The sequence below is a fragment of the Ambystoma mexicanum genome, chromosome 4q, assembly GCF_040938575.1.
Source record: "Ambystoma mexicanum isolate Mex_15411 chromosome 4q, UKY_AmexF1_1, whole genome shotgun sequence".
NCBI classification, from domain to species: Eukaryota; Metazoa; Chordata; class Amphibia; order Caudata; family Ambystomatidae; genus Ambystoma; species Ambystoma mexicanum.
In genome coordinates this window covers 926074024-926146112 of record NC_090928.1, presented here as the reverse complement: position 1 = coordinate 926146112, position 72089 = coordinate 926074024, and positions in this window count along the sequence as shown.

Here is a 72089-nt window from a genome sequence, read left to right as displayed (position 1 = left end):
TCATCAATTTATGAAGAACATAAGCCTTCTGATGGGAACCCTCCACCCTTTGGCCTGGAGTTTGCTACCCCTAATGTGCCAGAGGCCCTGGTGTCAAAAGAGTCCAAGATGAAGGGCTTATATGAGAGCCTCCAAACAGCCAGTGGTGTGGATACATCACCTGAATTGGAATTTCAAAACCAGACTCTTCAGACCACACATAAACCTCCCATTGGCAACGCATGACCACGGTGGTTGATTTTCTAGGTTGAAGCAGACCTGCTCCCCCATTTGAGTAGGACGATTTAATGGATATCCTGAACCAGGGTCCACAAAAGGTTCCTATCATTACTTTTCATGTAGCCCTTCAAAAAAGTGTTAGGACAAATTGGGAAGCAACTGAGACTATTGCTGCAGTGAACAATAACCTCCCCAAGAAGTATAAGATATCTAGCAGCGACCCACAATATTTGGCAAATCACCCCACATAAGAAAGCCTGGTGGTTCAGGTGGCAGCGCCCTCTTCCGAACAGGCCGCATAACCCACTATACTTTCTGACAGAGACGATAAGTGAGTGGACACTTGAGCAACAAAGATTTTTCTGCTGGAAGCAAGGCAATTAAATCTGCCAACGTCACTTGCGCCTTAGCAAAAAAAGAGTTCACTCTGTGGGATTGTATAGCAATGGCTGCTGACCACATTCCTGAGAGGGAAGCAAGGGACGGCTTCCTGGCTATCATAAGTGATGGAAAACAGGCTATGTGCAAGTCTCTACAGTCAGGACTGGATACTGCTGACAGTATCAGTAGATCCATGGAGACAAGTACCGTACTAAATAGATTTGCGTGGTTGATAAAGTCAGGGTCTGCACCGGACATGTAGTCCAGACTTCTCAATATGCCTTTTGACAGCTCTCAACTCTTTGACAGGAAGGCTGGCAAAAGCCTGGAGAAGCTGCAAACCTCTAAGGCGGTGGCAAAATCACTTAGCGTTCCAATCAGATAACCACAAAAAACTTACCCCAGTCAATCTTCTTGGAGGGGTAGCTCCTTTTGCTTCTATTCCTCAGTTGGTAGAGCGAGGGGACAGGCAGTTCATAGAGGCCAAAGAAGATTTCTTCATGGTAGACGAGGGAGAGGTACTAAGTCCGCCCATGCAATGACTACTGTACCATCAGCCGCTGCTTGAGCCACCTCAAAAACTCTCTGAGGCTACAAACAGAAAAAACCCTGGTGGGAGGCAGACTCTCACTGCATCAGCAAGAAAGACGAGGCATTACTTCAGTTGCATGGGCTTTCAAAACCGTAGCCCAGGGTTACTGCCTCTCCTTTCTAAAGAGGTCTCAGGACAATCCACCAGAGAGCCAATCTTTCAATGTTCCAGATACGTTCCGTGTACAGGAAATTTTGAGCCTGCTAAAGAAAGGTGCTATAGAACCAGTACCTGTGACGGAGAGGAACAAAGGATGGTAATCTCCCTTTTTCCTAATCACCAAGAAGGAAGGAGGATTGAGAGCTATTTTGGACTTCAGACACTTGCACAATTTCCTCAGGAAGGACATGTTCAAAATGGTCACACTTTCTCAGACCCTTCAGGCCTCCAGCTCCAGGATTGGGTGGTGTCATTGGACCTTCAGGAAGCTTACCTTCATGTGCCAATCCATCACACGCACAGAAAGTACTTGAGGTTCACAGTTGCCAATTCTCATTATCAGTTTTCGAGTACTGCCTTTTGGGCTGACCTCCATCCTGTGGGTTTTCACCAAGTTGATGGCGGTGGTGGCATTGAGTCTCAGGAGAGGGGAGATTCATGTCTACCACTGTCTGGATGATTGGCTGATCATGGCTCATTCTCCTGAACAGGCCTTGGCACATCTCAGCATAGCCTGCCAGTCTCTCCACAGACTGGGCTTCTGCCACAATTAAAAGAAGTCCCAAATGATACCATTTCAAAGTCTTCAATTCATCGGAGCAGTCCTGTATGCATCCCTGGGAAAAGCCTTGGCACCCAGGGTGAGGGCTCAACCCATTCTGCAGATGGTCACCAAATTTCACAGTGGCCAGCGTCATCCAGCCTTTGACTTTTTGAGGTTGCTCAGCCTCATGCATCCTGCATTTTCTTGGTGCCAGAGGCTCGCCTGAGAATGAGATCCCTTCAATGGGCCCTCAGGACACAGTATTCTCACTTCTTGGGAAAGATGTCAGACCTACTTCAGGTTCCAAACAGGGTTGCACAGGATCTTCTGTGATGGGCCTCCGAGGAAAATATTCTGATGGGAGAACCTTTTTGGCATCCATGGCCGGAGTTAAAGGTCTCACACCAATGATCTGACAGTCAGTGGTCGTTGGTCTCCATTGGAGTTCAACCTTTCAGAGCTGAGGGTGATCATACTAGCGCTGAAGGCCTTTCTGGCCTCTGTACAGGGAAGGAATGTCCTGATAATGACAAACAACACAATGGCCATGTACTACCTCAACAAGAGAGGAGGGGTAGGGTCACTACCACTGTGCACAGAGGCAATGCAGCTCTGGTTCTGGACAATTCAAGAAGGCATTTCCCTATCAGCAGTTCACTTAGCTGGAGAGGAAAACACAACACCGGATGCTCTGAACAGGCAGAGCACAATCTCCCACGAGTGGGAACTAGCTCAGGAAGTCTTTTAAGAGATATTCACCCTTTGGGGAAACCCTCAAATGGACCTGTTCGCAACCAGTGCCAACCGAAAGTGCAAACTGTTCCACACCAGGGAATTTCCCCCAATAGGAGCTCTAGGGGACGCGTTTGTAGTGGACTGGGAGTTTCCATTTCTATACGCATTTCCTTCAGTCCCTTTCATTCCTCACGTGATCAGGAGGTTGAGAAAGCTCAGGAAATCCATGATCCTTATTGCTCCAGATTGGGCCAGGAAGGCGTGGTACCCAGACCTTCTGGACATGTCCATCTGCCCTACAATGCGTCTCCGACAAAGAGACAACCTTATTTAATGAGAGGAGGGTTGGGTTCTCCATCCAGAGGTCAAGACACTCAACCTTCATGCATGGTTTATGAGAGGTTGAGATATAAAGATTGGGACCTCCCAGATGACATAATCGAGATTTTGCTTTCAGCCAGAAGGCCTGCACATAAATCTTTGTACTTTTGCTATTGGAACAGGTTCTGCAACTGGTGCAGAGATAACATGTGGACCCATTTCAATGTAATGTACCTATGGTGCATTTCTGCTACATTTCGCAAATCTGGGGTTCCAGATTGGAACCATTAAAGATTATTTGGCAGTACTTCCAATTTTTAAGTGCTCTTCTGAGGAAGTGTCATACCTTGAAATTCCTTTAATCATACAATTTCTCAAGTGGCTCACCAACTTGTTTCCCCCAACACCTTTTCAAGTTCCGGTTTGGGATTTGAATCTTGTTCTAACATTTCTTATGTGTGCTCCTTTTGAGCCTCTTCATTTGTATCCATTAAAACTTCTGACATTTCAGACCATTTTACTAGTAGCTCTAACATCAGCCCACAGAGTGAGCGAGTTGCAGATGTTATCTTGTAAACCCCCTTTTACTACTTTTTATAGAGACAAGGTTGTTGTTAAGGTAAAACCTTTGTTCCAACTCTTTACCCACCCCCTCATTAGACTTGACCCAAGAACAGCTCTGAGTTCTACAAGGGGCATGGGAACATCTTTGGCCCTACAAAGAGGGGTGCCAATAAGGGACATCTGTGCGGCAGCCACTTGCTCCACAATACATACCTTTGTAAAGTACTACTGTCTAAACTCATCTTCCTCTCAGGAAGGACGATTTCGGAAGGCAGTCCTTCATTCAGTACATGACTAATATTAATTCTGAAAAATTCTTGCTCCTGCATCCAAAACCAACACTGCTTTGGGAGTCTATCAAAATATGAGGAATAAGTGGGAGGACACAATCCATTCGAAGAACAAGTTACTTACCCCTGGTAACTATCTTTCGACTGGATGTTCCTCCCACATATTCCTCATCGCCACTCCCAACCTACCCTGCTGTAGGATTTCCAGGTATTACACTTGCACCCGTAGGCCCTTTAAGACGAGGTAACAGTATCTGAGATGGATGGGGATGTGGATCTTACTCTAACATCAATAATCTGACCGACTCAGGAAGTTGGCAAAACACAACTGTTTTAATTGCAATTGTCTAAAACAGTACAACGGATATCAACGGACGCCACACAAGTATTCTCTCTCGAAAGTTCTCCAAACATTTCATTAAAAAATTACATTTATATAGCAAAAATTCATCACCACTGACGTCATACAACGTGGCAAAATAAGAAAACCTACTAGGGGATGTGATAGGCTGAAGGGGAACGTCTAAGTATACCTTCTATGGGGGACTGGACTGTGATTGGGTCTCTAAGGTCAGGTTGATAGCTATGCCCGGTTGAATACTAGTTGACCTTTTCACAATTGACCTCGGGAGAATTGACCTAATTTAGAAGGTCAATTAGGACATATATGCGGGGGAAACCCCCTGCCATCCCCCACCCAATCCAAAACCCCTCGCAACCCCCCACCCAATCCCCTTATATTATTTATAATCCAATACCAACCCAATACATTTATACAATAACTAAAATAATATAAAGTTCAATTGTGCAGAATATCAATTAGGACCCCTATAATTAGGTAAATTGTGCAAAAGGTCAATTGTAAAAGGTCAATTTGGGTAATACCGTATGCCCACCCCTACTGCAAGTAATCTTCTGTGTTATACTAATACACAATGTTTCATTGGCTTTCAACATATAGGGCTCTCTGGTACGTGGCCCTCTACAATTAGTTTCCACGCTTGTACCCTTCTGGAATATTCCACTCGCTAGCAGCACGTAAGCTGGTACCCCAGGTGCTGGAGGGTTAGCTTGGTCATGTCTCCCCAACCAATCATCCCAACATCCATCATCACTCTGACTGTCTGCCATTCAATTAGTTCTTTGAACTCGACCTTGCAAAGGATCACTGTGCCAGAGCATAAAAGGGAGTGTGAGCATTGTGTTATCTTCTGGTCTCAGTGTAGCTTGGCCAAAGTCTATTTTCATCTGACCATGTGACAGGAGACCAAGGTTTGAGCTGCTTCATTGTATTAAACACTATTAACACTAATAAAACCCGCACTTCTAGTGTTTTGCCATTACACCTCAACCGGAGCCCATCTTGCTTCTCACGTTCATTGTATCGCTTTGAATAGATAACCAGGTTCATGGCGGCCCCAACTCTTGACACTGGGCCATACAAGCCTTCTCAAATCTTCCTTCACCATCAGTTGTTTTATTCTATTGCGCCACACTTCCAGCCCTTCTTTTCATGGGGTCCAAGTTTGCTAAAATGCGTTGCGGAACATCCAGATTCTACACCCACATATATATATATATATATATATACATATATATATATATATATATATATATGTATATATATATATATATATATATATATATATATGTAAGTGATTTCAATCCAGCACTCCAACTAAGTCAACACCTAGAATGGGATGCCCAATGGAAACCCTTATTTATATATTTTTATGTCAAAGTTCGTTTAATTCTGGATGATGTACCCTTATATAACGCCCCTCTCTTTGAATTCCGCCGGTCTCACTGAACCAAGGAATAGGTTTGTTTTGCAAATTAAAAGATTTATTTAAAGAATTGAACAATATATATATATCACACTTTTATGAATATGAACAATATCTGAATATCACACTTATGAATATGAACAATGATCAGCAATGGGTAATATTACAATATCAACAATCTCTTTAATCAATTAGGAGTAGGAATAGGAAGAATAATCTAGCAGAGAATACTTTGTATGGGTTCAAGAGATTGCAATGGTAGGAAGAAATGCAACACATAAATAAAACTTGATATGACTTCAATCAAAAGAAAATATGATCACTCTTCCCCGTGTTGCTACTCACTCCCCCCAGTAATGAATATGAAGAGGTGGAATGAGGGCACATATGTTTCAGGAATTCAATCAACAATGCAGTTCAATCCCAATTCCCCCAGCAAGCTTAGAGAGAACAGGTATAATTTTAAAACGGGTCAATCGCTTTTAAATGAGGTTTGAATTGAATGGGAAAAATGCTAAAAATTATTTTAATTTGCTAAAGGAGATTCAGCACTAGTGAGAGTTGCTTTGGATGGGTTCAGGTCAACACTAGCAATGATTGTAGAATGATTAGCAGATGGAAAACGAAATTCAGAAATTGAAATCAAGAAATAGCTATTTTTACATGTGGTGAACTCTAGCCAAATGCGAAATCACTGCAACCTTTCTGCATGCGGGAAATGCGAATAGGATGTTAGCTTCAAAATGACATTTAAATTGCGTTTCTATGACGTGCGGTTCAAAAGTTACAGAGGTTTTTGTGAAGGTAGATTTTTCAGAAACAGAGTGAAGCTTTCAAAAATTAAAGATGCGCTTTAAAGATTTAGAACCAAGATGGATTTATACTAAGGGGCTATGAAAGTACAAGATACCCAATGTGACACCCACCAGACCAGGGTGCCTTCCGCTCTGATTGCTGTGCGCCAGGACACTTGACTTTCTTCAGAAAATATCAGCGCACAGATGATCATTGCTACAATTATCGCAGACAATATAATGAGAAGAATTCAGGATGGACACAAGATTCTATAATGCAGTTCTGGTTGAAATGGATTGAATAGGATTACTTTAAACTAAAAGATGACTATGGACAGTTCTAGACGAAATACTCACTCCTATGGCTTTGGAATGGACGGACCCGTCAAAAAATCTGGTCAAAGGTTTGGCTGGGATTCTCTTGCCACCGGACAGGTCTCAGGCACTGGGTCCTGCTCTCAGCAAGGCACTCTGGTCTGCATGGCCTCTTGGACTGGATCTGATGGGTTGGTTCTGGGTACCACTCTGCTCTATGGGTCTGGATCTTGGTTCTAGTACAAGGTTTTTAGCTAGAATAGCCAAAAAGCTCAGCCAGGCTGTTGGATTTTGTGGGTCCCCTTGGAAGTTTAGGGATTAAAATCAGGTTGCTTAAGATTCTGAAGCCCAGCTGGAAAGAGTTCAGCTTTTGGGTTGGGCCTTTCTGCTTCAAAGTTCTAGAGTCTGGTTTCTGGATCTATGTCTGGAGCCTGGATCTTCCTGCAGGGTGCTTCGCCAAGTTGATGAGTTGATGAGTGGAAAGTGTGTGTCTCTGGGTCCTCAACAGTCCCTATTTATCCATTTCCAAAGTGGGTGGGGAGGCTGATTATTTATGCCCAACCCTCTATGGATCTGATAGGTCAGAGGATTTCCCCTCTCCTGATTTGAGAAAAGAGCAGTGTGTCATCATGAGTCAGAGTGACACTGTGTTTATGGCCCAACGGAAATCCCTTCCCTTTGCTTTTACTTAGGAAATCTATTTTCCCCCAAAAACATATTTCCAAGATGCAAAAGTTGTTCATAATACATAATTACATGACAGATCGCTTAAGGTACATTTCTGTTCAACTCTCATTTTCCTGCGAGCTTTAGTTCATAACTGACAACTTTCTCGTACTTTTGGTGGGTTTCTCAATGTTAGTTCTGCACCAATTTTTATACATGCATACACATCCCATCTGGGCATATTCCTGTAGTTTTTCATGTTCCTAACATAAACACAATGGCTACAATATGAATCATTTCTGGGGTTCAGTCTCAGAACATCGCACAGATTCCAAATTAGTTTTAAACTGTGAGCGAATTTTTCATTTTAACCACCTATAAGTTTCATATTTTTGTCAGTTCAGTACAATTGGCTATACGCATTTTTCTAAAACATACATTTACTTCACTTCAATCCACATTTTCAGTCTGGCCCGCCTCCAAAGCTGGGCTGAATCAGAGGGTCACATGGCTTGCCTTCCTGCCAGAGCAGCTGTTGTCAGTCACACCCGAATTAGCATTCCTATTCAGTTCAATGAACCCATTGTTTCTTGCTTAGGGCAGCAGAGGAAATCTCCTCCCCTTCTGATTAACATGCCAATGCGAAATCCTCTCCTTTTGGTGGGAATGAACAAGGTGTGAGATTCTCAGGGAAAGAAAGCCTTTTGGAAGTTTTAGCTAAATCAGGTTACCTTATGGTCAATTGTAACATAGTTCCTTGTGAAAACATTTCATTTATACATTTAAAATAAGCAAGCATATCTTTACTTCCAGTCTTTTTAGAATATAGTTTTGAATTGTATCCACCTCTTAAGCTTCTGATAGCAAGTCTTTCTTTGGCATAGTTTGAGTCAATGTACAACTTTACAGATGACAAGTTTTAAATCACCAGCTTCTGACAGAGGTGAGTAATGGTACTACACCCATTTTTGAAGGATTTCTTCCAGCTCAACCATCCTCAAAAGTGGACCTTGGGCAGATAATATATACTTCTGTGGACATTGCATTTATGTAGATTCTCGAAGTATAATGATGTTCAGCACCGAACAAGGAGGTTGAATCTTTTTGGGTGGTTTGTGAGCCATGATTTTTGCAAATTTGACAGTCAGGGGAAAAACAGATTTTTAAAACAGCTCTGGGTTTCTTTTGCAATGATTGTGCTCTGTGTGCAGCCAAATGATGCGTTTTGGCAGTGGTCTCCTGGGTTACCACTGACATAGGCAAAAGTGGATGGAGGCCTATTTTTCAGAGTTTTAACTGCACACTTTCTGGGTGATTTTAAGTGAGCAGCATGCTTTCCAGTGGCCATTTCTGAGGTTTCTGCTGCCAGCAATGCACATTAATGTTGCAGGGCCTGGACCAGTGGGTTGAAACATCCCACAAGCCCCCCTCTTGCGATTGGTATTGATCGACCATCAATGGAAATTCACAAGACTGGGATGTCAGCCACATCTCTTCTGATTCCACCAATGGCAAAGTTCATCATCTTTTCCTCCATCAGGGGTGGATCGATTGGTTCTCCTCGCCAGTCCTGATGGGAGTATTGAGCAATACTCTGGGCCCCTCGGATCTTTCCTCCCGGTGCCCGGGTAGTCCTCTGTGGTTAGTCTCCATGGTTTATCTCTCTCTCTCTCTCTCCTATGATGACAAAGCAACAACATATTTGTAGCCATTTCCCCACCACTATTCATGTAGTGGTGCGGACATATACATTTTATAAATCAGGAGACATTTTATTATTGTATTTTATAGGCTATATGTGGAATATTTTAGAGTTGGAATTTTATGGAGCTGGAGTGGCCCCCTCTGAGGTTCTAGAAGACTCCTCCAGTTCTGCAGAGTGTGCCTAGGATGCCAACACTTTAGTTGATTAATATGGACCCACTTATCTTCCCCCTCTGCCAAACTGCCTTTGGGGATGCAGATCTTGTAGGCGACTGGTGAGATCTTGTCTACAATTTCAAAAGGACCCCTCCAGATAGGCAGAAATGTTCTCTGTTTGGCCTGGTTCCTTTGGAAATTGTATAAGTAGACCCGGTCTCCTACGTTGTATTCCTTTCTGGTAGTCTTTAAGTCATAGTGGGTATTCATGCTGTCAGCTGATCTTTCTAGATTTCGCTGAGCATAGGCAAAAGCATGTGGAAGGTGTTTTCTTAGATTTTCAACATACTCATGAGTTGTGGAGGCATTAATCAATGTCTGCTCTTGGGTCCTGTAGAGAAGATGCTGGGGAAGCACCATCCTGCGTCCAGTCTTCAGCTCAAACGGTGACATTTTAGTTGCAGATGAAGGGGTAGATCTGATGGCCATTAGGACACGAGGTAATCGAATATCCCAACTTGGCCCAGAATCTGCCACAAACATTTTGTAATTTGCTCACAATTGTTCTATTATATCTCTCTACTGCACCACTAGAGGCTTCCGATAAGCAATATGTAGCTTCCTTTTGACCCCAAGTATCTCCCACATCTTTGTCATTACTTCGCTGGTGAAATGCCTACCTCTGTCTGACTCAATCCTTTGGGGTAGTCCAAAACGCGAAAAGATGTTATTGATCATCAGGGCAGCTGCTGTTTCTGCCTTGCAGTTTGGGGCCGGGAGACATTCCACCCATTTAGTAAACAAGCATGACACGGTCAACATGTACTTGTTTCCCCTAGAGGAGCGAATCACGGGCCCGATAAAATCTACTTGCAAATCTGACCATGGCAGTGTCATCCCCTTCTTTTGGAGTGGTGCACAGTGTGTGAGGGATGTTGGCTGAAATTTTTCACACACAAGACACCCCTTCAAGTATTGGTCGAGGTCCTGCCCCATGTGTGGCCAGTATGCAACCTCTCTTAAGATTTCAAGTGTTGTACGAAACCCCCTACGACCGGCTGTGGCCGCATCATGGGCGTGACTTAACATCAGGCTTCGGAATGAGGTAGGAACCACCCACTGATCATGGCCAGCTAGGGATTTCCTCACCAACAAACCGTCTTGGATTCGGAACATTTTTGGACATTTCATCAACACTCTGAGGTCCTCTTTCCCTATGTAATCGGTATCCATCAGGGGAAAGTTCTCAGGGTCCCCAAGGTGTTGATAAAACTTACCATTTATTGGATACCCTTTCTGAGCCATAATCAAATCAGCATCTGGGGTCTCCTTACTCCATTGTGCGGTTGAGAGATCATTGTGATCATTTGTCTGGGACCTAGTGATAGCAGTGACCTGGATTTCCCCCAACAGGGACTCTATCTCAATTAGATACCCTTGGATGGCCCCGGTTGTGGCCAGCTGATCAGCTAAGTCATTTCCAGTTTTGTCTGGTCCCTCTTATTTGGAATGACCCTTGATCTTTTTCCAGTAGATGGTCATCCCATTCGAGGTGACCAGATCATCAATATTTTGAATTAACTTCCCATGTTTCAAGGGTTTGTTATTAGCACATAACATGCCTCTGGTTTTCCAGTTAACCGGGTGCTCCACAAACCCGTTCCAAATCAGTGACTATGACCAGTTTGTGTAGTTGATGTTGGACAGCAGTGAGGATGGCTTGATGCACAGCCATCAACTCTGCCACTTGACTACTTCGGGGACCAATCTTGTACCCAGCGGAGGGTTCTGGGGTCTCATTCACCATGCATTCCCTACGCCGGCCACAAGTTCTTTTTCCCCGTTGTTGTCAACATGGTAAGAGCATCCATCCACATAGACAGTGGGCATTCCCTCACACTTCAAAGACTTCAAAGACTTTGTGTGGGGAATTGAGGTATGCCTCCATGTTGTCCTTGATTTTTAGACTATCGTCATCGAGACAGTTTTCTCTGGCACAATCATGCAAGTCAGCCAGACCTTGCGTGAGGGGACTCTTCATGTTTTAGCCATATCTGACTTCCACAGGAAAGCCTTGCATTGACAGAATCCAGGAAGTAATTTGGGAATTACTCACATTTCCGGCCCGGATTCTGTCACTTTGGAGATATTGCAGAGGCTGGTGTGGAGTCTCCACTATGATGTGTCTCCCTTGGATAAACGGGCGGTAATTCTTCAATGCCCACACCGTTGCCAGGAGTGCCTTCTCACAGTCGTTGATTTTTTCCTCCACAGAGAATAAGGTTTTACTCGCATAGGAAATTACTTTATTGACCTTGTCATGCTTTTGGTATAATACTGCAGTCAAGCATGAATTAGAGAACCGTGTCTCCAAGAAGAATTCCTTGTTTCTGACAGGGTAAGCTAGGCAAGGCGCTTGTGAGAGGCTTCTTTTGAGTTGTCTTACTGCCTCGGCTTGTTCTGGACCCCATTCCCACTTGACCCCCCCCCTTCAAGAGATGAATCAGGGGTCTGGTGGTCTCAGCGTAGCCCTCAATGAACTTTCTGCTGTAATTAGTCAGTCCAAGGAGGCACCTTAGTTCCCGCAGAGTGGTGGGGTCTTTCAATTTCTAGAGGGCTTCCACTTTCTTTTCCTGGGGACAGAGACCCTGAGGAGTAATCTCATGCCCCAAGAAATTGACATGTGTTCTACACCACTGTGCCTTTTAAAAGGAAAGTTTTGCTCTGGCGGCCCTCAGCTGTTTCAGAACATAACGGATCTCCACTATGTGTTCCTCCACAGTTGAGCTTTTGATGAGAACATCATCTACATAGATCAGGTTACCCCTCTCACCCAGGTCGGGCATGGCCATATGCAGAAAAATGTTGAACACATTGCCAGAGTTGATGTATCCGAAGGGAGTCCGGGTCCATGTGTACTGCTGGCCCCCAAAGGTAAAAGCCAGCTTGTATTGGCCCTCCATACTGACAGGTACAGTCCAGTATCCATTGGTCAGGTCTATTGCAGTGAATACCTGTGACCCCTGAATCTGGGCCAGCCCTTGGTCAATGTAGGGAAGAGGCCATCGGGAAGTATGGACCCGTTTGTTGATCTCCCTAAGGTCGGCGCAGAGTCTCCACTGGCCATTTGGCTTCAATATCCCCAGCACCGGATTATTGAAGATGCTGTGGACTGGACGGATTATCCCACGGGACTCAAGGTTCTTAATTATTTCAGTAAGGGACTCCATTGATGCGAGAGGCAAGCGATATTGCTTCACAAACATTGGAGTCATGCCAGGGTCCGTGGGAATTGTTGTTGTGTGGATGTCGGTGCGACCACAGTCATATGAGTCCACCGCAAAGAGATCTTGAAAATCCAAGAAAACTTGTTTCAACTTTTGCATCTGCCCCAGAGTCTCACAGGCATCAGCTAGGTTGACTCTCTCTTCAACCATCTGCCTGAAGCCGGGAAAACTTCTGGCTTTGGTATCTCAGCGGCCTCCTCCAGCTGGGTGGAGAAGTCCCTGGTCAGAGTGCCGATTTGGACTGGTGGCTTCAGGTGGGAAAGGCAGCCCTCATGGACCTGGAAAATCACCTCATCCCTCCTGAAGTCACAAGTCACATCTTCCTTACCATAAGGGCAGGAAGTGTACACCAGGAAGTTCCCCCCATGCTGGGTAAAGATCCTGTCTGGTGTTGTGTTGTCATCACTGTCACTGTCAAAACAGTCCTTGGGGATTGGTCCTAACAGTTCATTGCCTAAATCAATGGAAAAATGTCGGTCATCAACCGCCATTCCAATAATGGTGCCTGCGGCTGGAGTGATACTCTTTAAGTCGCTGTTATCCACCCCTATTGGAATGGTGTCATGTTCTGTGTTGAATAATGGTGTTGGGTTTACCCCTAACCCTTGCTGTTGGAGAGAAGCATTTAGATGAATATAAGCATCAGGGTTTTTCCATTTCTGTCCTCTTTTAACTTTTACTTCCAGGGAGAATTGTCGGGTCCTTTCGGGGATGGTGACTTCCTCTCCAATCTCAATTACCACTGCATAAGGCAGCAGTTGAGCTGACCTAAATGCTTTCTCTGGGTCATCAAAGCCCATGGGATTATCCGCTTATCGGGACCAAGCTTTGAAGTTTATTAGGTCCAAACTAATGGCAAAGCAATTGAGAATGTCACCGCCTAAGTAAAAGGCGGCAGTGATGTCTCGCATGACCCAACAATTATGAACTATGCTCTTGTTGCCTATGGAGATTTTGAGCATACACTTGCTTGGCAGGAGATGTTTGGAATTGGGTACTTCCAGATCCATTTCCCATTTGTCTATCAGTCTAAATGTGGGAATGGCTGGATCTTTTGGGAGTTGGCGGAACATGGCTTCGCTGATGAAGCTCTTACCATTGTTCACACACACTCGGGTGAGAACAGAGTCCTTCCCTTCATTTAACTGAACAGGGATGAACAAATGCTCTCCAATTTGCTGAATATCAGCCAGGCACTGAGCTGATTTCTCATCTTTCTGGACTATAGGAGTGGGAATGTCTGATTATGGATTGGTAAAGAATTTCAGAGTGTTTTCTTCCAGTGTGGAATACCTTAGACTGGAAGGAAGGTTGATTTTCAGAAATAGAGAGGACCCCCCTTCACCAGTCTGTTGTCCTACTGCTATTACTGTCACGTCTGGAATTTGGTTGTTCTGGAAGTGAAATTCTACTTGGTTAGATTTTTGTTCAACCATGTGGCATGTGCCGTTTAAACTAACATGGTTGACACTCAGTTTCAATTTTATTGGTCGGCTAGTCTGGGTCCAGAGGACCTTGTTTACACAGTCTATTAGGGGTGACAACCTTCTCAGGAGGTCATTCCCTAGTAAACAAGGGGTGCCCTCTGGAGTCACAACTATGACCGGGTGCTTCACCTTGTGTTGCCCAATTTTAATGTCCAAATCCGCAGTCCCCTCGATGGGAATTTCCTTCCCGTCAAAGTTCTGAAGTTGTCCAGGAAGAGAGGTGAGAGGAATTTGATAATTCTCCCCCCCTTCCTGAGTTCAATTTAGCAAAGGCCTTTTTGGACAGAAGGGTAGTTTGGGATCCAGTGTCCACCAGTGCCAAAATTGTACCCTGCCCCTGTATCTGTACCGGGGCATAGAATCTTCCCTCCTTCACCGCAAGGGGGCACAGATAATGCACATTTTTGGACAACTGGTGGGCTAGTTTTTTAGTTTTGGACATTGAGAGAGAAGAGATTTGGGCAGAATTCTGTGGGGAGTCTAGGGAATCTGAAAGAAAAAGGTGGCAACCCGAAATGGGAGAAGTCTTGAGTTCCCCTGGTTCCGGTTCTGGGCTGCCCCCCCCTTTTTGGAGGCAGTCACCAGGATGGGTTTGAACCAGGGGATTTTCATGTTGTTGGTTCTGGGATTGGATGAATGGTGGTGATAGCTCAGTCCCCACATCTACCCAGTCTGGATTTGAATCCTTTGGGACCCATTTTTCTTTGGGAGGAGTTCCCCCATCTCTGAAGGAGAAGATCCTTTTCCCAGGATCCTCTGAGGACCCCTCTACTTCAAATTGGAAGATCTGTACCTCCTCCACAACATGGGTCTGTCTGGATCCTTTGTTTCTCCTACCTCCCCTCTGCTCCTTGGGTGGCAGGCTTTCAGGGGCAGGAGATTTTGTTTCCGGTTTCTGGTTTTCCAGGGGCTTTTTACAAGTGGGGAAGGAAGATTCCTCCAAGGCTTCACACCTCCCTTCCCCTTGTGCCTCCTCCCTGGGAACCGGTGGGTTGTCGGGGTGCTGCCCCCATCATTGTTCTGGAGCACCAGGTCCAGAGTTGGAGGCATTCTGTGCCAGCATGCCCATCTGAGGATTCTGCTGAGCCCTCAGCATGCGACCCAGATCCTGTGGCATATTTTGGACCTGGCGCTCTAGCTGTGGAACCCGCTCAGGCTGATACAGGGTTCTGTTTTCTCCCCTGGGCTGATCCCGGGAAGGGTAGCTATCCCTTCTCTGGTAATACCCCTGGTTGGGAAGATTTGGGTACCCCTCCACCCTTGGCCTCCCCTCTCCCGGATTAGGTTGTCTGGGCTCAGGAAATTGGGGAAAGAATGATGGATGATTTTGGGGTTGAAAGTTTTGTGGATGGGGTGGCGCTGTGGAGCAGCCGAAGATGGCTGCTTAGCTTTTGAGCTCTGTGTGGCTCCGGCCAATATCCATCTGCAGCTGCAGTTTCCCTCATTCCTGACACCCCACATCTTGCTGAGGAGTTGCTCTATCCCTCCTGCCTGCACCTTAAAAAACCCGACTCGAATCGGATTCTGGAAACCCGCTAACAGGATTTTGGCGCCAGCTGTCTGTCAACCGGCAGGGACCTTGGCACGCATCCGGCTCCCGCCTCATCTTCTCCGGCTCCTCTTGCCTGCGGATGGCGGTTGAGCGCGAGGTGCGGTATCCGAGTGCCCTACCACCTCATGAGGGCCCCCGCTGCAGTGTCTGCAACCGGCTACTAGGGGCAGGACTACACCATCAAATGCGGCGGCCCCCCTTTAGAGCGCACCGTTGTGCGGCCGGGTCCACCGCAGGGGCCTGCGCTGGAGCGGGCCCCAGCCCCCTCCCTCACAGCCAGCACCAGATCACTCGCTCTTAATAGGCACGGGTTTGCTGGGCTGGAGCCTGGTTGCCCCCTCGCGAGCTGTGGCCCCTATCATCCAGGTGAGGAGCGGGGGAGGGGCCCACACTTTGGACATTGCGGTGCCTCCGCTGTACTGCCGCATGGAACCCTGGAAACCTTTGCCCTGCCCCCCCCTGAGGGCCCTGCTGTACTGAAAGCGACCGACATATCATTCAGGTGAGGAGCGGGGGTGGGGCCCAAGCTTTGGACACTGTGGTGCCCCCCGTACTGGCCTTTAATCCTCCGCCTCGGTGCCACTTGGAACCCTGGAACTTTCTGTCCCACACTTGTTTGGGTCGCCATATCCTGTCTGCCTACTCTGGGTAGCGGGTGCGCAGGAACTCGTGCTACTGGCACTGGACACCTTTCCAGCCCCTACCACGAGGGCCCCGGGCTGCACCCTACCCTACCCCAATCTTGATGCAGATGGCCTGCAATTAAACAACCCTTATGACAGTTTGCCAGGTGGCTACTCGCCTTCGTAGATCGGCGACTTCCCCCTTTAGCCCTTTGAGTGGGCCAATGCTCGATATCCGGCTGCAGCCTTCCTGCCTTCACTGCTGTCATAGTCTGTTCGCGCCGACGACACAAGTGTAGTGCCGACTACCCTCCAATACCTCGATCTCTTGGCCACCCGCCCTTCCCCACTCGCTGTGACTGTGGGCCCCCGCCTCACCCAGGCCTATACCAGCAATGTCCAACAGGTCTCGAGGGGCCTCTAAGGGGGGAAACATGGACGCATTTACTAAGACTGTCCCGAGGGCAGACGCAGGTCACACTTCATCCCTGCAGGAGGAACCTGAGGCTGTCCCTCATCCATGTGCAACTGCCCCCGCCTTGACTACACTTATGGAATCCATGGCCAAAAACTTTGCCTCCTTCCATGAGAAGTTGGATGACATCAATGCCAATGTGGCTTCCCTAAAATCACAAGTGGATCAGGAGGTGACCAGAATCACTGATGCTGAAAGCAGGATATCTACGAATTAAGATGATATTCAGGTGCTGCAGAAAACATTTGCCTCCTTGTCACGCAACATGAAGAGTGTGAAAGCAAAATGCGACGACTTGGAATCGCGCTCTCGCAGAAACAAGCTGCGTATTATTGGGGTACCTGAAAACGCCCTGAAGGGGCGTATGGAAGATGCCGTTGAAACCTTACTCAAAGACCTGCTCGGCAACCCGGCCCTCTCGCCGTACTTCACAGTTGAACGTGACCATCGAGCTTTGTCACCACGTCCCAAACCGAGCGACATCCCAAGGCCCATCATCGCCAGGATTCTAAATTACCAGGACAGAGACCTCATCCTCCGCCTGTCGCGTGAAAAGGGAGACCTACGCCTCGAGGCCAACGCCATCAGGACCTTCCCAGACTTTTCAATAGTGGTGCAACAGGAGAGACATCAATTCCTCGGGGTCAAGAAATTGCTTAGGGAACGTAGTGTCCCGTATGCCATCCTGTTCCCGGCACGATTCAAAATTATTCATAATGGCAAACTGTACTTCTTTACTGTTCCTGACGAGGCGGTGAAATTAATTGAGGCGCACATTCCACTTCATGGTCCAGCTGGCGACCGTGCCAACGATGATTGACCAAGTGTACTTTAGCCTAACGTGGCCTAACCCATCTAGTAATACTTGAATCTGAATGTGTTGATGGCAATAATGCACTGTTAACTCAGCAAACTCAGCCCCATCCACATGCACCCGGGCTCTGGCTCAGCCCTCGTAATATGGACATAGTTCTCCATCTCCCTCCCAGGGTGTGGAGCTGGCCATGAGCCCTAGCCACCTCTTCAGTGTCATCATGATTCCAATGGCCTGTTGGCTCTGGGGCCTAACATTGGATCCGCTTACTGCAGAAACCTGTCTCTGACAGTGCTCGCTGTCCTACATGATGTTCAAACGGCCGACCACACAGCAACACCACACCTCACTGCAATTGCAATGCTTATGTTTTGTTGGGTGTTACTGCTGGTTGGCCCCTGTTGGGCCTTGGTAGGGACACATCCCAGTTGGATTTTGCCCTCTGACCTCTACTTATCAGGGAGTGTCGGCTTATTTGGTGGCACCTGCGCTTGGGGTGGGGGGATCTACACTGCAAGTTGGGGGTGGGCAGTGAGGGAGGGGGGAGGTAATGTTGGGGATTGGGGAAACGTTATTGTAAAAGGCAGAGGCAGACAGGCAGACCACACAACATCGGGGCACCCACTTAGGAGCCTGCTCCGTCCCAGTTGTACACCACGACGACAGTGGTGGGATGTTCCATAGACTCTTAGAATGCCTAAAACAGCGATGTGCTGGAACGCCTGGGGCTTAGAATATTCCTTAGACTCTTAAAATGCCTACTACAGTGATGTCCTGGAACATCCTGGGCTTAAGTTATTACATCAAGGCGCATAATCATGTCCTACGCCAATAGACATGGATGCAAAATACTACTGTTACAGGAAACACATTCCACGGGCCCCCTGACCAGGTGTATGGCACCATCATGGGGTCCCCACAGCTATTCCACCTCCTACTTGACCCGAGCCAGAGGGGTACTGACGATGATTCATAAATCAATTAAGTATTTACTCCACAAGAGCTATATAGACCCAGAGGGAAGATATATTATATTGTACTGCACAATAGCTAACAGAGAATATTTGTTAGTGAACACCTATGGCCCTAATGTGGACTCCCCTGACTTTGTCGACCAGGTGGTATCTATATTACTGGGCTATGTGGGGGTGCATATTATCTGGTGGCGATATGAACTTCATTTTAGACATTACACTGGACAGAACAGGCACAGCTCCCAGACCACTATCCGGCACGGCCCGTAGACTCCTAGCACACAGTACAACACTCGACATCCAAGATGCATGGCGAGTACTACATCCACAAACACGCGAGTACACTCACTACTCCTCAGTGCACGATAGCTCGTCCAGAATTGGCATGCTCGTTCTGTCAAGCGCAATGCTGGGGAGAGTGGTGGAAACACACATTCTGGCTTCCTCCCTGTTGGACCATTCACTGATCTTGATGTCCCTGGAACTGGGAGTACCTCCCCCCACCATCAATACTTGGAGGTTCAAGTCTTCTGCACTACACGACATAGTATTCAAGGCGGACATTCTTGCCGACATTCAGTGCTATTTTGAGCTCAATACACACCAGTCCACCTCCCTGGGAGTCCGATAGGATGCTTTCAAAGCCTTTATTAGGGGAATGTCTATATCCAGGGAGGCAGGAGTCCTTAAGACTATAATAGCAGCCCTTGGCCGCTCCAAAACCAACTGCGCGAACTAGAGAGGGCTCACCCGTCGTCAGTTGACCCTGTCACTCTTCTCCAAATTGGCAACGAACTCCAATTCTTTAATGAGCAAGCCACTAGGTAGGTGCAATACTTCAGCTGCCCACAGGCTGCGCGGAAATATGGGGAGGGTGATAGGCCCGGGAAAACACTGGCTGCCTTGGCTAGGGGTGAGTGGGGCCAAACTCAGATCACTTGCGTTAAGGACAGCCAGGGTACAGCTCGGCGGTCCGATCAGCAGATCCTGGAAATCTTCACGGCTTCTATTCAGAACTATATTCTCGGCCCCCCGAACACAGCGAATCCTCTATGTGAGACCTCCTCGAGCAGATTCCCACAACTTGTATCTCCCCCACAACCAGAGACCAAATGGACTCCCCCTTCCAACTAGATGAAATAGTTGAGGCCATATCTAAGATCCCTAAGGGTAAGGCACCGGGCCCCGACGGGATGACTGCAGAATTTTACCAAGAGCACGTGGCCATTCTAGCCCCCAAACTACTTGAAGTATGGAATGAGTCACTCCCGCTAGGGTCCCTTCCCTCAACACTACGTGCGGCCATTATAACGGTTTTACTTAAACCCGGTAAGCCCAATGATGAGTGTGGATCATACAGGCCCCTCTCGTTAATGAATTTGGACACTAACATTTTTGCTAAAGTGATTGCCAATCGCTTCCTCCCGGTCATGTCATATATGGTCCATGATGACCAATCAGGCTTCGTGCCTGGGAGGTCCACATCCCATAACATTAGAAGGTTGCTCAATGTTATGTCATGTATTGACCAGGGGGCGAGTGCAGTCGCAGTCACACTAGATGCCCAGAAGGCATTCGACATGGTGTCCTGGAAATGCATGTGGCTTGTGTTGGATACCATGGGCATAGGGCCTACATGATTGCATACATTAAGTTACTGTACACCTCCCCGTTGGCCAGGGTCCCTGTCAACTCCCAGACGTCGGGCTTGATCCCCCTTTTGAGAGGTACCGGCAGGGCTGCCCGTTCTCGCCGATTCTGTTCACCCTGGCAATAGAGCCCATGGTGGACTATGTAAGGTAGCGACACTCACTTAAAGGTATACGGCTGAAAGACTCCCCTGAAATTATTTCGTTCTATGCTGACGACATATTGTTGTTTATAAGAGACCCGGCTGTTCAACCTGACCCAATCTTGTGCATTATTACCTGTATAGGCACACATTCTGGGTTCACTATAAACTATACTAAATCTGAAATCTTCCCCCTCACCAGCTCCACGCTACAACCTGCCACTGAGTACCTGCTCTGCTGGTCCCCTGATGGGATCAAATATCTGGGAGTCCAGGTGTCCCTGACCAAAGACACGTTATTGGCAGACAACTACCTGGCTGCGGCAGAGCAAGCCGAAGCCAAGATAGCGCGCTGGCGCACCCTTCCACTTTCACTAGCCGGGAGGCTATCATTGGTGAAGATGATTTTGCTCCCCAAATTACTGTACATATTTAGCAATGTCCCTATCTGGCCCGGAAAGAGATACTTCACTAACTTACACAAGCTGTATGCCCAATTCCTATGGCACTCTGGCGCTGTGTGTAAAAAATGGTCAGACATGACACTCGCCTTTGATAGAGGGGGATTCACCGACCCCGATATGCTACGGTACTGGATCGCAGCAAAGGAGCAGTTTGCCTCTTATTGGTATCCTGGGACCCCACCTCGTCCCCATGTCAAGCTGGAAACACTGGCAGCAACGGGCACCAACATTATGTCTTTAATTCTACACCAGCAGTACGAACCTGATTCACCCATCGACCCGTTCCATGCCACGGTGCAGGCCTGGGGCCGGATATTCGAGACCTGCACCGAACAACGCCCATACTACAAATGGCTCCCCGCCTGGCGATTTCCCAGGCTGGAACCCACAGTCGACACAGCACTGGCATGACACTGGGATGACCTGGGATATCACGCCCTAACTGACTTCTACCCTGAAGGACAGTTTATAACGCCACAAACGTGGAGGCCAGGTCACTCGGGCTCTGCACTGGAAACCTTGCAGTTCTCTAGACTCTGTGCCGCCTTCAGAGATGCATGGCCTGACTTCCCCAATGAACCCCCGGACTCCCTTGGGATTGCCTACATCGCCAACTGGGGTGGCGCTCGTGGGGTGGTTTCTTCACTGTACAAGGTCTTACTGACCACTGCCCCCCCGACCCTCCAAGGCCCGAGACGACTGGGCATCTGAGCTGGAGTTGGAGCTCACTGACCACCTATGGGAGAAGATGTGTTCTCATAAAAATACGGTTTCCTTAAACTTCCGCTATCGAACCATACAGTATAAGTTATTAAACAGGCTGTACTACACCCTGCGCAGGATCTCCAGCTTTGCGTGTGCTGACCCACGACCTTGCCCTCGCTGCGGCGCAGTGGGAGCTGACCATTTGCACATGTTCTGGAACTGCCTGGGCCTGACTGCATTCTGGGGTAGGGTATTGGAAACACTATCTGAAATCGCTGACTCTGCGGTTGACACTGACCCATTGAGAGTTCTGTTTGGGATATGGCAGACTGAGGGGGCTTAGAGCATGGCTAAGTTCCTGAACATTGGTTGTATAGTGGCTAAAAAATGTGTTTTACAGAACTGGAAAAGTCCCACCCCCCCTTCATTCAAGAAATGGTTAAATCTGCTCACATGGTCCCGAAACTGTGAAGAAGAGTTTCTTGAAATGATCCCAGCTCGCTCCCACCCCAAAAACATATGGTCCGCCTTTAACAGCTACTTGAATGGCTTAGATGATACTTCCACAGTAGACGATTCTCCCCAACCTCCTCCTTGAAGTGCTCAGGAACTTGTTGCCCGTGATATGTTATCCCCCCGCTGTCGTTCTATTGTTTCTGTATACCCCTGTATTCACTCATGCATGTACCTAATGCCTTGACTGCTCTGATGTATGTATATGCTTTATGCCTCTGCCAACTAAAAATAAAAGTTAAAAAAAATAAAATAAAGAAAGTTTTGTGGATACCTGGGGAAGAAGTTCTGTCCAGGATTTGGGGAGTTTCTGCCCTCCTGGGGGAAGTTCCCTGGGTTAGGTTGTGCTTGGTTGGACCCCCCCCCCTTGGGCTGGAGGAGTCCACACATAACCCAGGATGGGTCTGTTCCCCTTGTAGAGGGGACTTACATAGTCAGGGGAGGGAGGGATCCCATTAGTGGGACTACCTACTTGGCTCCCTGTCTGTGACTGGCCCGAGGTCCTTCTGGGTTTAGGATTATTCTGTTGTGCAGGCAAGTTTTTAGGCCCTCCCCATCTCCAAATCTAAAATGGGGGCAACCTTTACCTCTGTCACCTTAGCAGCAGCAGGGAGGTTGGTTGTTTTGGGGCTTTTTTGAGTATTCTTGTTGTCTATGGGCTTTTGCACCTCATAGATCCGGGTGGCCTGTTCAATGACCCAGTCTAGTGATCTTTTCTCATGAAAATCTCTCACTAGCTGGGTCATGATGTACTTTGGTAGAGCGTGGAAAAAAGTATTAACAAATTCTCTGCTGTCCGTGCGCATCCTTCTGGTAGTCTGCGCAAAGGCACGCTTTAGTTCCTGCACAAATTCTTGTGGGGCCTGATCGTCCCCACATTGCAAGTTGTAGGCTGCCTTGCGAGCCTCTTGGGGATTTCTGTGAACAGAAAAATGCTTCAAGATGGCCGCCCTATATGTGGACTATCTTGAATGATTTTGGTCCTCCAGCCCCGCAAAGAAACTGGAGTATTCAGGTGAGAATGTCCATTTCACGTACTGAATGCAGCTACTACTGTCTTTCAAATGGAAAGTTTCCATCATCTCCTCGAAGAGCTCTAAGTGCTCCCAAACCGAATATTTGGAGTTCTTATGATAAGGCATGATAACGCTCCTTATTGCCTTGATTTGTTTTAAGGGGTCCTTAAGCAAGGCCCTTTTTGCCTTATTGGCCTTCTTGGTTTGGGTAACCCTGGTCCATTCATCCTCTGATTCAGTGACACTGCTATCAGAGGTGCCCGTCTGATCTTCCAGGTTCTCCCGGATTCTGCGGGCCTGGGAATGGCTGGCAGAATGTGGGGACCTAGTCTCCTGTGTCCTGGGGCGCTCAGAGGAGTCTTCTGATTCCTCTTTGCACCCAGGATTTGATGGGTACCCCCCCCCACTGTCCCAGCTGGGCAGAGGTTTTTAGGATGCCCTTAGTGGGCCTACTCTCATGGGGTTCCCCACTAAACTTCACAGTTCTTGGGTACCCATACCCAGGTGCCCGCCCATCCATTCCTGGGAGGTACTGGCCTATGAGACCCATACTTCTGACTGGATAGTAATCTGCCATCCACGTGGCCCTGGGCTCATGTGCGCCAGTGGACATGGGTGTGGCAGAGTCCAGGGACTGGGAGAGATGAAGGCCTCTGGCACTAGGGATCCTGAGGTTATGCTCAGGTGTTTCCCTTTCCCAGCGATCCTCATCTCTATCAGCCCCTGCTCCCTGTTGCCATGCAAGAACCAGAGCTTTCTGTTCCTCAATCAAGGCCTTACTAGTCTCTATCAGTCTCTCTTGCATGGCTACCTGCCTGTGGAGCTTGTCATTATTCTCACAGAGAACCTCATTTTCTCTCTGTGCTTCCTGGTTTGTCTTTGAGTACTGGGCCAGTCTTTGCTGCAGGAGGGTTACCTCCTGAGTTGCGTCCCTACTGGCCTGCTCCTTTCTTGCCAGAGCATCTTCCACCCTCCTGGTGTGCTCTTATAATCTATTATGCTCTTTTTGGAGGTCACCCAGTCCCTGGAGGGCCAGGTGATTTTGTTCCAGTTTCCCTTTTAAGTGACAGACTTCCTGGCCTAAGGTGTCCCTTTCCTGAGCAAGAGCCTGCCTCTGTGCCGCCAGGCCATCCCTCTGTGTTTGAAAGGCACCATCTTTCTGGCGCTCTTCATCAAACTCTGCCTGGGTGTCCAGGCCTTTCAGAATTAATTTGCTGCTCTATGCCTTCTCTCTATCTAGGTGTTTTTGCAGGGTGACTACCTGCTCTGCGCATGCCCTGTTGAAGTCCAGTTGTTGCTCCAGCTTTTTCTGGCTCTGCAGTAGAGAGTCCAAACCTTCTTGGTACTCCTTCTGCGAGGCCAGAATTCTGGTATCCTGGTCTGCCTTTTCCTGTTGCAGGATACCCATATCCTCTTTTATTTTAACTATATACTGCCTGCTTTCATTTTCTGACTCCTGGCTCCTCTGCAGCCTCTGCTCAGAAGAGTGCAGATCAGATTGGGACTTTTCTAATGCCATCAGTTGCCTACTTGCCAGATCTTGGCCTTCAGCATATTTGTCCTGTATGGCTCCCATAGATAAATATAAATATGCCGCTATCTTGGCAATCTTATTTTGCTCATCCTTGGCCTTAGGATCCATATATAGTTCACTCAGGGCCACATGTAAGGGACCCTGAACTCTCCAGATATCTAACCCTGTTGCAGTGATCTGTTGTGTGATTGCCTGCAACCACACATTCTGGTCCTGCTCAGTCCACTCACCTCTCACAAATGACTTATGTAAAAGCTGTTCTCTAGCTACCAATGTCGCCATTTTGGAAATATTGATTTCCTTCCTGATTTACAGAAGTTTTTTATTTTATGTTTGCAAAACAGATCAGATCGTTTCCTTAGAGCGTTCCCTTTTGCGGGGTGCTTTTACAGCGTAACACAGCGCAGTAGCCCAACAGGATTTATGTATCCTGTCAGTTAGCACACTGTATTAAACTGCACAAGTGGTAGTTCTGATCCAGAAATCCCGGCCACTAGCCCCCAATCTGTAAGTGATTTCAATCCAGCACTCCAACTAAGTCAACGCCTAGTACGGGATGCCCAATGGAAACCCTTATTTATATATTTTTATGTCAAGGTTCATTTAATTCTGGATGATGTAACCTTCTATAACGCCCCTCTCCTTGAATTCCCCCGGTCTCACTGAACCGGTTTGTTCTGCAAATTAAAAGATTTATTTGAAGAATTGAACAATATATATATATATCACACTTTTATGAATATGAACAATATCTGAATATCACACTTATGAATATGAACAATGATCAGCAATGGGTAATATTACAATATCAACAATCTCTTTAATGAATTAGGAGTTGGAATAGGAAGAATAATCTAGCAGAGAATACTTTGTATGGGTTCAAGAGATTGCAATGGTAGGAAGAAATGCAACACAGAAATAAAACTTGATATGACTTCAATCAAAAGACAATTAGATCACTCTTTGCCCTGTTGCTACTCACTCCCCCCAGCATGCAAAATGAAGAGGTGGAATGAGGGCACACAGGTTTCAGGAATTCAATCAACAATGCAGTTCAATCCCAATTCCCCCCGCGAGTTTAGAGAGAACAGGTATGATTTTAAAACAGGTCAATCGCTTTTAAATGAGGTTTGAATTGAATCGGAAAAATGCTAAAAATGATTTTAATTCGCTAAAGGAGATTCAGCACTAGTGAAAGTTGCTTTGGATAGGTTCATGTCAACCCTAGCAATGATTGTAGAATGATTAGCAGATGGAAAACGAAATTCAGAAATTGAAATCAAGAAATAGCTATTTTTACATGTGGTGAAATTTAGCCAAATGCGAAATCGCGGCAACTTTTCCACGTGCGGGAAATGCGATTACGGGAAAACTATAAGGAATTGGGTTCGTTTGCAAGCTGATGATGTTAGCTTCAAAATGACATAAATTTCGTTTGTAGGACGTGCAGTTCAAAAGTTACAGAGGTTTTTGTGAAGGTAGATTTTTCAGAAACAGAGTCAGGATTTGAAAAATTAAAGATGCTCTTTAAAGATTTAGAACCAAGATAGACTTATACTAAGGGGCTATGAAAGTACAAGATACCCAACGGAACAAACACCAGACCAGGGCGCCTTCTGCTCTGATTGCTGTGCGCCAGGACACTTGACTTTCTTCAGGAAATATCAGCGCACAGATGATTATCGCTACAATTATCGCAGACAATATAATGAGAAGAATTCAGGATGGACACAAGATTCTATAATGCAGTTCTGGATAGGTTGAAATGGATTGAATAGGATTACTTTAAACTAAGAGATGACTATGGACAGTTCTAGATGAAATACTCACTCCTATAGCTTTGGAATGGAATGGACTCGTCAAAAGAGCTGGTCAAAGGTTTGGCTGGGATTCTCTCGCCACCGGGCAGGTCTCAGGCACTGGGTTCTGCTCTCAGCAAGGCACTCTGGTCTGCGCGGCCTCTTGGGATTGGATCTGACGGGTTGGTTCTGGGTACTGCTCTGCTCTGTGGGTCTGGATCTTGGTTCTAGCACAAGGTTCTTAGCTAGAATAGCCAAACAGCTCAGCCAGCCTGTTGGATTTTGTGGTGCCCCTTGGAAGTTTAGGGGTTAAAATCAGGTTTGCTTAAGATTCTGAAGGCCAGCTGAGAAGAGTTCAGCTTTTGGGTTGGGCCTTTCTGCTTCAAAGTTCTAGAGTCTGTTTTCTGGATCTATGTCTGGAGCCTGGATCTTCCTGCAGGGTGCTTCACCATCAGTTGATGAGTGGAAAGTGTGTGTCTCTGGGTCCTCAACAGTCCCTATTTATCAATTTCCAAAGTGGGTGGGGAGGCTGATTATCTATGCCCAACCCTCTAAGGATCTGATAGGTCAGAGGATTTCCCCTCTCCTGATTTTTGAAAGGAGCAGTGTGTCATCATGAGTCATGGCCCAACGGAAATCCCTCCCCTTTGCTTTTACTTAGGAAATCTATTTTAAATCTATTAAAAATATATTTCCAAGATGCACAAGTTGTTAATAATACATAATTACATGACATATTGCTTAAGGTACATTTCTGTTCAACTCTCATTTTCCTGCAAGCTTTAGTTCATAAATGACAACCTTTTTGCACTTTTGGTGGGTTTCTCAATATTAGTTTTGCACCAATTTTTATACATGCATACACATCCCATCTGGGCATATTCCTGTAATTTTTCATGTTCCTAACATAAACACAATGGCTACAATATGAATAATTTCTGGGGTTCAGTCTCAGAACATCGCACAGATTCCAAATTAGTTTTAAACTGTGAGCACATTTTTCATTTTAACAACCTATAAGTTTCATATTTTTGTCAGTTCAGTACAATTGGCTATAAGCATTTTTCTAAAACATACATTTACTTCACTTCAATCCACATTTTCAGTCTGGCCCGCCTCCAAAGCTGGGCTGAGTCAGAGGGTCACATTGCTTGCCTTCCTGCCAGAGCAGCTGTCGTCAGTCACACCCGAATTAGCATTCCTGTTCAGTTCAAGAACCCATTGTTTCTTGCTTAGGGCAGAAGAGGAAATCTCCTCCCCTTCTGATTAACATGCCAATGCGAAATCCTCTCCTATTGGTGGGAATGAACAAGGTGTGAGATTCTCAGGGAAAGAAAGCCGTTTGGAAGTTTTAGCTAAATCAGGTTACCTCATCTTGGTTAGTGTTTGTTTTTATAATCGGGGGAAGTGGGGACCAGAGCTGTATCGTTAGATAATGTATACAAAACAGGTAAGGTGTCTTTGCACTACAAATCCCGGCATCACTGGTGATTGAAGTAGATTTCACACGAACACCAACTACAATTCCCAGGTGAGCCTGGGATAAATTTGTAGTCCATACGCGGCGTCACGATCACGTGATCATGATGCGGTTATGAAAACAAACACTAACTGAGATGGCGCCGCACCGGATCGCGTTACGAGAGGCAGCTACAATAGCAAGATAAGAGGTAAGCGCTATTCATTGCGGTTGCATTGCCCATAGCTACGACCTAAGACCATGATCCATATGAGAGGTTTTGACCACAGTCTGGATATTTTTCTTGCCGGAGCATCTAAAAACATAGAACTAGCATCCGGCAAAAACGGAAGGGGTTTTGAAGTGATTGAAGCCACGAAAAATTTGCATAAAAATTTGCTTAAAAGTCAAGGCACCTATTAAGGTGGATCTCTGACTGTAAAAACTCTATAAACTGATGTTGGAAGGCATAATATAATAGCAAGGCAAATGCACAACAACTGAGCCTTTAGCATAACAACATCCAGACAAGAATTTATATCACAGCCTAAACACTCCTGTCTCTATTACAGGTAGAACACTCCAGGAGAAAAGAAGGGACTGTGCACCTTCCTACCCCACATAGGACTGAATGTTTAAGACAGGTAAATAAACAAACTGAGCACTGTGTATATACAAAGTGTTACCTTGATCACCTTAGTAAGCGAGTGGGATTCTAGGATTGATTTCCCATCTCTTACAAAATCCTGCAAACAACACATGCAGCTGAGGTTAAGACACCCGCAGCACATAGCAGGCACGAGCAAGAAACTTGATATATAGAGGTAAGGAGCACTCTGCCTCAAAGGAGATGGAAGGACCATCTAAAATACAATTTGAATAGGGTTTTAGTATTTTAGTAGCACTTTGAGACTGATGACAGTCCCACCTTTCTCTCTTGTCTTTTTTATCCTTTAGGATCAGGGACCATTCCACTAAACCCATTTGGACCCCGGAAGATATCCTCAAAAACTTCATAGAATTGAAGATATTTATAGAATACTAGATCCACAAGTATTCATCCTGATGAAGGGGCACTCAAGACTCCGATACTCTTACATATAGAGAAAAGGGCTTGTAAAAAAGAAATGTATTAAGTTATCACCACTCATTTTCTCCCCAACACAATACAGTGGTGAGAAAATAGTTTTTTTTAATTCTCTATAGACCATTGGTCATAGAGTTTCTTTCTTCTTGTTTTTAATGATAAGACACACGCTTTGGGGGCGGAAAAAATAAAATACAGACACCGACCTCCACCTTGTGTGCACTTACTTGTAGACAGTAGGAAAGTGGTTTAGAGAGGATAGGGTCAGGATCTCGACACCCCCTTGTAGTCGGCTCAGCAGCACTAACTAGGGCCGGTAACATATGGATATGAGATTTTTTACAGATAGGGTCATTTAACTTGTGCTAGGGACTCAGCGTTAGGAATAACTTTGTAATAAATTAGCCTTCTGTTACATATGTGTTACAATACTGAGGTATAGACAGGAGGAGAGTGCCTTTCGACTCCACTTTGGAGTTACATTTGCTCTTTGGGCAGCCAAACAATGGGGTTTGGCAGTGGTCTCCTGGGTTACCATTGACATAGGCAAAAGTGGATGGCGGCCTATTTTTCAGATTTTTAACTGCGCACTTTCTGAGTGATTTTAAGCGAGCAGCATGCTTTCCAGTGGCCATTTCTGAGGTTTCTACTGCCAGCAATGCACATTAATGTTGCAGGGCCTGGACCAGTGGGTTGAAACATCCCACAATATATATATAAATATATATATAGTGGCTGCACCAGCTGCAGTCTATTCACTACGTATAGCCAGCCTTATGATTACTTAATCTACATGCGTTACTGCATCTGTACAATTGTAAAATGGCTCTGCATTTTCTTCAGTGCTTCTCCGCACGTGCAATCTTCATTTTGCTCGTGAAATGTTACTCAATCCTTTACCTTGCCATCAGATTCTATACAATATATTCACTTTCTTCATTGGCATCTCTTCTGGGAGCGTCATTTCTGCTTTCTGTGACGTCACAAGTCTTCTCTCTCACTCATCTTCAGACATCTTCAGCAATTTCCTTCAGAAGACTTTCATTTCTCTGTGGATTCATCATATAGGGTTTTTTTAATGGACACCTTGTTTCAATGACTCTTCACAGTATAAGTACAATTATTGGCTTTGCGTGTGTTGCAATTTCCGGTTGTCAACATGTAGGAAAAATGGGTCCGGGACTTCCACTAGAGGCACTTGGCTCCTCCTCTACACACTTTACGCTCTTTTAGAGTCTAATACAGTATTTTGCTAAGTGGGTAATTCTGCAAAGGAAAACAGGGTAAGAACAGAACTGAAGCCAATGGGTGCTGTGTGTGATATCTGTACTGGTCATCGAATTTGAGATGGAGGCCTTCGAAGGACATTGAGTTGATGGGATCGATGCACAGCGAGCTCTGCCGAAAAAACAATTCCGAAGCAGCTGAAGATGAGGACTACGTGGGAGGACTCAATCCATTCGAAGAACAAGTTACTTACCCCTTGTAACGTTCTTTCGACTGTTAGACGCATTTGAATATGAGCATAATGTATGGGGCATCAATTTGTAAGTACTGGGTATTCATATATTATATATGATGATGTTTTTAATACACACACAAACATATACACACGCACACAAACACACACACACACGGTTACTGGAAGGTTTGAGCAGTGGACCATCAATAAAATATATGTGACATTAGCAAGCCACTCCAGTGCGGATGAAAGTGAGTAGCTGCCCACTGCAGGGGGTTGTTGCCTACACTCTTTACTGATGCACAGTGACAGGTATATGCATTTCCCTGCCTCTACTTCTACCACAGCCCCTGCTAGGGGGGTACTGTACACTCCCCTGAGTTGGAGGAAGGTTCTGCAAGGTAAGGGTGATAAAGGTCATGCCAGAACACATTTTTGAAAAGCTGAACATGGAGAGTGAAACACCAATGATAACTCTGGAAAAGAAGACAAGTATTATCACAGTGATAGTGTTGGAGAAACCAAAGTGACGTGAAATATTACAAACCAGGATGGTTAGCAACCCTAAGTCCTGAAAATAGACGAAAGGACACTGCAAAATCCAAAGAAGAGGACAAAGATTGTAAAGAACTCTGAAAGGGAGAACATAAAGAAAGAGAAATACTCACAAGCTCATTTGAAGATTTACAGAGACTGATTAAAGAAGTGGCCTGAGGATATTTAAGAATAATATACTAACCTATAGACTCCTACTAGAAGTATCCTAAGGAGAAGGGTGTCATTCTCCGAACCTGAGTTAGTTTATATTGTGGAAGGTTCAGTTAGGGTAGCTTGGACAGCGGACATTAGGCTGATAAGCTCACTGTGCAGACCAAGCCAGTTCCAATAGACTTCCAATGCCAAACTCAGCATATTATATTTTAAGTACATACTACATAGTGTTAATGCCTGTAAACATAATATTCAAAAAATAATTGAACAATAACATGTATTGCTCTCCATGATCCAAAATCACTTATTTTATATCAGGTTAAAAGGCTGACCTAGGAAAATTTCTATCTTTGATGTTTTCTTTTTGCAGGGATGGCATGATATAGGGGAAACAAGTGGAAACACTGAAGTGATGGCTGGAAGGCTGGAAGCAAGAGCTATGCCCAGAAGATTCAACAGAATGATCCTCATCATGAGAAAGGGATTACCTAAAATACAGGCTCTTCCACAATCACATTTTAGAACATTGATTCCACACAGTCCAACTATATCAGTCCTTAGTATAAAGGATCAAGTCCAATTCCTGGGTATCTTATAACCCAATTGAGCATAGAATCATCAAATTCACGCTTCTTTCGATATACCAAGAGATTTAGGTGACAGGCCCAGGTAAGAGACCCTTCCAATGTTTCTAGAAAGAGCACAATATGCTGAAATTAAATACTTAAACAGGTTGCCAGACCCAACTCTTTCACAGAAAGACAAACCATTAAGGTCATTTCGATTCCAAATGCAAGAAATTGCAATTCTGAGCCCATTTTAAACTCACAGACATATGCTACCGCAGTCACTCTGAATCAGTTTGATCCAAGAAAATGCCAAGACACCCTCCCAGGGAAACCACAAGTTTTCGGGAGAATCCAAATTATCTATGATTGCCTGGGTCGTTGGAACTATAACAGAGACTCCAACAACTTCAACCAGAATAGTCCTAGATTTCAGTGAAATGAATCGAGAGAAAATCAGAGATACCAACATTTGGAAAGCCAGGTGAGAATGCTTACTGAAGAAATGGAAAAATAGTTTGGCAGTATGTAAAATAATGCACATTCGTAACAAAATGAATATGCTCTGAGCACCACAGAGGACTCAAGCAAGTGACTAGTTAAAAGAACACTTGATCAAGATGAAGCTTTTACTCAGGATAACCAATCCAGAGTGGTACCCATTGGTGAATTTTTGAGAATTATGAGCAAAAGGGTGTACCCCAGAACAAGAAACAACAAAGAAGAAAGACAGAGACAGACCAAAAAGGAAGGTCAAGAAAGAGGGTGTCAGTGAAGAACTGAAAAAGACAACGGGTAAGACTGTACACTATTCATAGGACGAGAGTTATCAAAAATAGGTCAGAGAGGGTTGGTCAGGGTTTTTTTTTGCTAAAGGAAATAGCAATGAAGGTCAACAAAGCGAGAGTGTAACATAGCATAATTCTAAAGTATCAGTGGTGCACAGGGTGCCAGAATAACTGAAGATGCAATGTTGACTGGTGAATTGATTTTCTTTAAAAACTCAGAACCATCACCTTCAGAAATAATACCTGCATACAAAGAGGTCAGAAGGTGAAAAACTCAAGTAACATTGTGCTGAATGATGAAAAAGAATGGGGTGAGGGGAAACAGTCTGTAGACAGCTCAGAAGGAAAAGTTAGAAAAAAATATAAGGAGCACTTTTGTTAAGGGAATGATGTTTTCATCCTCTTCTGATGTACTGAACCATGCATCTGTTCCCGACAATCCCAGAACTAATGAAAAGATTTGAGCAAATGATCCTAATTCAGAAGATTGTTGCCCTCTGGAATTGTTCAATGATGGGCAAGAATAAGGGACAGATCACAAATATGATAATATCTGTTCTTCCTGCGCAATGTGAGGAAGGCATGGTATCAAAAGTAAGAGAGACTCAAGTGATCATCGTTCATGGGTGTTTATTGAACCTCAAAAAGGGTTTGAAAAACGCCTATCTGTTAGGCAGAAACCTGTGCAGTTACCTCTGGGACCACTGCAAAAGATTTAAGACTACAGGTGTTTGGCAGTAAACCCACTTGGTAGCAGTCTGTGCCACACAGATTCACTTGGTAGCTGTGGCTGAGCAGTCAGATTTCCCTCAAGAAGAGTTAGGCAGTATACAGAGTATTCACAATAGGTCAAGAGAACACAATAGAACAAGGAAATACTGACCAGGGCTTGGTGTAAAAGAGATATAATTATTTATTTAAAACAACATCTAGAAAAACACACAGGCACTAATAGTAAGCAATTCAAAAACACGGTCACTAAAAGATATACACTCCCTTAAAAGAATAATAGACAAGTCTTAAGTAAAGCCCCACTTATTTTCAGACAGCGGTGAGCGCTTAACGTAGATGGCACTCTAATAGTTTGTTTCAAAAAGGGAGAGAAAAGCAGAGAACAAGTTGAAACAGATCCCAACACTTTTACAAGAACATAACAAGAGAGGAAGGCAAAGTAAAACCGTGAATTCAGAGTCAGTAGGCCGGATCCGCTTTAAGAGGATCGAAACGAAATGTGTCCAAGGTCACATGGTTGCAGTGGTTCAAAAAGGAGTTGGACCAATGAAAGGGACCAGTTAGAGGGTCAAGGCGGCCAGCCCAGTCCAGAAGGTTAAGGAGTTATTATTACCTTGTAGCAATCTTTAGAAAGGGAGGCCTGGCGGACACGGTACCTTAAAGTGGTGAGAACACTCCAGCAGTTGATCCTGGACCTGAAGTCGGTGCTTCATCCGGGGGAAGAGAGTATCTCGTCGTGGAGGAAAACAGGAGTCTGTTGCACTGCCAGGGAAGAAACCAGCTGCAGAGTTTCTCAGGTACAAGGAGCGGTCCGTCGATTCGCGGTTCAGTGGTGAGTGGCTATCCGGCCGCCGGGGTGCTTGGCACGGGTAGTTCGACCACAAACCGGTCTGGGGTGCGAAAAAAGAAATGTAAACTGGTTGTGCCCACCAGTCAGGGGAAGAAGCCTCTCCAGCCGGGAGATCTTCTCTGTCGTCAGGAAGTGGTGAGTCGGTTCTGCAGGGCTCCACCGGTGGTGTCATCGTAGCAGGTTGGCTCAGCTTCTCCCTCGTCGGATTCTCAGGTCCTGTGGCGACTTCTGAAGTTACAGTCCCTAAAGCCCTGCTTTTATGCAGCATACCCCCATTCACTCAGCCTAGCTGTCAATCAAACATGCTATGTGGTGAGCCGGCCGGGTCACCACTTGGGCCAATCACACAAGAGTGCGACTTGAGTTACCAAGGTAACTTAGTCCAGGGTGCCTAAACCCCCTCCCACACCCCCTGTGGTACCCAGACAGAGTGGCACCACTTTTGGAGGCTTCTGTGGAGAAGCCCGCCAAAATGTGGAACAAAGGGCTCGACTTGGGTTGGAGTCACAGAAGAGAACACAAACGTCATTTTAGAATCGAGTCTTGGCAAAAAATACCAACCGGAGAATTAATATTATTTAAATAAACCGGCGTTATGTTCGAGGCTATGAGAATTAAATAATTAAAGTTGGTAGCGTCGAACAATGGGAAAATCGCATAGGGAAATATTTGCGGTCGAATATAAAAAGTAGTTTCCACTGCCACCAGCCCAAACTCGATCAGGCGGGACGGAGACGTGCCCCCTCGACTAACAGACCCCGGGGCAATAGAATTGCCCCAACCAGTACGTCCACAATATGATGGTTTGTACTGGTTTCTGTTAATAATTTGGGACTATTAAAGCCAATGGTGACTTTACATGCCCTGGGAGACAGTAGTCAGTCCCAGGGTATGGAGTCTATGGTGGGGTGTCACTATGACACCCCTGTGTTACTGCACGGAGGGTGCTGTGTAACACCCATAGTAAAAACACATGAGACCCTATGGAGTAAAGGACCCCATAGCCCATAAAACACATTACCAGTCAAAGGAACACCATAAATCATGTCCAAGAGTTGGAGAAAAAGAGTCTCACTCTTGGCAGGAGGAAAAAAACAAACTCCAGAAATCCAGCAAAGCTGCTGGGGGACTCACTAGGTTAGGACATTCAGCCTAAAGAGAGAATTCTCCCTACACTATCTAATCCTAAATCTACAGATGGGAGCGAGGTACGACCAGCAAATAACAACGCAGTCCTAGTGGTGTCTTGCCAAAAGAAAAGGGCCTATACTAATAAACCTATTGCCAAACCTTACCTCTAAATACAAATAGTGTGGGAAGCAATGTTATATAAAAGAAAGAAGTGTTCAAGAAATGATATGTCAGGATGTTCAGGCTGTTGGCCTCCTTTGCCCATGTTTTCAGCATGGGATAAGGTGGTACACTCAAGCTTAACACAGTTTCTGGCTTCTCTAGCACAAGGGTACAGTTAAAACATTAGCATCAGGGCCTTCCCTGTCCAAGTCTCTTTGCCTTTCAAAGTCTCTTCTTGCAGAGGGCCTGATGCAATGAACAAACAATACGGTATTTTCCTCTCGGAATCTCACACATAATCAATTTCTCAGGTCATTCACTATTCATCCATGGATCCCGCTCAGTCGGGCTCATATCCACTTTAATACAAACTTCATAAGATTTTCATGAGTCCAATTTCTCGGGTGATTCACTATTCACCCTGAATCCCCTAGCCTGGCATAGATCCGTTTTAACACAATGTTCAATTAGTCTTCCTCCGCCTTGTTCATGCCAATATACTTCAATTTAACACAAACTTGCTTTATCCCAAAAGCTTTCAATTGATCTCCCTCGTTTGGGCTCCGACCAACTTTCACTATTTTGTCATCAACTTGTTTGGCAGTATCCACATCAAAGACACAGGATTTTGCTTGACCGGTAGCAGGACCACTTTGATGTACAGTTATTTGCCACTCTTTAACCTTTCTCAATTCTCAGTTGTATACCTTACAGAGACCTTCGAATGAGCACGCACAAGGTGCCTCTCCACTCTGTCATGGGTCCTATCTTGGTTTCAAAGTTCAATCACTCATCTGTTGTTCATGCTTACTCGCGTTGATTATCACATGCATTTCATACACTGTTTGCTTCAGAGCTCACCATACAATGTTGCCGCTTGCAACCTTGGCTTCAACACAGACCGGTCTGGTATCCGTCTTCCCAACTCACCAGCTGTGTTGATTTCACTGGCGCTGCTTTGTTGTAGGAGCCAAGGACAGTACCACGGCAGCAAGCAATTCTCCCCACCTTGATTAGCGACGTGGGAGAGGCCCGAGTACCGCCGACACACAATACAGGATTGCTCAGCCTTGTTTCATGGTCTTACCTTTAAAACATGGTTGCTGCCTATGTCAGCTACAATGTAACTTGTCTGAAATTCATTCATGCGTTCTGCCTCGCCTTCGAGCCCTCTGTTACCTCACCGCCTCCAGGCTCATGTAACTGGTTCTATAGTGCCTTGATGCCTGAGGGTTTGTGCGCGCTCTATAAATAACATAAATAAATAAATAAATACATGTATATCTAGAGTTCTGTATGCAACCTCCAAGGACTCATCATGCTTTTAAATACTAGCATGTTTTTCAGATGTTGTCAAAACCATAATCAGACTTCTCAGAGATTTGATGATCTTTATTTGGTCCATGCTTTGTTTACGATGTTATGCTTGTGCCAGCACTATTTCATTCATTTCCCTCATTTTATTCTTCTGGTTTCGTATAATATGAATCTATATTTTTGATTCTAGCTCTCTTGAATAACTCATGACGTGTATTGTTACATTCCTTCTCTACTAATGTTAGGATTATTATACTATGAGGATTTTTGTATTTTTCTTCCAATATGGCCTATTGTCTTTGACAAAGCTATCGCCATCCTTTGGGTTCCTGCAGGTAGTCCCATAGGGAATAAAGAAGGGCTTCCACCATTTTCACATCGAAAATGTATGCCAGTTTCAACCACACTTGTGTCCTCTAGGTATTGCTGTGTGCCTGCAAACGGAATTGAAATGGTGCATATTTCTCAAGTAAATCATCTGTTCTTTCCATTTGGCTTTTAAGGGATGCATCATCTTCAGAAGAGGGTATTTCAGTGGTTAGTGGGTCTCTGTCCCACTTGAACAACATTTCGGACTACCCTTTCTTTTAAAGATCTGGAATTTTCTTCATCTTATCCTGTAACACCTGTAGGTTTATGTTATGTTATGTTATTGAGATTTATCAAACGCACGCCCACCCGTACGTATCATTAGCTGTTGATTTCTACAAATTAGTGCCTGGAAAAATGTATATTCCCCTTTCAGCAGCCCAACCTCTTCTGCAATGTGATTGTCTTCTTTAAAATTTTGAATATTGGAATTCAATTGATCAGTGTATGCCTAGTGCTAATCAATTATGTGGTGTCAATTGGTACCCAGTGATTCAAATACTCTTGGTATTTCTGTGACCAATCATTTTTCTCTTTTTGAAAATATCTCTCTCTCTAATGTATCGAATGAGCAACCATTTTTCTCTGTTTAAAACTCTCTGTATCTCTCTCGCTCTCTCTCTCTCTCCCTCTCCCGCTCTCTCTCTCAGGTATAGATCATTTAATGTTTTAATTCAATAATTTGGTGTAAGTAAGATTCTATCTCAGCGCTGCTGAACGTTCCTCATTTAAGGGAATTTAATTCTGTAACAATCTGTAAACATTCTTCTTGTAAATGGATTAGCTCAGATTTATCTGGGATTTGTTCAACCTCCCATTTTGTCCCACTGTCTACCAGCATGTTTTTGGGGTTTTCCTTGTTTGTATGATAATACAGAGCAATATTGGTGGTTAGTACCTGGGTTCACAGATCCTGAATGGTGGACCCAAACCTCCATGGTGCAAGCCCACTTTGTAAAGTTAAAAGAGATAAGCCCTTTTATTTGCAGAATGGTTGGTTATAAACTGTTCTTTTATCGTTATTTTTTTTTGGAAGATGCATTATATGATTTAATGCTTTTATCTGTTGAAACAGAATGGAAAGAAAGCCATTGGGCCCATTTGTACATCTTCACTGTTGTTCAGAACCATGTTAGTTGTAATCATTCGTAGCAGGTAATATGCCTGTATTGTGCTGTTCACCAATATTAATATTTTTAAAGTCTTGAATGTAGGCTCAATATCACTTTGCAGATGGAACCTCTTCAGCGGTTCTTCTTGTATCATGAACTGTTTCCTCGCTGGTATGTGAGTTTGCTACTGCAACCACACTTGCCAGTGCAGGCCATGCCCACAAAACAAATGGTTTGTGGAAAGCTTCTTAGATATTGGCAAAGGTTATGTCTTTGCCAAAATTAAGGTCATTTCGATTCCACATGCACTGTAATTCACTGGTGGAGACAAGATGATATATGTGATGTTCATACATGTTTTGCATGGAGCAGGGTTTCAGAGTTGGATCAAGTGTTACCCTAAGCAAATAAATACAAATGAGATCAAAACAGCTACAAAACATGACATGACAAGTCGCCATGTATGAGATGTCAATGTGGGGGAAGTATTACCTTAAGCAAGCAAATAGAAACACTGCGAAGTGACTGTGGCATACTTAAGGGACAGCGCAATTGATAAGAGGTCCTGCTGAAAGAAGTACACATGGTAGTTGGCACTTGGGGAACATACCTTGCATATAGGTACACCAGGGGATCTGCACACCAGGGGATCTGCAGGACCCCAGCGAAGGATTCCTGCAGGAGAGTATACCAGGGAGCTGAGACGTCCATAAGGGAAGTCCTGACAACCAAATATACCAGGCATTTCGAAATTTACTATGCCCTTTAAAATTGTGGGAGTATACCTGGCAGGAGAGTACACTGGGGGATCTGAAGAACCCATAAGAGGATTCCTGGTGGAGGAGTATACCAGGAGATTCACCAAATCTGTAAAAAGGGAGCTCAATGTGAAATGTACCATCTTAATAAGAACACTTGTGAACTCAGTAAGGAGAAAACAAAGAAGAGTTGAATATTTAAGCAATATGACCCGAGCGGCGGGGGCATTACCGATTCAGGTAATGCCCCGGGGCCCACAGTTATAACTATAGGTAAAGAAGGCCCCAGGGTATTACCTGAGTCGGTAATGCCCCCGCTGCGAGGGTCATATTGCTATTAGTACCCCGACCCGCATTATGTGCATAACCCGGGGCACTAAAAGCATTTTATTCTGTCCCGAAACGCTGCAGCGTTTCGGGACGAAAAAAAAAAGAAATGAACAAGAAAATGGCCCCCATGAAAAGGGAAAACGGAGTCCATTTTCCCTTACCATGGCGGCCATCGGGAGCGGATGCGCTGGGAACAGAAGTTCCCAGCTCGTCCGCTCCCAAAAAAGGATTAAAAAGAAGGTAAGTGGGGTTGGGAGGGCAGGAGTGGGACAGGAATGAAAAAAAAAGTTTTTTTTAAAAAAGCGTACCTGCGTCCCCAGCAAGGGACGAGGGAAGCATCAAGCCGTGTGGAGGCACAGAGCGGCTCCGAGTCTCCACACGGCTGGAGGCTTCCCTCGTCCCTCGCCGGGGAAGCAGTAACAAGAAGGTAAGTGGGTGTCGGTGGGAGGAGGGAGGAAAGGGAATTAAAAAAGAAAAGCCTTACCCGAGTCCCTGGCAGAGGGCGAAGGCAGCCTCTCAGCCGCGGGGAGGCTCGGAGCAGGGATGGCCCCGCTTCCAGCCTCCTCATTGGCTGAGGGGCTGCCACGCCCCCTGCTGAGGACAAGGTGGCTGGAATCCCGGCTGAGAATCGAAGAATTCTCGGCCGGGTGAGGACCCGGTGAGAGCCAATCAGAATGCGTGTTGCATTCTGCTTGACTCTCGTCGGGTACTAATATGGAATGTATTGTTTGCACAAGAACTTTCTGAATCTAATACACAGGACCAAGGAGATTGTTGTTTGGAAGAGACACTTTTCTCATCCTACGTGAACATTAAGAAACTATTATTTGAAAGGGATACTTTTGCCATTCTGCCTAAAAATCCAGGAGAATGCAACCACCCTCTGGGTCCAAGTGTTTTTCCTTGGAAAATACTTTTCTGTTGGATACACTCATTTACTTTTGATTATGAACACTTTTTTTGCCAACTGTAAGTCAGAGACATTTCCTTACACTCTTAGTTGTTCATTTCTATTGTAAGGGCCAGATTATAATGTTTTGGACACAAGGACAGTTTTATGAATGTAATGACGTGACACAGACTGATCTTTAGTTTTAGTTTCCTAGGCAGGGAAACTCTCCTTAGGAAAGGGATAAAGAAGCGTTCATCCAACCCATTTCTGTTTAATAAACATGTCTGAAACTGAGAAATCTATATCTTTGTGTCCACCTCTCACTTCTGACCTCTCACAGTCCCCACTATGCAATCTATGAACTTAATCAAAATGAGTCCCAGGGTCTGCTGGTAATGCTCATGGCCTATATTCGAAAGGGGCATTGTTGGTATCATCACATTGTGTATGGAATGACTTTGGACATACCGTGGTCACATTATCTTCGTGACAAGGCCAAAAGGCACTTTTTACGTGGCTAGTGAGGTATGCCAAAGGGCCGAATCCTGAAAACTTTCACTATTGGGCATTGCACAGGACATTCGGTTTGGGTAGGTCATCACACTATGTGGGTCGTGACTTCAGTCATTCCCTGTACAGTGTCTGTTGGGCATATCCTCAGGCATTTCCTAGCAGGCATGGTGGCAATGACATTGTTCCCAGAATACGGAGAGAGCTCATGTCCGCACACAGTGGCCCTCATTCCGAGTTTGGAGGTACGAAACGTTCCTTACCGGCATGGCGTAAATAGCGTGTCCGGGCTGTCACCAGTCCGCTAATAGAGGACTATTACGACTTCGCAGGCACAAGCTTTACGCCATGCCAGTAAGGTCATTTGTGCCATGCCGTTAAAGGCACCCAAAATGCCCTTAGCGGCATCAAGCATAGCGCAGATAACACTACCAACATTGTCCAATGCAGCATTAGTGGTGACGGTAAATAGCGGTGACCGCTAATAACGGTCACCGCTATTTACGATCACCGCTAATAAGCGGAACCGGAAGTAGCTTCATCGCACAGGAACGGGAAGGAGCATGGCGGCCATCTTTGAAAACACAATCCATTGCTATCCTCACCACACAGGACCCCTGGGTCTCTGCTGATTTTTGGAAAAGATCCACCTCTAACACCACTAGGTACGGGTATGGGAATGATTGTAGTCCTCCTTGTGCCTGTTCTGCGGATTTCAGACAGGGGTGAGGAGCCGCGGCTTCAAGGGAGAGCCACTATCAACTGCATGAGAGGCAATTAAAGGTAAATTTCAGGCGAATCATGATGGACAGCTGTACTAGTCACACATGCACATGTCCCTGGATGTATTGACACCTTTTTCAGTCCCTCAATGTGTACTGTGCCATGGACTGATGGTGTGGGTTGAATCTTCAAGATGATACATGGTGTGCACTGACGTCTTGTTGCACATGCATCGTGTACGCATACAGCTGTGTTAGTGTCAAATTAGTGAGGTGTTGTGTTCTGTGAGATTTACTTAGAGGGAGCGTTGGCAGTAGTCTGTGCAATATTGGGCAATCAGGGCTGATCATTCCGATGGTGACATGCAACACTCATGTGAGTGTGCTGGCCCAGTGCCAGACAGTGGATTCCCTAGTAGGTTCAGTTTGATGCATTCACAAGGATGCTTGCTCTGTGTGGTGATATGCTGGAGACAGCAACATAGTGCATATGCACTGCATGGTGCAGGATGGCGTTACGGAGGGTGAGGGCTGCTGATGAGTGGTGCACGTGTTGTGGGATGTGGGGTGGTTTCCTGTTAGTCATGTAGTGATAGGTGTCAACCTTACCTCATTCCTATGGGATTTGGGTGTCATGTACCGTTTGTGATGCTTTGGGGCACAGTGTTCGGTGATGTGCACATCGTGCAGTCACATCAAGATTGTCAGCATGGTGGTGTGTGCATCTCTCCCTTCAATGCCATGTGCCAGTCATGCAATTTACCAAGCAGCCAGGCACGTCGTCCAGTATGTCGCTCCATGAAGCGTGATAGCGTGGAGATCCGCAGGACCATAGAGTCATGAGTTGATCCCGGATATCGGGCACAACAATGTGCGATGATCTTGCTGGCGTCGCATACCATCTGCACATTGATGGAGTGGTATTGCTTGCGGTTGCGGTACACCACCTCCATGGCATGCAGGACCACTAACTCCACGTGAGCGCAGTCGAGGGCACCTACAAAATTTGGCATGCCTGCCAGTGCATGGAAGCCAACTTTTGTATCAAATATCTCCTGGGGAGTCTGTGGTAGGGATATGTAGTCCCTTGTGTGCTTGAAGAGGGCATCCAGCACATGGGGCAGTATCCGGGAAAATAAGGGTTGTGATATGTCATGCATGTGCCCCACTGTGTGCTGGTAGGTGCCTGTGGCAAGGAAGTGGAGCACAGACACCACCTTCAGTAGAGGGGGGATGGCGGTGTGTATTTCAATGAGGCTCACTATGTCATTGTGTATCGGGTCCACTATGGTGGTGATGGTGTCCCGGTCCAGACGGTACAGGGTGTGGATCTTCTCAGGAGTTAGGTTGAAAGGATTGGCTCTGATGCGAGGGATTGGGGGCTGCCGGCGTGGTAACGGTGGCTGCACTCGTTGGGCATTCTGGCCCTGTCTCACCCTCCTTCTCCTCTGTAGTGGCGGTTGTTGTTGTGGCAATGCCTCCAGCTCCAGTAAGGCTACTACTATTGGAATCATCTTGTTGTGGGAGGGGGTGTGGAGTGTGGGTGTGCTCCTTTTGTACTGTGCCAGACTCCATTGCCTCCACCTGTGCTGATTATGTGCACCTGTGGCAGTTGTGAACACTGCTCAGGGCATTTTACGGTAGGTTGGCGATGCCGGTATTTACAGCATGCCGGTAACCACTTTTTCCGCCTTCATGAAGCCGTTATTTGCATGTCCGCTTCACTTGTGATCTACTCCAGTTTACTGCATGATGCTAATGCCGGCATGGTGGGTCGCGTGCTTGCGCCCAGACCGCTATTAACGGCATCATACTTAACGATACCGCTAATAGCGGTCGGGTGGGTCAGAATAGCCCCTAGCGGTAATTGATGCCAGTATTCCTTTACTGGCATAGTTGTTCCCTTAGCACCAAGTTCAGCATGACCCCCAGTGTCTTCGGGGCCGGACTGCAGACCACGCCCATCAGACATCATTTATGGTCACTGTAGCCACACCGTCTGACCAGCGATCATATCAGCTATGCATTCGTGTATTTGTGTGTGTGCATGTTAAATGTCCTTTAACCAAATTATTTAGCTCCAAAATTAACCGTTTTAAAGATGATTATTAGGAAAGGAAGCCTCAATGAAATGTTGTTGAAACTGCAATATGGCCAAACGTAGCACAAACATAATTATAGTAATTACTATCCCAAAAAAGAGCATCTGGAAGAAATATATTTGAGGATCCATCTGCATAGATCAGGGTTGGACTGGTAACCAAAAGAAGCCCTGCAAGTCATTTTCAAAGTGGCCCCATATTACACATTTTGAGCACATTTTGAGCAATCCCAACGCTTTTCCAATGAGAACATTTGGAAATAGAATAGATCACCACACAAAAGAGGCCCAGGTTGCAGAGGCCTACCGGGGCATCTCCAGAGTTCCCCATAGGTCAGTAGAGAGTACACAAGATGTCTTGGCAAATGGACACAAATGTGCTAGACTAGTTTTCTTCATGATCTGAAGAGAAGGTCCTGATCCATGATCCCTCTGTTTCAAAAGTGCTGGATTGAATTTCAAAACCAGCCTCTTCAGACCATGCATAAACCTCCCATAGGCAACGCATGACCACGGTGGTTGACTTTCTAGGTTGAAGCAGACCTGCTACCCCATTTGAGCTGGACGACTTAACGGATATCCTGAACCAGGGTCAGAAAAAGGTTCCTATTCTTACTTTTCATTATGCCCTTCAAAAAAGTGTTAGGACAAATTGGGAAGCAACTGAGACTATTGCTGCAGTGAACAAGAATCTCACCAAGAAGTATAAGCCATCTAGCAGTGACCCACAATATTTGGCAAATCACCTCACATAAGAAAGCCTGGTGGTTCAGGTGGCAACGCCCTCTTCTGAACAGGCCGCATATCCCACTATACCTCCGACAGAGACAGAGACGATAAGTGAGTGGACACTTGAGCAACAAAGATTTTTCTGCTGGAAGCAAGGCAATGAAATCTGCCAACGTCACTTGCGCCTTGGCAAAAAAAAGTTCAATCTGTGGGATTGTATAGCAATGGCTGCTGACCACATTCCTAAGAGGGAAGCAAGAGACGGCTTCCTGGCTATCATAAGTGATGCAAAAGATGCTATGTGAGAGTCTCTAAAGTCAGGACTGGATACTGCTGTCAAAATCAGTAGATCCATGGAGACAAGTACCGTAATATATAGATTTGCGTGGTTGAGAAAGTCAGGGTCTGCACCGGACGTGCAGTCCAGACTTCTCAATATGCCTTTTGACAGCTCTCAAATCTTTGGCAGGAAGGCTGACACAAGCCTGGAGAAGCTGCAGACCTCTAAGGCGGTGGCAAAATCACTTAGCGTTCCAATCAGATAACCACAAAAAACTTACCCCAGTCAATCTTCTTGGAGGGGTAGCTCCTTTTGCTTCTATTCCTCAGTTGGTAGAGCGAGGGGACAGGCAGCTCATAGAGGCCAAAGAAGATTCCTTCATGGGAGACGAGGGAGACGAGGGAGAGGTACTAAGTCTGCCCATGCAATAGCTACTTTACCATCAGCCGCTGCTTCAGCCACCTCAAAACCTCTCTGAGGTCTCAACCAGCAAAACCTTTGTGGGAGGCAGACTCTCACTGCAGCAGCAAGAAAGGCGAGGCATTACTACAGTTGCCTTTCCTTTCTAAAGAGGTCTCAGGACAATCCACCAGAAAGCCACTCTTTCAATGTTCCAGATACGTTCCGTGTGCAGGAAATTTTGAGCCTGCTAGAGAAAGGTGCTATAGAACCAGTACCTGTGACGGAGAGGAACAAAGGATGATAATCTCCCTTTTTCCTAATCACCAAGAAGGAAGGAGGATTGAGAGCCATTTTGGACTTGAGAAACTTGCACAATTTCCTCAGGAAGGACAAGTTCACAATGGTCACACTTTCTCAGACCCTTCAGGCCCTCCAGCTCCAGGGTTGGATGGTGTCATTGGACCTTCAGGATGCTTACCTTCATGTGCCAATCCATCACACGCACAGAAAGCACCTGAGGTTCACAGTTGGCAATTCTCATTATCAGTTTCGAGTACTGCCTTTTGGGCTGACTTCCATCCTGTGGGTTTTCACCAAGTTGATGGCGGTGGTGGTATCGAGTCTCAGGAGAGCGGAAATTCATGTCTACCACTGTCTGGATGATTGGCTGATCATGGCTCATTCTCCTGAACAGGTCTTGGCACATCTCGGCATAGCCTGCCACTCTCTCCACAGACTGGGCTTCTCCCTCAATTACAAGAAGTCCCACATGATACCATCTCAAAGTCTTCAATTCATCCGAGCAGTCCTGGATGCATCCCTGGGAAAAGCCTTGGCACCCAGGGAGAGGGTTCAACCCATTCTGTAGATGGTCACCAAATTTCACAATGGCCAGAGTCTTTCAGCCTTTGACTTTTTGAGGTTGCTCAGCCTCATGAATCTCGCATTTTCCTGGTGCCAGAGGCTCGCCTGAGAATGAGATCCCTTCAATGGGCCCTCAGGATGCAGTATTCTCACTTCTCGGGCAAGATGTCAGACCTACTTCAGGTTCCAAACAGGGTTGCACAGGATCTTCTGTGATGGGCCTCTGAGGAAAATATTATGATGGGAGAACCTTTTTGGCATCCATGGCCGGAGATAAAGGTAGTTGCGGATGCTTCACTCACGGGTTGGGGAGCTCACGCCAATGACAGTCAGTGGTCATTGGTCTCCATTGGACTTCAACCTTTTAGAGCTGAGGGCGATCATACTAGCGCTGAAGGCCTTTCTGGCCTCTGTACAGGGAAGCAATGTCCTCATAATGACAAACAGTACAATGGCCATGTACTACCTCAACAAGAGAGGAGGCGTAGGGTCACGACCACTGTGCACAGAGACAATGCAGCTCTGGTTCTGGACAATTCAAGAAGGCATTTTCCTATCAGCAGTTCACTTAGCTGGAGAGGAAAACACAACAGCGGATGCTCTGAGCAGGCAGAGCACAATCTTCCACGAGTGGAGACTAGCTCAGGAAGTCTTTCAAGTGATATTCACCCTTTGGGGAAACCCCCAAGTGGATCTGTTCGCAACCAGTGCCAACCGAAAGTGCAAACTGTTCCGCTCCAGGGAATTTCCCCCAAGAGGAGCTCTAGGGGACATGTTTGTAGTTGATAGGGAGTTTCCATTTCTATATGCATTTCTTCAGTCCCTTTCATTCCTCATGTGATCAGGAGGTTGAGAAAGTTCAGGAAATCCATGATCCTAATTGCTCCGGATTGGGCCAGGAGGGCCTGGTACCCAGACCTTCTGGACATGTCCATCTGCCCTACAATGCATCTCTGACAAAGAGACAACCTTCTTTTATGAGAGGAGGGTTGGGTTCTCCATCCAGAGGAGGTCAAGACACTCAACCTTCATGCATGGTTTATGAGAGGTTGAGCTATAAAGATTGGGACCCCCCAGATGACGTAATGGAGATTTTGCTTTCAGCCAGAAGGCCAGCACCTAAATCTTTGTACTTTTGCCATTTGGAACAGGTTCTGCAACTGGTGCAGAGATAACATGTGGACCCTTTTCAATGTAATATACCTATGGTGTTGTCTTTCTTGCTACATTTCGCAAATCTGGGGTTCCAGATTGAAACCATTAAAGGTTATTTGGCAGTGCTTCCAATTTTTAAGTGCTCTTCTGAGGAAGTGTCATACCTTGAAATTCCTTTAATCATACAATTTCTCAAGTGGCTCACCAACGTGTTTCCCCCAACTCCTTTTCACGTTCTGGTTTGGGATTTGAATCTTGTTCTAACATTTCTTATGTGTGCTCCTTTTGAGCCTCTTCATTTGTATCCATTAAAGCTTCTGACATTTAAGACCATTTTACTAGTAGCTCTAACATCAGCCCACAGAGTAAGCGAGTTGCAGATGTTATCTTGTAAACCCCCTTGTACTACCTTTTATAGAGACAAGGTTGTTGTTAAGGTAAAACATGTGTCCCTACCTAAAATAGTCTCTGAATTTCCGATATCTCCAAAAATGATTTTACCAACTTTTTACCCACTCCCTCATCCTGAAAAGGAAGATGAGTGGCTACATAGACTTGACCCAAGAACAGCTCTGAGTTTCTACAAGGGGCATGGGAACATCTTTGTCCCTACAAAGAGGGGTGCCAATAAGGGACATCTGTGCGACAGCCACTTGCTCTACAATCCATACCTTTGTAAAGTACTACTGTCTAAACTCATCTTCCTCTCAGGAAGGAGGTTTTGGGAAGGCAGTCCTTCATTCAGTACATAACTAATATTAATTCTGAATAATTCTTGCTCCTGCATCCAAAACCAACACTGCTTTGGGAGTCTATCAAAATATGAGGAATAAGTGGGAGGACACAATCCATTTGAAGAACAAGTTACTTACCCTTGTAACTATCTTTTGACTGGATGTTCCTCCCACATATTCCTCATCCCCACTCCCAACCTACCCCGTTGTAGGATTTCTAGGTATTACACTTGAACCCGTAGGCCTTTTAAGACGAGGTAACAGTATCTGAGATGGATGGGGATGTGGATCTTACTTTAACATCAATAATCAGACCGACTCAGGAAGTTGGTAAAACACAACGGTTTTAATTTCAATTGTCCAAAACAGGGAGTACAACGGACATCAACGGACGCCACACAAGTATTCTCTCTCGGAAGTTCTCCAAATATTTCATTAAAAATTACTTTTAAATAGCAAATATTCATCACCACTGACATCATACAACATAACAAAATAAGAAAACCTACTAGGGGATGTGATAGGCTTAAAGGGAACATCTAAGCATACCTTCTATGGGGGACTGGACTGTGATTGGGTCTCTAAGGTCAGGTGGACAATTATGCCTGGTTGTATACTAATTGATCTTTTCACAATTGACCTCGGGAGAATTGACCTAATTTAGAAGGTCAATTAGGACATATATAACCCCCCGCAACCCCCCACCCAATCCCCTTATATTATTTTTAATCCAATACCAACCCAATACATATATACAATAACTAAAATTATATAAAGGTCAATTGTGCAGAAGGTCAATTAGGACCCCTATAATTAGGTACTTTGTGCAAAAGGTCAATTGTAAAAAGTCAATTTGGGTAATAACCTATGCCCACCCCTACTGCAAGTAATCTTCTGTGTTATAGTAAATAATTATCCCAACATCCATCATCACTCTTACTGTCTGCCATTCAATTAGTTCTTTGAACTCGGCCTTGCAAAGGATCACTGTGCCAGAGAATAAAAGGGAGTGTGAGCATGGCGTTATCTTCTGGTCTCAGTGTAGCTTGGCCAAAGTCTATTTTCATCTGACCATGTGACAGGAGACCAAGTTTTGAGCTGCTTCATTGTATTAAACACTATTAACACTAATAAAACCTGCACTTCTGGTGTTTTTCCATTACACATCTACATGAGCCAGTCTTGCTTCTCACGTTCATTTTATCACTTTGAATAGATAACCAGGTTCTTGGCGGCACCAACTCTTGACACTGGGCCAGACAAGCCTTCTCAAATCTTCCTTCGCCATCAGTTGTTTTATTCTACTGCGCCACACTTCCAGCCCTTCTTTTCATGGATCCAAGTTTACTAAATGCGTTGTGGAACATCCAGATTCGACACACACACATATATATATATATATATATATATATGTGTATATATATATATTGGCAGCACCACCTCTAGTCTATTCACTACGTATAGCCAGCCTTATCATTACTTAATCTACTTGCGTTACTGCATCTGTACAATTGTAAAATGGCTCTGCATTTTCTTCAGTGCTTCGCCGCACGTGCAATCTTCATTTTGCTCATGAAATGTTGCTCAATACTTTACTTTGCCATCCGATTCTATACAATCTATTCACCTTCTTCATTGGCATGTCTTCTCGGAGCGTCATTTCTGCTTCATGTGATGTCACAAGTCTTCTCTCTCACTCATCTTCAGACATCTTCAGGAATTTCCTTCAGAAGACTGTCATTTCTCTGCAGATGCATCATATAGGGTTTTCTCAATGGACGCCTTGTTTCAATGACTCTTCATAGTATAAGTAGGACTTTGCGTATGTCGCAATTTCCGGTTGCAAACATGTAGGAAAAATGGGGGTGGGACTTCCAGTAGAGGCACTTGGCTACTCCTCTACACACTTTACGCTCTTTTAGAGTCTGATACAGTATTTTACTAAGTGGCTAATTCTGCAAAGGAGAACAAGGTAAGAACAGAACTGAAGGCAACGGGCGCTGTGCGTGCTATCTGTACTGGTCGTCGACCTTGAGATGGAGGCCTTCGAAGGACATTGAGTCGACGGGATCGATGCACCGCGCACTCTGCTGAAAAAACAATTTCCGAAGCAGCTGAAGATGAGGACTACGTGGGAGGACTCAATCCATTCGAAGAACAAGTTACTTACCCCTGGTAACGTTCTTTCGACTGTTAGATGCATTTGAATATGAGCATAATGTATGGGGCATCCATTTGTAAGTACTGGGTATTCATATATTATATATGATGATGTTTTTAATACACACACAAACATATACACACACACACAAACACACACACACGGTTACTGGAAGGTTTGAGCAGTGGACCATCAATAAAATATATGTGACATTAGCAAGCCACTCCAGTGCGGATGAAAGTGAGTAGCTGCCCACTGCAGGGGGTTGTTGCCTACACTCTTTACTGATGCACAGTGACAGGTATATGCATTTCCCTGCCTCTACTTCTACCACAGCCCCTGCTAGGGGGGGTACTGTACACTCCCCTGGGTTGGAGGAAGGTTCTGCAAGGTAAGGGTGATAAAGGTCATGCCAGAACACATTTTTGAAAAGCTGAAGATGGAGAGTGAAACACCAATGATAACTCTGGAAAAGAAGACAAGTATTATCACAGTGATAGTGTTGGAGAAACCAGGAGGGGTAGCCACCCTAAGTCCCGAAAATAGCCGAAAGGACACTACAAAATCCAAAGAAGAGGACAAGATTGTAAAGAACCCTGAAAGGGAGATCCTAAAGAAAGAGAAATACTCACAAGCTCATTTGAAGATTTACAAAGACTGATCAAAGAAGTGACCTGAGGATATTTAAGAATGATATACTAATCTATGGGCTGCTACTAGAAGTATCCTAAGGAGAAGGGAGTCATTATCTGAACCTGAGTTAGTTTATATTGTGGTAGGTTCAGTTAGGGTAGCTTGGACAGTGGACGTTAGGTTGATAAGGTCACTGTGCAGGTCAAGCCAGTTCCAACAGACTTCCAATGCCATTCCAGACTCAGCACATCAGATTTTAAGTATATACTACATAGTGTTAATGCATGTAAACATAATATTCCAAAATTAAATTGAACAATAACATGTATAGCTCTCCATGATCCAAAATCACTTATTTTATATCCGGCTAAAAGGCTGAACTAGGAAAAGTTCTATCCTTGATGTTCTTTTCTTTTTGCAGGGATGGCATGATATGGGGGAAACAAGTGGAAACACTGAAGTGATGGCTGGAAGGCTGGAAGCAAGAGCTACGCTCAGAAGATTCAACAGAATGATCCTCATCATGAGAAAGGAATTACCTAAAATACAGGGTCTTCCACAACCACATTTTAGAACATTGATTCAACACAGTCCAACTACATCAGTCCTCAGTATAAAGGATCAAGTCCAATTCCTGTGTTTCTTTATAACCCAATTGAGCATAGAATTATCAAATTCACACTTCTTTGATAGACCAAGAGATGTAGGTGACAGGCCCAGGTAAGAGATCATTCTAATGTTTCTAGAAAGAGCACAATATGCTGAAATTAAATACTTAAACAGGTTGCCAGACCCAACTCTTTCACAGAAAGACAAACCATTAAGGTCATTTCGATTCCAAATGCAAGAAATTGCATTTCTGAGCCCAGTTTAAACTCACAGACATATGCTAGCGCAGTCACTCTGAATCAATTTGATCAAAGAATGATGCCAAGACACCCTCCAAGGGAAAACCACGAGTTTTGTGGAGAATCCAAATTATCTATGATTTCCTGAGTCGTTGGAACTATAACAGAGACTCCAACAACTTCAACCAGAATAGTCCTAGATTTCAGTGAAATGAATCGAGAGAAAATCAGAGATACCAACATTTGGAAAGCCAGGTGAGAATGCTTACTGAAGAAATGGAAAAATAGTTTGGCAGTATGTAAAATAGTGCACCTTCGTAACAAAATGAATATGCTCTGAGCACCACAGAGGACTGAAGCAAGTGACCAGTTAAAAGAACACTTGATCAAGACAAAGCATTTACGCAGGATAACCAATCCAGAGTGGTACCCATTGGTGCATTTTTGAGAATTATGAGCAAAAGGGGGTACCCCAGAACAAGAAACAACAAAGAAGAAAGACAGAGACAGACCAAAAAGGAAGGTCAAGAAAGAGGGTGTCAGTGAAGAACTGAAAAAGACAATGGGTAAGACTGTACACTATTCATAGGACGAGAGTTATCAAAAATAGCTCCAAGAGGGTTGGTCAGGGTTTTTTTTACCTAAAGGAAATAGCAATGAAGATCAGCAAAGCGAGAGTGTAACATAGTATAATTTGAATTTATCAGTGGTGCACAGGGTGCCAGAATAACTGAAGATGCAATGTTGACTGGTGAATTCATTTTCTTTAAAAACTCAGAACCATCTCCTTCAGAAATAATACCTGCATACAAAGAGGTCAGAAGGTGAAAAACACAAGTAAAATTGTGCTGAATGATGAAAAAGAATGGGGTGAGGGGAAGCAGTCTATATAAACTTCAAAAGGAAAAGTTAGCAAAAAATATAAGGAGCACTTTTGATAAGGCAATGATGGTTTCATCCTTTTCTGATGTACTGAACCATGCATCTGTTCCCAACAATCCCAGCACTAATGAAATGTTTTGAGCAAATTATACTAATCCAAAAGTTGTTGCCCTCTGGAATTGTCCAATGATGGGCAAGTGTAAGGAACAGAACACAAATATGTTCCTGCGCAGTTTGAGGAAGGCATGGTATCAACAGTAAGAGAGACTCAAGTGATCACCGTTCATGGGTGTTTATTAAACTTCTAAAAGGGTTTGAAAAACGCTTATCTAATCCTAAATCTACAGATGGATGCAAGGTACGACCAGCAAATAATAACACAGTCCTAGTGGTGTCTTGTCAAAATAAAAAGGCCTATACTAATAAACCTATTGCCAATCCTTACCTCTAAATACAATTTGTGTGGGAAAAAATGTTATATAAAAGAAAGAAGTGTTCAAGAAATAATATGTCAGGATGTTCAGGCTGTTGGCCTCCTTTGCCCATGTTTTCAGCATGGGATAAGGCGGTACACTCAAGCTTAACACAGTGTCTGGCTTTTCTAGCACAAGGGCACAGTTCAAACATTAGCATCAGGGACTTCCGTGTCCAAGTCTCTTTGCATTCCAAAGTCTCTTCTTGCAGATGGCCTGATGCGACGAACAAACAATACGTTATTTTCCTCTCAGAATATCACAAATACTCAATTTCTCAGGTAATTCACTATTCATCCATGGATCCCGCTCAGTTGCGCTCAGATCCCCTTTAATACAAACTTCGTAGGATTTTCATGAGTCCAATTTCTCGGGTGATTCACTATTCACCCTGAATCCCCCTCAGCCAGGCACAGATCCGTTTTAACACAATGTTCAATTAGTCTTCCTCCGTTGTGCTCATGCCAATATAATTCACTTTAACACAAACCTGCTTTATCCCAAAAGCTTTCAATTAATCTCCCTCGTTTGGGCTTGGACCAACTTTCGCTATTTTGTCATCAACTTGTTTGGCAGTATCCACATCGAAGACTCAGGATTTTGCTTGACCGGTTGCAGGACCACTTTGATGTACAGTTCTTTGCCACTCTTTCACCTATCTCAACTCTCAGTTGTATACCTTAAAGAGACCTTCGAATGAACACGCACAAGGTGCCTCTCCACTCTGTCATGGGTCGTATCTTGGTTTCAAAGTTCAATCACCCATCTGTTGTTTCATGCTTACTCGCATTGATTATCACATGCATTTCATACACTCTTCGCTTCAGAGCTCACCATACAATGTTGCCGCTTGCAACCTTGGCTTCAACACAGACCAGTCTGGTATCCGTCTTCCCAACTCACCAGCTATGCTGATTTCACTGGCGCTGCTTTGTTGTAGGAGCCAAGGACAGTACTACGGCGGCAAGCAATTCTCCCCACCTTGTTTAGCGACGTGGGAGAGGCCCGAGTACCTGCAACACACAATACAGGATTCTTCAGCCTAGTTTCCTGATCTTACCTTTAAAACATGGTTGCTGCCTATGTCAACTACAATGTAACTTATCTGAAATTCATGCATGCGTTCTGCCTCGCCATCGGGCCCTCTGTTACCTCACCACCTACAGGCTCATGTAACTGGTTCTATAGTGCCTTGATGCCTGAGGGTTTGTGCGCGCTCTATAAATAAAATAAATAAATACATGTATATCTAGAGTTCTGTATGCAACCTCCACAGACTCAACGTGCTTTTAAATACTAGCATGTTTTTCAGATTTTGCCAAAATCTTATGCAGAGGCCTACCGGGGCATCTCCAGAGTTCAGCATAGGCCAGTAGAGAGTACACAAAATGTCTTGGCAAATGGACACGAATGTGCTAGACTAGTTTTCTTCATGATCTGAAACGAAGGTTCTCATCCATCATCCCTCTGTTTCAAAAGTGCTGGATATTGTGAACTGCATTGTGTTTACACATGTGTGTGTGTAAACAACGTAGGCGAGGACAGGCATCTTTCTAGTGTAAATATTAATATTAAAAGAGGAAACGTGTTTTGGTGAACTTTCGTTTAAATAGTCGATATTTGCAGACCACAAAACACGGAAACTGCTTCTATGAAGGAGAAAGACGGAAGGAGCTATTACAAATTACAAATGCCTTTTTAAAAATTCCTGCTTCCCATGTGACACTGTTGTATTTTAAATGGACAAAATGGCATCATATTCCAAACTGCAAATTACAAATTAAAAATGTGTTTGCATAAAATCATTATGAACAGTAGAAAAGTAAAGGTCTAGAATTTTAGGAAATCGGCCTTTCGTGGACTTACATAAAGATGTCTTACCTTAGAAATGTTGTTTAGGAGCTTGCATGTGGTGTGAATGTCAAAAAACAAAGGTGAGCACTGTTGCACTGGTGGGAAGGCTATTAGTATATGAACGGTCCGTGGTTCAACAACAGTATTTTCACATTCAGTCAGGAGAAACCTTTAGTAAATGCTGCATTCCACTGTCCACCCTCGCCTGCTCCTCCAATTTTCCCCAAAATGTTACCAATTTGTCCTGGCTAATTATGGACCACAGGCAGTGCACATTGTCCTTTGTTGACGGATAATGTTGCCTTGCTGTCATCCTTCAACCCTCACATTTTTGGATGTCTTAAGCCATTCGTTTTTGCCTCCTTTGAGATGGAATGGGACCATTGTGGCATGCTCACTTCTTTGTCACAGTAGGGACATTCTTATCTGTGACAACAAGATTAATCCGAGCCCTGGAAGGTCCCAGCAAAATAACACTGGCATCATCCAATGTTTGAGGTTGGTTCAGGGGGCTATGATACCCAGGTAACCTGTGGCAGTGAGGTTGCACCACCGGGCAATCAGTGCACACCTCTGTTTGAACAGTTTCTGTGCCCACAATTCCCTGAGCCACCTTGAAATAAACCCATGTTCAAAAGGTCAATGGCAAAAAGGTCTGTTGATTTCCTCTTGCTATCAATGAACATTTTACCCTGGCTACTGATCCTGATGTCTCCTAAGACTCGTCTGCTACCCTCTGCCCCTCCGATCTCCCAGTAGCTTAACCTTCCACTCAAACCCACCTGGAAGGGGGATATGTTGGGGAAAGAGGTGATGATGCCATCAGATTCCACACATACCCTACCCCTATGCGGGTTGGATCTGGATGTTCTACAGGGGAATCGAGAAAGGAAGTCGAAAGTCCCTTGATCTCGACCCTGTCGGTGTTCCATGGTGAAACAGTATGGCTGCAGATCCAAAAACAACTGCACAACTCGCAGATTTGACTCATTCCTTTGGCTAATCCATACCAGAGGTGAATGATCTGCACTAGTATAAACTTCCACCCCAACAGATAGTGCTTTAGGTGCATAATGGCCAATTTGATAGCAAGAGCTTCTATCTCGATAACGGAATCATTTTTATCTCTTTGGAACAGTTTCCTACTTATGTAGAGTATTGGGTGTTCTAGGCCGTCATGGTTTTGAGAAAGGACAGCTCATAGTCCCTCTAGAGAGGCACCTGTCTGAAGGATGAACTCTTTTGAAAAATCGCCCACTTTAGGATGGAGCTCTTACAAAGGGTTTCTGAAGAACGCCCTGCCATTGTTTCAGGAGACACCACAGACACCATGGATGGGTGGACTGTTTTAAAGTGCCAAAATACTAATTGTCGACACCCATAGACATTTAGACATAGGTTCAATGTCTAAGTAAAGTCATCCGTTCAGGCAGAAAAATACCCTAGGTGGTGCAATTTGGTGTTCTATCACTGGGAACTAGAATGTGTTGAGATTTACAAAAGCATAGCATGTTGAATTCTGAAGTGTGTACTCATGGAATGTATTGTATCTCAGGGTGTTTGAAACTGTGGCTACATCTCATCCATGTTCCCCATTCCTCTGATAACCAGTTATATCAGGTTGGTTGTTCTTTCTAAGCACGTTGATGCACTTGCACTTTTTTTGGTTTTTGCAGTTTTCTGCATAGTTTGCACTTCTTTTTGTAATGTCCATGGGGACAAGCAAATATAATATGACCATCATTTGTGATGATTGTTGTCATTGTAAAAAAGATAAATACATTGATATATGTCTATTTTCACTATTCAATCATGTGTGGGATTGTGTTTATGGAACATTCTATAAATGAAGCTATGAGAAATATGCAAAAATGAAACTTTAATAATATTGTATCTATATTACAAAGTGTGGCATCTGGTTAATCAGTATTAAAGTAATTCGATAGACCTTGGAGTACATTCTAGCATACAAAGGAATGGGTGCCCTCCTCAAGTCCGGTTGTTGTACCCAATTTTATTTGGCAAGATAAAAACGGATATCTGGGAGTTATTTTGTTATCTGCCACTGAATCACTGTCACTGCATGAAAGGATTTTCCAGTAGGCTGTAGATGGGCAAGAAGAAGGACAGTCGCCAGGCCTATGTGGAGAAAATATGAATAACACCCACATTCATTTTCTCCAAAACAGACTTTCAGGCAAGAGAAATGGCAATCAGGGCAGCTGATACATCTGGAATCGCTTTAATAAAACAGGTTGGACTGTAATTTAGCCTTTGAAAACACCTTTTCATTTGCTCCAAAATAAACTCAGTGACTCTGCACCTTGCTAGAGTCAGTAGAAAGGGGGGTTTTACATAAGATAGGGTGTTGAATAGCACAATAATCTGTACCAGAACGCAATCAAAGACTATGCACTTTTCCAACAGCAGGAGACATGTATTTTACTTGTTTAAAAAGATTTGCAAATATATTTTTCATTAGAAGGTTTCCAATGAGAGACAAGGGCAGCACACCAGGCCTATGTGTACTAGCTGGATGAATAAAGCAGAGAGACGTTTAAATATTCCTCCCTCCCCCTTCCCGGACACACCTTCCCAAATCCTGCATTGGCTTAATAAGCATGACAGAACTCACACAAGATGTTTCACTTGCCTGATTCACTGCAGCCTCCAGATTAAAAGGATGAGCCCAATGAGGTTTCCAGGTCACATTTGGTCACATTCACGCATGCTTATTGGGCACAATGCCTACATATTAAAAGGTATCCTGCAGTACAAGTGCCACTCATACAGTGATCATCACGTTCAATTTTACTTAGATAAAAAAATGGAACTCTCATTTTACTAGGTTAAAAGTGGGAACATTAGAAATACTATGATCAAGTACTGAGGTAAGCTATACCTCATTATTGTGTATGTTGATTTCATTGTTGAAAATGTAAACCTACCTCAAGAGCAGCAGAGCATTGAACATGGTGTGGGTAGCTAGAGTTTGGACTGCCATTATTTAAGTGATTAGGTCTGTCCATCGGTAAGTGCACCCATTGGCAGTAGCCCTTGGGCAAGTATTGTTGAAAAAGCCACATTTTGTGAGATTTGTGAAGTTGGGGAATTGTTGGAGCATTCCAAGGATTGAGTTGTAATGGGTGGGTGCATGACAAGAGAAGGAATGTTTGTGGGTCCAATCTTTGCGCTTGAGATGTGATTCTAGGTGCTTAGTGGATTTCCTGCATGAGGAGCATGTGTCACCAAATATGTGGACCTAAGCCATAGGTGTGCTAATTGTGACTGCTCTGTAGATGATACATGCAATCTTAAACAGTATCCTGGCCTGGAGAGGAAGCCAATGTAGCTCACATATGATGTATTTATTTATTAATTATATTTATTTAGATAGCACTAAAGCCCATTTGTGTCAAAGTGCTATGACTTAAAAGACAGCAAGAATACATAAAAGACATCAGTCCGACGAATCTAGCATATCAGAAGGCAGGCTCACAAAAGCAGTGTGACTAAGTAAAGGATTCAGAAAAAAGAAATGTTTTCACATTTTTACCAAATGATGTGAGTTTGGGTTCAAGTCTTGCAGACAGTGGTAGCATGTTCCATAAAATGGATCCAAGGAATTGAAAAGATCTGCCACCCACACGGATAAGCTTAATGAGTTTATTAGTTAGTAGTTACTATGACATTAAGTGCAAAGAGCGGAATGGCGTGCACCACTGTAGGCGAGCTGTGATGTAAGCTGTTGCTTCAACATACAAGCAGCTGTGCATAATAGTTAGGTCCTTAAACTTAATCTGTTGTGCAACAGTCAGCCAGTGGAGTTTTCTCAGTGTAGGCCAGCTGTGAGATCATCTAGCAATGCTGGCCACAATTCTGGCGGCTGAATTCTGCACCACCTGAAGTCTATCAACTTCATAAGCTGGTGCCTCAACCAGCAGTGTGTTGCCATCATTTAACTTAGTTCCAATGATGGCCCTGGCGATGGTAGTCACATTGGAGTCCAATATAAAGAGCTTAATCTGACAAAGCAGATAAAGGTAGTGATTACACGCACCAACCGTGACGGACACATGAGAGTTTATGTTCATATCAGAGTTTAGGTAAATGCCTAACGATTTGGCTTTCCTCATTATCAGTATGAAATAAGTGCCCAATAGCATAAAATCATATGCACTTCCAAAGTCTTAATAGTGTTTTGAGTAGCCAGTAAAAGTAATTCCATTTTCTGGTCATTCAAACAAAGCCAATTGTCTCTCATCAAAATGATGAAAACGTTAAAGGTGTTATTGACATGGCTAGTATATATAGTCATGTCCCCAGACAATGTGAACAGCAATTGAGTGTTGTCAGCATAGTAAATCTTTTTATTGCACAGCATGTAATGAAGTGTTCTAATATAAAGTTTAAAGAACAATAGGGACATACATGCTCGCTGAGTGAGTCCTTGCATGATCGAATAAGCCTTTGACAAACACTGGCCCAACACTACTGAGTCAGACCTGCCTTGCAGGAAAGAATTAATCCACCTAAAAGCTAGCTGGATGAGGTTGAGTTCTTAGGCAAGATGCATTATAAGAATGCCACGGTCTAACACATCAAAAGCAGCTGAGAGATTTAAAAACATCAGCAAGATGGGGGTGATCTGATCAAATTTCCAAACACCTGTAATAAGATGTGATGCAGTGCGGTGAACTGTTTTTAGGAGAGCCAAGCTGGGAACCTTATCAGGGGAGGGCCATTGCCCTCTTCGATGTGCGAGACCACAAACGCTGCACTACAGTCTGTAAGTCCTGCAGTGGTATAAAGGAGACTGGGAGTTATTCAGAACACACAGTCTATATGTGACCTGCCTGGTGTATGCCCGAGAGCCAAGGGATAAACCAATTCAGGGAAGCACCAGAGAATCCTATCCTGTAGGTGAGGAGGCAGAGGAGGATGAGATGGTCAACAGTACTGAATGCAGCCGAGAGGTCAAGGAGGATGAGGGGACCTGAGTCACCTTTGTCTGTGATTTGGAGGGCATCATCCACCACCTGGATGGCTGCTGTCTCAATGCTACACTTGGGGTAGAACCCTGACTGATAGTCATTTAGGAGGAGTAGTTATGTAGTGATAACTTTTTCCAAGATTTTGCAAATAAATGGGAGGTTCTTAATGGGCCAGTAATTTGCCAGTTCTTATGGGCCTAGGGTAATCTTTTTCAAAAGAGGCTCTATGCAGCCTTGTGTATCTGCATGCATTTCGTATCCTGTATTAATTCAATGTGCTTAAATAGTTTTTATTGATTGAGTGCTTCATTGTGGTCACATGCTTTTAGATTGTAGCATTTTATCAGTTTTTAGAGATTTTAAGTACTTTGAAATAATTATTTAGGTGTGAATTTCATTCAGAAGGATCCTGCCTTGCTTCCTTTGAGCTTATTGTTCATCTACTCGACTTACTTGATAGCTGAACTACAATTCCCTTGTGGATTGTAGTCCAGTGCCCCTTGTTTGTGCAAAAGAGGCGCGAGAGTGCGAGCGCGAGAAGTTCAAGCCGGACAGTGGCGGTGATATAAAAGGAAGCCTTAGTTTTTGCTGTGCTTCTGATTCTTGTATATTTGCACGCATTTCGTATCCTGCATTAATTCAACTTGCTAAAAATGTTTTATTGATTCAGTGCTTCATTGTGGTAACACGCTTTTACATGTTAAAATTGTATCCGTTTTTAGAAATGTTAAGTACTTTGACTGAAATAATTGTTTAGGTGTGAATTTCAGTTAGAATGATCCTGCCTTGCTTCCTTTGAGCTTATTTTTCATCTACTCGCCACGCTCTGTTGAAATTTCAGAAAGCCCGGACCCAGCGCCTTACTTGACAGCTGGGGTGGTTGGACGGCTATGTGGTGGATCAGGGAGTGAGATTACATTGATGATTATTATAAACATCAGGGCATGCGCTTGCGTTTGGAACACATTAAGATCAGCTAAAACCCTGAGTCCCGTCAACTACGTTGGTCTCCTGAGCTTCAAATGCTTAAGTGTGCCAAGATTAAGGGCCTCATTACCCGGTAGGCGGTGAGCCATGGCGCTATTAGCGCCATGGCTCATGCCGGTAAAATACCGGCACCGCCTTGGCGGAAAGGGGATTTACCGCCCCATTCCAAGGTTGGAGGGGCGGTAAATCCCCTTTCCGCCATTGCCCTTCCCCATTCCCATTTCTGCCCCATAGGGCTCTATGGGAATGGGGAAGGCGCTAATTACGGCACAGCAATTTTGCGGTGCCGTAATTAGCTCCGAGGTCCCTTAGCGGGTTGGATTTTAACGCCTGCAAAAAGCAGGCGTTAAATCCCCCAACCCGCAAAGGGACCTTGTAGTAAGGCGGTAGGGATTTACCGGTACCGGTATTTTACCAGTACCGGTAAATCCCTAACGCCATCCGTGTAATGAGGCCCTAAGAGCCTTTATTTGTGCAAGTCCTCTCTCATGGAAACAGATAAGGAGAATTACAAACAGACAGCAGAGAATTATAAGAAGGCCGTTACATTGGCTAAAAAGTCTTCACTTGATAATAGAATCGATAGAGCACAATCCCATCCCAAAGAACTATTCAGAATTCTGAAAGAATTTGAACATCTGGATCACATTGCTGTTAAAAGCATCACTAAAGACACTGGCCCTCATTACGACCCTGGCGGAATCCGGAAAACGATGGCGGAAATGCAATACCGCCATCGAATAGCGCTCGGTGCGACTATGACCCGTCACCGCAAAGTACGATGCCATTAGCGACACCGTAGTGAACGCCAACGCCAACTGCACCAAGCACGCGCGCGCGCGCCATGCCAAACCGTAAACACCACCATGGCGCAAGGGTACGCCAATTCCGACCCTAGCGGACATGTACCTAACGCCATCAAGCATGGCGGAATGCACCATTCCGCCATGGTGAGAAGTACGGCATCGGGAATCAACCGTAAACGGCCCCACTGAGTGCCCGTACACCGCTCCCTGCCCACAAAGTACAACTCCCCGTAGGTGCAATGAAGTCACAATGCAACCATTGAAATGTACAAGTCACCCATGCATGCCAACGAACAAAAGAAACACAACAGGGGCCAATGGGAGCTGCAGGGCACAGATGGCACGAATACAGAAGCCATCCCAATGGACATGACCACAGTCCCCCACCAAGAAACGCACGCAAACACAGGCACCTGTGACCAGCAATATTCCGAAAATCACATCATTCCACCAGTCCACCTGGCTGACCGGCATCTGTTACACAAAACCCAATCCCCCGCCCCTGAGCATGACAACATTCAAACTGTCATATTGGCAGCCCCCATCCCTGACCTCACGGGCTTCGTAGGCAAACGCGCCCAGTACAGTACCACGCAACTAAACTCCGAAGCTGGAACCCAGTGCAGATCTCCTCACAATACATCGCCCCTCAAATAGGCATATGCCACATCACTTGCAAAGAAGAACGCTACACGGGCCAAATCAGAATAGAAATTTAATGCACATCAAAATCACCAAGCCCATACAGCCATCAGGCCATGAACTCCAAAACACATTTCACCATTGTGGGCTGCATCCGCAAGAAATGACCAGCCACTACTTGTGTGACGCCCTGTTCCCTCATGGTACACAGAGCCACATTCACGTACGAAAAGGCAACATGGAAGCACACAGAACCGCAGGGCCGTCCCAATGGGGAGGCACTAGTCCAGCTGAAAGGCCGAAATGTTGCTCCGAGCCACCAGTACTGCGTAAGGGCATGTGGCCCATTGGCGATCGTCCCATAAGATCGTAATGCTGCTCCACTGATTAACACGAAGCAGCAGGTGTCGGGAGTAAAACCCATCTGCAGGAGTGGCATACAGATGGCAGTGGCAAAAGGGGAGGAGATACCTGTCAACCAAAAGAAAAGAAAAAGAACAGAATGGCCATCAGTACTACATTCCAACAACTCACTGCAATGATCACACTAAATCCACAGCCATATGCATGCTAGCCCACTCCAAAGGATCATCACCACCCCAAAACCACTTGCGACTCATAACTATCTATATCGAGGTGTAAACACCATCACAAACGAGTGTACCTGTGCATGCGTCTGTGAATACAGAATCCATCTGATGGGATTGTTAACGTGCATGGACACAAGTGTCTGAAGGCGCGTCGAGACAGGGAGGGCTCAACAAGGCCAGATAGACGATGGTCCCACTATGGCAGCCCTGCATCACATAGCGCAGGGGAGGCGGACAGATTCCAAGAAGCCCTGTACATGGCAAACTCTGTATCAAATCATCTGCCCATGCATCCATTCATCATTCCCTCATCCCGGTATTAAAACGCCTGAATATTTACTCACATAACATTAGAAATATCCATTGAGTCTGTGCGTTATGCAGCCTGCAAAATCCACAGTGCCCCAGCCCGTAATTCCAGTGTAGTGAAGTAACATGTATTTGGGAACGTCCGGCCTCATCGCCCACGTCGCTATTGCGCATCCCAAACCATTCATATCAATCATTGCATTCTCGCCATGGCCCCTGTCTCAAGGACATTGTACAATAGTACGTAATATTTGCAGTCAGACCTGTGGGCATTTCCTCGCCGCTAGCTGAAAACCGAAAGCGCCGCCCTCCGAATTCCTCATTTGCAACATCACGTCGAAAAGGCATCTCTGGCCGCTTGAAATCACAAATTAATCCATCTAGTGCGGCTGTGTGTGAAAATGGCAACTGCCTTCACTCACAAATGGCACGCCCCGCCCGTCGGTGAACCTCGGTACAGTGATGCATGAGGGTCCACCGTTACTCGAGTACTACGTTCCACTGACCCTTCACAACTCTGTTCGCGACTGCACAGATAGTATGTGAAACAATGGGACCACAGCAGAATGAACATATCAACCAATGTTACACGGCCATCGGGTACAAATACATGATTGCAATAGCAAGATGCCATTCCACGAATTGCAGCGTTGTGCGCGGGACGTGCTCGGCCAAAGGGGAGAGCAGTTTGCACAGGTGGAATGAATCACCACAGGTGGAGGCCATTCAGCCTGAAAACACATAAATTGCACAGGCAGTCTCCTCCCACAACCACACCGAAATGCTACCGGCAGGACTCGCGATGTTGGCCCTGGGGGACCTGATAGCACTGCAAGTACTCCAACTCCAAGAAGAAGACGAACACCAACTACAACCGGCCGCACGGAGGAGACGCAGGAGGAGGAGGAGGCCAAGGCAGGGCCAGCAAGGGCCGCCAGCACAGCCACTACCACCACGCAGGCAGCCCGCAATCCCACGCCTCCGAGCACATCCGTTCAACCTCACTGATGAGCAGATCCACACCCTCTACCGTCTGGACCGGGACACCATAGCCGCCATTGTGGACATGACACAGGCTGACCTTGTCAGAATGATAGACAGCCCAACCGCCATCCCACCCCTACTGAAGGTGGTGTCTGTACTACACTTCCTGGCCACAGGCACCTACCAGCACACAGTCGGACAGTTGCATGGCATTTCTCAGCCACTGTTCTCACGGACACTATTGCAAGTGCTCGATGCCCTCCTGCAGCACGCAGACGACTACATCTCCCTACCACGCTCGGAGCAGGAAATTACCAACACAAAAGTGGGATTCCATGCACTTGCCGGCATACCTGGTTGCATTGGTGCCATCGACTGCACCCATGTGGAATTGGTTGTCCCACATGCCATGGAGGCCCAGTACCGCAACCGAAAACAATTTCATTCTCTGAATGTACAAATGGTGTGTGACTCCAACAGGATCATTACACATTGTTGTGCCCGATTCCCTGGATCAACCCATGATTCAATGGTCTTGAGGAACTCTACAATACCACGCTACATGGAGCGACACGCAGGGAACAGATCCTGGCTACTCGGTGAGTCTCATTACATGCATGATAATGTGGGGTATGTGATTCGGCAATGACCTGGCAGGAAGGGGGGGGGGGTGTGCGTACGTAGCAATGGCATTCCACATCATACGTTTCTCGTCCACATACAGGTGATGCTGGATATCCACTAAAGAGATGGCTCCTCACACCAGTCCGGAACCCACGGGACCAGCATGAGGAGGACTACAACCATGCCCACTCACGTACCCGTGTAGTCATTGAACAGGCATTCGGCCTACTGAAGGGTCGTTTCCGCTGCCTCAGCAGGTCTGGCGGGGCACTCCTGTACCGCCATGAGAAGGTTGCAAAGATGGTGATGGCATGTGTAATGCTCCACAACATGTGCGTACGTAGAAATGTGCCCATGCCCCCTGACGCAGAACTGCAAGCACCTGATGATGGTCATGATGAGGGTGGGGATGTGGCAGCACCTCAAGGAGTCTGCGAGGCACCGGAGGGCTGTGACATTCGTCAGCATCTCATTGATGTATGCTTCTAGCACTCACGCCTGGTGGCTGATACATGGACACGGGACTCGTGGCACTGTGTGTGTCTGGGACATGCACAATATGGACTGTACGCCTATGATGGCCTAGTACACAAAGATCAATGTCCACACATCTCATTGGTTGATCGTGCACTTTTTATGGCATATGTGATATCATGTTGTACACCCTATCGACCCGCCACCCAAGTGAGCCCAACACACCCCCTCCACCCTCCTACCTCCCCCCCGAACACCAGTGTCCAAAGATGCTCATTGTCAGTGGGCAGTCGCTATTGCAAGCCCCCTCTGCGGGTATCAGGGGCACCCCTGCCTGTGGAGCGCAGGTTCCTCCCAGATCTACGTTGGGGGCTGCCCTGGACGGAACTTGCAACGGATGATGTCTCTGCCTGCTCACGTCCATGCATGTCCCTAAGGGTTTGCGAGAGCTCAGTGAGCACACGGCGCACTGCGGCAAGTTCGGCACATACGTCCTTGGACGTCGCATGCAGTTCCCCCCTCAGGCTCTCGGTGCTTCTCTCCATTTGGACTCTCAAGCTCTCGGTGCTACTCTCCATTTGTGCCCTTAGTGTCTCTGTACTCCTCTCCATTTCTGCCCTAAGTGTCTCAGTTGATGTTTCTATGTCTGCCTTAGTGCCCCCACATTCATCGGCATGGTCCTTGAGGAGCGTGGCCAGTTGCTGCTGTTGCACGATTAACTGGTCGAGGGACTGTTGCCTCTGCTGGGCCATGGCCATTTGCGGGGGTGTCACAGAGGGGCTGTTGTCCTCATGTTGCCCTGCCACAGGGCTTGTGGGGGATGGCCAGTCGTCGTCTTGTGGGTGCCCCTGCGTGGTATCCTCATGTTGTACGGGATGGGACAGACAGGGGGATTGGGACAGGTCATGGATGGATCTGACTTCGACATCCCCGTCTTCTGTGTCGGAGCATGCTGCCATTAATGGGGTGTCACCTATGGTGCTGCTGCCACCGGAGGCAGTGCCTTCTGTGGCATCCGTTGGGGGGACCTGTGGTGGTGGTGTTGTGGGCATGCTGGCTGCTGGGGTGCCTGTTGATGTTCCCTCCTCTGTGCTGCCACCTGATTTGTGCTGCTGCCGTGTCTTGATGCGTGCAGCTGAGGTGGAGGGTCTTTGGCCGTTGGTCTTGGCCCTCTTTGCAGGTGTGCTGGTAGGGGTGTCCTGAAGCTCGTCGTTTGGATCGGACCCTGTGGTGGAGTAAAGGAGGGCGAGGGTTATTGATGGGTCTGTGGGAATTGGAATGGCATTGTATCACATGCATTGGGGTGGTACCTGAGGGTGATTTGGGTCGGGGCCTTGGAGGTGCTTTCATTTGTGTGTGGAGTGAGGGTGCAGTTGTTTGGCAGCCTGCAGTTAGGGTGTGCCTGCTGCACGTGTAGTGCGTGTTTTAGGGTTTTTTAATTATTTATGTATTTATTGTGGGTTTTAACGTGCGCTATCAGGCCGATGTGTGTGGCCGTTCTCCTGGACATGTGTTTCTGTTGCACTATGTGGACGCATGGTACTTCACATGGATGGACTTTGTGGATTTGGCATTGTTTTATTTGGGCCACCTACCTGAATCTTCGGATGTCTGCACTCCTTTCTCCATCCCTCCGACTCCCTCTATGCTCTCCATTCCGATGGTGGAGGCACAGATTTCTTCCCAGGGGGTCAACTTGATGGGTGATTCAGGACCTCCCCCGGTGGCTGTGGCAATGTTGCGGTTGGCCGAGAGTATGCTGCGGACGCGTATCCGCAGGTCGTCCCATCGCTTACGGCATTGCTGTGGGGTGCGGGGTGCGGTCCCCACCGCACTTACCCGCTGTGCCACCAGAGCCCATATGGCCTTCTTGTTTGCAAGTGCCGTCCTGGTCATTTGCGTGCAGAAGACAACGGCAGCATTCTCCTGGAGGGTCTCTGTTAGCACGGTGAGTTCCTCACGGGAGAAGTGGACCTGCCGCTTGCGGTCGCACGCTTTCTTCGCTACTTTTCCCATTTTTCTTGGTTTCGCTAGGGTGGATGACGGGTTGGGGTGTGTCTCAGGGTAGTGATTTTAGTGGTTGTGTGGTTTTAGTGGTTTTATAGGTGTACGGCGGGATGTTTCCCGTTCCGGGCCCATGTTTTAACTTCCGTTTCCGTATATTTCCGGTCACCGTACTTTCCGGTAGGCGCACACTGCGGTGTCCGCTGTGATGGGTGGCGGTATTGCCCCTAGGGCGCCGTACGGCGGCGGTGTGGGCCGTTTTGGGGTCATTTCCGCCATCGCGGACTTTGCACTTCCGCCATGCCGTGGTGCTCGTGCCCGATGGGTCGGAATGGGCCGCACTTTGCTCCTTCGTGCAATGGCGGAAACGCTATTTACGCTGTGGCGATCCGGTCAGTCACTTTCCGCCAGGGTCGTAATGAGGGCCACTGAGTGGTGCTCCTCTATTCACGATGCTATGGAGGGTAAACTTAACATGATTAACATAAGATTGATCAGGCAAAATAATCTGTAATACCCACTGAGAAATCATCTGTCAGTTTGATACAGAAGGTCTGGAATCAGAATGAACAATTTCATTTTAAACCAATATCTGAGGAGGAACTGGTCCTAATAATCAAAAGCTTGAAACCAACCTCTTGCAAGAGGGACATATGCCCCACATTGGTTAGAAAAACATGCTCTCACCTCCTTATTGGCACACTGTACACATTTGTACCGCCTTTGGTGAATGCAATGTTCCTGCATCTATTAAGAAAACATGGATTTCACCTCTATTGAAAAACCAGGCCTCTGTCCACTCAATGCCTTGAACTATAGGCCTATTTCCAATTTGTTGTCCTTCTTGTTGGAAATACTCGATCGAGTAGCCTACACGCAAGTTCTGACACACTTAAAGAATAACACAATTTTTAACAAGGGGCAATCGGGGTTCAGGGAAAACCATGGTACGGATAAGGGACAAACAGCCCACCTGATGCTGCTTTGTCGCTTTCGTCCTGGTAGGTCATACCTTACTGCTTGATTGACTAGGTAAGGTGGCAGGGTTTTCTGATCCAGCGAAACGCTGGGTCCAATAATTTCTGTCCAATCGTTGCTGAGAGTCAGCAGTGCCCTGGCAGAGGTAATCCCATTGTTACTTACACATGGGGTACCACAAGGGTCGTGTTTGTCTCCCACATTTTATAACATTTGCATTGCCCCATTTCTTGACCATCTTGAAGAAAATAAAATCAACTTTACGAATTACGCTGATGACACACAATGGGCCTCATTAGGATTTTGGAGGGAGCCATGCTGTACTTACCAGCATGGCTACCCCCAAACCGGGTACCGGGTCCGGGACCCAAAAATAGGGAATTACCGGGCCATGCCGACTTTTGCAGGCCCGGTAATTCCCATTCTCGGGACCCAGACCCGGTACATCCCCATTCCCATTTGAACCCATATAGGGCTCAATGGGAATGGGAAGGATGCTAACAATGGACTCATTAATGACAGGTCCGTTGTTAGCATCCTGGTCTGCTCGCGGGTGGCAGTAAGCATGTCTGGCCTGGACCAGACGTGCTTACCGCCACCCGCGATTGGACCCGTAATGTGGCGGCCCGTAATGAACGGTACGGTACCTTACCGGCACCATTCATTCCGCGGCCGCCTACCGTGTAACGAGGCCCAATGTGTCATCAATCTTTCAGGTAATGGAGTGATCCAACGCTGGATGTGTGAAAATGGTTTGGCATTGAACAGTGGCAAAACTGAATTTATGCTGGTGGGCACCTTGTCAAAAAATAGGAAAATGTGCTTGGAATACACTCAATTTTGTATTGGTGACTGCGTCATAGACACCAAAAGCAAAGTTAAAACTTTGGGTATCTATTTTGATACAATCTTAATATGAAGGCTCAGGTTGGTAGCATGGTATCATATTATATCAAACTTGTGTCACAAGCTTGCCCATTCATATCCAAAGAAAATTGTGAGATACTTGCCAGAGCCTTAATTGGCTCACAGCTAGATTATTGTGGCAGCTTGCTTATTGGTCTGGCTAAAACCGAGATAGGACGCCTTCAGGTAATTCAAAATGATGAAGTCAGGATTGTCAAGGACATTAAGAAAAGGGAAAATGTGTCGGCTACCAGAAGGAGCCTGTATCTGATCTCTGGTATGTGCTTGCTCTTTGTGTCGTCTATATAATGCGCCCTTAAGCCTCCGGGTCAGTGGTGCACAATATAAATGATATAAATAAAATATGCAGTCTTGAGGGTGTCCAGAAATGACCATTCTGTGAATGAGGCACTGATGATGCTCCAGCCGGAAGACCATCAATCGTTTGATCATGGAGGATGGGTTGATATTGTCAGTGTAGGAAGCAGGGGATTGTTTTTAGGAGGTTTGGGGTAAAGGGACAGTGTACATGCTAGGGTGCAGAGGGGAACCAATGCTGAGGGAGGGTGGGTTGATTCAACAAATCTGTCAGATTTTGTATATTTTCTTTTAAGTTCCTTATTCTATCTCATTTTAGCTGAGTTACTGGCACCCAGGGGCCACTGGGGGTTTGGTACAATGCTTTACTTCTTCAAAGAGGGATTTTCTCCTGCTAGAGGCTGCTGTGATGGTAGTGGAGTAAGCAGATGCTTTGGCCTCGGTAAACAGAGTCCTACGGTTAAGGTTTTTGTGCCACTGTTTTTCTTGGGCTCTGATTGAGCATTTGTTAGAGATGAACTCAGGGGTAAACAATGGGTTGGATGGTTTTTAGGGGGGACATGCATGTCCACCAGTTTCATGGCAGAGTTGGTGAATCATTCTAAGATGGCTGAGGCAGTCCCTGTGGTAGGGAAATATGAGAAGTTTTCTTCTAGCTTAGTGACCAGGAAGGATTTGAATGAGTGGTGCTAATTCAGGGGTATTTAGCTTCGCCTTTGTGAGGAGTAGTCAAGTGGCTTATCGATAGTGTGATGGTGGCATGGTCAGACCAGTGGAGTGAGATAGGGTTTGCTACATTTGTTGTGCATGGAGAAGAGAACAATGTGCTTAAGGTCCATGGATTCAGTCAGTGCGAAAAGCCTATGGAGAAATCTGCATCATGAGTGATTGCTGAGGAAGGATTTATCAGCATGATGGAGCATGTGGTCTGTGGGTGTTGGATAGGGCAAGGGCAATATTGATGAGGTATGTGAGGGTTGCTTTCTGCGGCTGAGCCGGGAGCTTGGCTATTTGAACCCTATTGAGGGTGGGGATAGGCTCTGGAAGGAGCAGGCACATTGTAATGTTTTTTGGCAAATTGCAGAAGTATTGACGACTTTGTAGGTGTAATTCTGCATTCCTAGTCTGGCCCTTAGTCCTATCCAGCCCGAACAGGCACAGGTGAGTTCTTTGTCAGGGACTGTCCTTTGCTGATAAAGCTGCGATGAGGAATCCTAATGAGGACTGGTAAAATAGGTGGTGGGCAGAGCAGCTGAGTGGCAGGGCCTGGTCACTGACCAGTGGCCTCCTCAATGCTATCTGCCTGGAGCTGGTCTGCAGCCCTTGGGTAGTAGCCTGGAATGTGCAAAAACTGGTGCCAAGCAGAGCAGCAGAGTGGCAGGTCCTTGTCTCATGACCAGAAGCCTCCTCAATGCTGTCTAGTTGGACTTGGCCTGGAGTTAGTATCAGGTCACTCTGCTAGATGCCCTCCCTAAAAATCACCAGTCAATATAGGACTTGGCTGTCAAGAGGAATAACATCCCGTACTGTGTAATGCACGCGTATCAAATTAGACAGCCTTACCCCATGCAGTAAGGAAAATAGGCATTATGTATGCCTTTACTTTTTTTTGCCACTGACATTGAGACCTACATAGCAAAATAAATGCTAACCACTGCCCCATACACAAAATAAATGACTATTCATTGTTCTGTACCTCATGCCTTGGATGCTGAAGAAACACAAACGGACACCCCACGAGCGTTACAATGAACATTGAATGGTGACAAATTTGCAAAAAAACATTGCAACTTTCTGAACCACTTTCATGCACAATCGATCTCTTGGAACCCATTGGACCTTCTCACAAACACGGTCACCAGTATTTCTATATTCACCCCGGCACAGCGTCATCAGTGCACATAAACTCTTGCTAAACAACATGCGCTGTGCCGTACTATACTCTTACTGCTCGGAGTACACTTTTCAAATAATTTGCTGAGGGCACCAATCACACTCACTGTATACATTTCCTGTGAGGATTGTGCACAAACTTTCTTGTGTGGCTACCTTTTGTGTTACAACTACATTGCATGTGCACTTTGCATGTTTCTTGTCATGTGGAGCGCTGTGGTCAGCTGGTGCTCACATAATGCAGCCCAGCTTCACTGCACATGCTGGCGCTGTAATCTGGGTCAGTACTACTGCAGCCGGCCTTCAGGAACTACCATTTGTCTCTTCTCATACCTATGTGAATCACGTGCCAGCAGCCTTTAACTATGTTGTTTATGTGCATGCGTGTGCGTTATATTTCCTGCATCGTGCACACCACAATTAAATTGCAGCCAGGCACTTAACAAGAAAGCAGGAGAGGGAAGAGGATAAGGAGAGCAGGAAATCAAAAGACAACAAAGTTGAGAATGTAAGAGCAGGGTGGAGAAAGATCCCCCAGCAAAATACAATGGCCCTCATTAGGACCTTGGCGGAGGACCATGGCGCTATCAGCACCATGGTCCATGGCGCTAAGCTGCCAACTCCGCCATGGTGGTTGGCGGACTTACCGCCCCATTCCGACCTTGGCGGGGCGGTAAGTCCCCAATCCCCATTTACCCTTCCCCATTCCCATTTTTGCCCCATAGGGCATAATGGGAGTGGGGAAGGCGTTAATTACGCCACCGTAAATTACGGTGGCGTAATTAACAACAAGGGCCCTCATTACGACCCTGGCGGAAATCGCGGTGCAAAATGCACCATGGAGCACGGCGGAAAGCTGCCGATAGTGCCATGGGGGTTGGCGGATTTTCCGCCCCATTCCGACCTTGGCGGGGCGGTAAATCCCCATCCCCCATTTTACCCTTCCCCATTCCCATTTTTGCCCCATAGGGTATAATGGGAGTGGGGAAGGTGTTAATTACGCCACCTCAAAATACGGTGGCGTAATTAACGACAAGGTCCCGTAGCGCCATGGATTTCTCCGCCCGGAAAAACCAGACGGAAAACGCTCCATGGCGCTACGGAAACTCGTAGTAGGGCGGACGGGTCCGCCGCGAATAACGCTGGCGTAAACCCACTCCGCCAGGGTCGTAATGAGGCCCAAGGTCCCTTAGCGCCATGGATTTTAACGCCTGCTAAAAGCAGGTGTTAGATCCGCCATGGCG